This window comes from Vigna unguiculata, chromosome 3 (genome assembly GCF_004118075.2).
Source record: "Vigna unguiculata cultivar IT97K-499-35 chromosome 3, ASM411807v1, whole genome shotgun sequence".
In the NCBI taxonomy this organism is placed as follows: Eukaryota; Viridiplantae; Streptophyta; class Magnoliopsida; order Fabales; family Fabaceae; genus Vigna; species Vigna unguiculata.
In genome coordinates this window covers 35,727,175-35,779,303 of record NC_040281.1, presented here as the reverse complement: position 1 = coordinate 35,779,303, position 52,129 = coordinate 35,727,175, and the positions used below count along the sequence as shown (strand labels likewise).

Here is a 52,129-nt window from a genome sequence, read left to right as displayed (position 1 = left end):
TCTTAATTTTCATGATCATATCATTAATGAAGCATGCAATATATATATATATATATATATATATATATATATATATATATATATATATATTTTTTTTTTCTGAATGAGTCTGATGCTTAATACCTTGACTCTTAATGATTCACATCATCCCAAGTATCCCTCATCTGCACTCATAGAGGTAACATACCCATAAGGGGTCACACCCATGAAAGGCACATATCATACATATACCATTATACAAACACACAAACAAATATACATACATATAATAATGTGTATATCTACCTACTCACAAACACACACACAGATATACCAAATTGGTGATTCATCTCATCAATATACATATTTCATGCATATCACATTTATATAATTAATTACATATATCATATCACATTATCATAATTACAGTTTAGTGTTAGTTGAGTGAGCTATTATGCTTGAGTAACCTAGTTTCCTACTACTTAGGAAAAGTTCTTTGCTCAAAAAGGTCTCACACTACTTGAGCAAGATACATCTATTGCAAAATTGATTATGTCTATTCCTCGCTCAAATCCTACTTCCACATTTGAGTGCCTATCACTTGAGCCTTATTGTAATGCTTGAGCGTTATACTTGTTGGGTCTCTTCCAACAAGTTATGTAACATAAAACATATTGTTTCACTAGTTCCTAAGTAATTAGTTGTATCTGGAGATCTATAACCTAGTTGCATGGTCTCTATGTTTTAGAACCGTGTTCGATTCTCACTTGAGTGATAACTTAGTCGCTTAACTGATACCTCTTTTATATGGGAGAGAAAGAGAATTTCCTTAGACTCTTTTAGTTAAGCTACACACTTTCGCTTGAATTATCCTCCATATTGCTTGAGCGCCTACATTGTTAATTGAACGATGATGATAAATGAAGATAATCGTTATACATTGTTTGTGCATCACTTGAGTGAATTGCATCCAAGAGTACCACTTTCCAATTTACAAAGAAATCAACTACAAGTATATTGTTTGTAACTTGCTCCAATTCATCCAACATATCAAATATGTTGATAATCATCTCCAAAAAGAATCATTAAGATCATACAACCTTCATAATACTCCATAAGTCTTGTGCAAAAGTATACCTATCAACTTCCACATACCCACAAGTCTTGTGCAAAAGTATACCTATCAACTTCCACATACCCACATACCCTATAATCCAACTTCCAAATATTCACACATCAAAATAACCATTTATTGATTAAATGATAAAACTAACTCTCCTTACTTAGAGACAATGTGCCTACAAACAAAACCTTTCATCGACACTTCCAAGTAAATCACCTAAGTGTCAAACCTTACACAAACATCATCCTCCCTTTACAAATCATGCAAAGAGAAAAAGAAAAGGAACACAATTTTTACTAGGAATTGAATAACTTACTTGAATTACAACTTTCATTAACCTACTTTGATCTTTATTATGTTGCATCCTAGTTATTATTTAAACTTACACAGAGTTAAGAAAACAATTAGTTTTAAAGAAATAGAACTTTTAGTTAAATAAAGAACATACACCTATATTTTATTTATAGACTTTCTATTGTTTATGCATTTTAGATTTATCTTTAAATAAAATTTAGGTCTTAAGTTAGCATACCATAAGGACGTCAAATGTATCATGTGTTAGTGTCTGATGAGACATACTTTTGCAAACCTTTTGGAGAACGTTGTGTTGTATGATATATCAATTGTTTTGTGATAGATGTCAAGTGAATCAAGTCACAATTAAATAGATGTACTTTTAAATACAAAGAAAAAGTTTTATCTTGAGTATCAATTATAGATTTTGACCTAATTGTAAGGTCTCAATTTAACTATTAAAGTTAAAGTCAAAACCAGAAGTTCAATCCTAATAAAATAATTACTCAGAAGGAATTATTGCAAAAAAACTCAAAAAAAAATTAATATTACATTTGTTTATTTTAAATTACTAAACATATTCTATATCACAATAAATTATTTGGCTATTGCATTACTTTTTTTGTCTTTAGTATTTCCGTTAATTAAAGAGGTTATCATTCAATAATATTGATGTACAACCACTTTAATATATGTGTTTGAGTTAGCGTTATACTATTGTTATACAACCACGTGAAGTTATCAAAATTATATACAATGAAAATTGTAAAAACAAATTCATTGTAACCTTAGTTTAAATTGAGAAATAGCACAATTTAAATTTATAAAAGTTAAATTTGATAAATACTCAATTATATCAAAGTATATACAACTTCTAAAAATATAAAAAGAAGAACTAAAAAATTTAACAAGGAATTCATTATTTTTTTAAATCTAAAATTATAATTACATAATATATTTTATAAAATAAAATTTATATAATTATATCTTATCTTGTTGTACATTTCCCTCCTAGTTTACTAATTAGTTTGCACAACACTTATAATCATGCAAGCTAACTGGTTAGAAATTATAAATTAAAAATGTACCGATCAGTAATTAACTTATAAATTAAAAATTAGTTTATTAATTACTAACTGGCTTATCATTTAGTTTTGTCATACAGATCCTAATATCTTAAAATTTTAAAACAATAGATTATGAATTTTATTTTATTGTATCAAAATAAATTCTTTACTATATTATTAATATTAAATGCTTTTTTACTAGTGATTAGTATTACATTAAATTTATTTCGAATACGAATAATAGTGATTTTGAAGACTACTTTTAGAATTTTAATATTTAATAATAAATATTTTAGTAACATTTAAAAACTATCACTAATTGAAAAAACTATTTAGTAATGGTTTAAATTCGTGGGCGTGACTGAAAACACTTCGTTATTTGGAATTTTTAAACTAAAAATTCTGGTTTCTGAGGTTAATATTGTGTTTTCTAAAAAATTAATATTTTGAGAAAATTAATTATGATTTCTGAAATTGATTCTACCTAACCTTTCTACAAAATTGTGTCAATACATGTGAGAATCGAACTTTCTCAAATTGTTTTTTTGTTCCATAGAGATATCATGAAACTTTTATTAAATTATTTTGATGTGATAGATAATCAAATTTTATAATAAATTTTTATGTTTCTATTTAATTCTCATAGAAAAATTACATGAATATACTCAATATTTTTGTTATTAAACGTATTGTTGCTATTTTTAAAAATCAGGATTGTGATTTTTATATTGAAAAATATTTCTTCTGCCAATCGACATCGATTTTGATCGGACGTCATAGAATCGTATTACATCCATTTCATATTTCATATTCAAATCGGTAGACATTTAAAAGTAGAAGGAGTGAATTGAAATTTGTAAATAAATAGAGGGGCAAATTAATTTAACCTTGGGAAAAAAAAGTCCCATCACTAAAAAAAAAAGAAAAGAGAGGTGACAATACGAGTAACATAATAAGGAAATGTTGCGTAGGAAAGAGTGCGTGTTCATATTCAACCACAAATATAATTTTCTAATTAAATATAAGCTTTTCTAATAACGATATTATAACAATAATTTTGCAAATATTTTCTTATGTACTAAATTCACGAAAAAAATCCTTAATTAAAAGTTAATTTTAAAAATTAAAATATTTAGTTATTATAGTGACAAATTCAAATATTAATTTACAAAATTAAAAATTATTGGTTACTAAAATAGTTACTATTATAAATAAAAAATTATAATTAGTTACTAGATTGGTCACTTATTAATTAGAGACCAATTTAGAAATTAAGTCAGATTGGTAATCAAAACCTAGATAACTAATTTTTAGTGACCATCTTCCTTTAATAGTCAAAACCGTAGTAGATAATTTTAAGACCAATTTAATGACTAATTATAATTTTTTATTTACAATAATGATTATTTTAATAACTAATTGTTTTTAATTTTGTAAATTAATATTTAAATTAATAATTATTGGTTACTAAAATTAATTATTATTTAAAAGTTTTTTTTTTAGTGATTCGGTGTATTACCCACTTAAAGTGATATACTTGAAACATATTAAAGATTAAAAATCATCTTTAAATATTCAAAAAAAAAATCGATCTTTCTATATATGTATTTTTCAGCATTTTTATATAGAAAACCACGAGTGATATTGTTTTATATTTGAGTGTGATGAGAAAAGCATTGAAAAACTAGTTTAAAGTGAAAGGGTAATATTAATTTGAGTGAAAGAAGGGTTTTGGATGAGAAACAAAAATGGCCACATGTTAAGAAGGTGAAGATATGCTTTCAATGTACCCTAAAAGAAAGGGCAAGGGTTGGGAGATAAGTATGGTGATGAGAAACAAATTGTGTAATGAGAACAAAAATTAGAAATGTAAGCAGAGAATTATTGCAGTGCACAATTTTCACGTGGTATTAAATCGGTGAACAGAAAAGGGGTGAGGGGGAATAAGAAAGGCATTTGGCAAGTGGCAGTGAAAGAAAGAAAAAAAAAAGAAAAAAAAACAGGCATTTACCAAAAATAGAAAAAGGAAATGGCTTTATAAAAAGAAGGAGAAATACTTGGCTTATATATTTATACCAAGGATGAAAATTGAAAAGGACTAAGCTGAAGACTGAGCACTCAGCATCTGTTGTAGTACTCCTATGCGCACCCTATGGACACGTTTTTAATCTATTTTGATTTGGAAATCCTCTTTATTTTTGTGTGTGAGTGTTTGATATGGATGGAATTGGGTGTGCAGTTGTGGATGCTACCATTTGTTTTTCACTTTCGTGTTTATGTGTTAGTTTGCAGCATCGAGGGTCGCCCAATTTGGTCCCTATAGTTATTGCCAAAGTACCATTTTATCAAAGTGACATTGATTCATGCATAGGTCACGCCAAACACTTTGCCGCATTCATATCAAATTGGGTTAGACATGTACAAAAGTCAGAAAGTTACCTTCTTCCCCTCCCTCATATAACACTCCACAACTCCTACTCGTGCACTCAACAAATTTCACCACATGCTCCTCCTCATCATCTCCTCAATCCAACGGCTACCCTTTTTCACCACGTGCATAATTACCCCTTGCTTCTCTTCTCTCCAAACCCCCATCATGTGCTTAAGTGCGTGGCAGATTGCACACCGGGAATTATCACCATCTAACACCCCATGTGCCCAACTTCCTCATTTGGCAATTGCTTCACTCACCATTGCCTTTCTTTCTTCTAACTCTGTTATGTCATTTTACACCTTCACCTCCCAAACTTTTTGCGTTCTCTCTTCTCCTCTCTTCTGTGCTAGATGCCTTTAGCATTTATTCTTATCAAAGATTCTAACAAATCCCTTATATACTTCAAAGGCGTCACTCTCAAAAGTACCTCCAACAATTCATAGCTGCCTACACTCTATGTTCACCTCTTAGTGGAAGTTTCTCGCAAATGATCAAGCAAATGTATATATGCACTATGGAAAACCACACCTTATGCTACCCCGTTTTTCAGCTTCAGTAAATCATCCACCCGCACATCACTTACTCACATACCTAACCTAAACTTTCTTTGCCCCCATCCATAACCTATACCTAATTCAAATCACACGCTCTTAATCATTAATGTTAGATCATCTCATCTCATTAACAGGATCTTCATGTTTAAGATATCTCATTCCTAATGTTAGATAAGGTAAATCAAACATCAACAACTCATACTATATATCGAATCACCACATGTAAGTGGAAATATAAGTAGGTCACTTCATCAACTCATTATCATTATAACCCTGCCAAATAACAAGCACTGCTTCTATGCCGATTCTGATCATAAATTATGCAGATGTGATGTTTTTTACGTCAGACATCCTCGTAATCCACGTAATAATAATATTTCTCGTTCTTTTTTAAAATGATGTTTGTTTTCGGACCAAACCAAAACCTGTAATAAGAAAATCATTCTGACCAAACAATACTTATATATTTATAAGTAGTTTTAGCAAAATAAAATACTTATATAATAACTAAATTGTCATTTTCAAAATACAGTATATTATGTAACAGTCACAATGAATCATCTTACCTATTTAACTGAAACTAGAAACAAATCACATAATTATTTAAAAGTTTATATAAATAAAGGAATGAAGAGGGTATGCATAGAGAAAATGTGATGCAATAGTCATATTTTGGCCCTTTCGGTTAAAATATCAATATCAGTCTCATCTTCGATTAAATTTAAATGAAATGACGTAAGTCAATAATATAATTTAAAATATGACTAAGTGAATTTAAAACTTACCCTTATGATAAGATTTTCATTTCATTGCTGAATATATAATTTGATGAACAAAACAACTCAACAATGTAGGCTCGAAGTATAATGACTATTAATTACCTTTGTGAAACGACAACAACAATCAGTGGTATAAGTATGATAATTATAAAAGAAGAAATTATTCATTATTAGCCGCTCTATTTATTAAGCCAAATACATGTCCTTTTTAGTCGTTCATCTATGTTTGTAAGTATTATAGATCAAAAGCTTTGTGTTCCAATGAATGAGTTGGAACTCACTAATTCATATATATTCCATATTCAATAAATGAATGTTGGTTAAACGTAATAATTAACATTATTAAAAAAACACAATTAAATAAAAATATTACTCACAATGCTGCACGATTGAAATATTTAACATGAAAGTTCCCTTTGATTATCTCAGATACAAAAGTTTGTGTCTCAACCTTGGTAATATCTTCAATTTCTATTTGTCATTATCATCTTCCAAATGAACCACGAATTGAATTTAGAAAGAAAAAAGAAGATATAAAGTATGCACCTCAATGATGTATAGTTGAACACTTGTAAAGGGTGACACACACCAATATGATATCGAATAAATGTCTGCAATGCAAAGTGAAGCATAAAGAGAGAAGGAGATGATATGATTGAATTACTAGAGAGGACCACAAAGATAAGAACCATTATCGTCATAATAAAAAGAAAAAAAAAAAAAACACAAGAAACTTTGAGTCATAACAGAAATGTAAGGAAAAAGATAAACCAGGTCTATAATATAAGACATTGTTAACGTAGAAAAGTTAATTTTAATAAGAAAAATATTAGCAGCTTTAATGAGGAAGTTTAGAAAATATAATAATATCCGTTACCTTATTTCTGGTTGACATGTAGGGTGCATAGGATTAAAAGAAATGAGTTTTATATAAAAGTAGGAAGTGATAAAAGGTGAAGAAAATTAGGTATAAATGTGTTGATTGTTTTAATGAGGTGATCGGCATGAGACATAGAGAGAGAGAGAGAGAAAGAGATAGAAAAGTAAAATGGTTGATGATCGGAACTAATATAGCAAGCTACTAAGGTGGTTTGGAGAATCTAGGAAAAAAAAGTGATGATGAGAAGAAGACAATTGATTTAGTAGTAAAGCGTGGAGATTGAGATAGTGTGATTGAAGAACAGAGAAGTGACACATAATAAGGGTGAAAGTGTTGTGCAGTTTGTAAGTACTGTTAGGCAGAAGTGATATGTATAATTATGAATGACATTTAGGTACTTGAAAGGAAGCTGGTGAACTGCCATCTGCCACTTCTCGTCTTCAATGATAATGAACAAAGTTTTCTCAGCATTGGGTTAGCTGGCAATTGTCCTACAAACTAAACTTGTCGACCACACCCACCCTATAGTCAAAAAGGGTGTCTTCTTGTCTTAATTACAGGCCCCTCGTCGGTGATATATACCTTAAACTATACAACTTCCAATAACAATAAATAAATAAATAATAACCCTATATTCACAACTTATCAATCTTTCAATTCAATTCAGGTTTCCTCCTAAATATGTAGTTTGGGTGAATATGTGTTACATTTTAAAGCTTTTTATTTTTATTTTGCGACTTTGGTATTCGAAAAAATCAATTTATAATATATAAGTAAGTGTAAACATTATTTTATAAATTTATTTGTAATGATTTGAGTTAGGTTTAATGTTCTAAGGCTTCAAAGTCCACTTTACTGTAATGTTTGGAATGGTTTCAGTTGTGAACTGGTCGAATATTATGCAGAAACATTGTTCAAAAGAGTGTCTGTTAAATAAAATATATAACGAAGTAACGTTATTTACTTATAGTGAAATGGATATCGAACCCATAATAATAAAGAAAAATCTAATAAACGAAGTATATAAAAAGAGGTTTACTTGAATAGAGTAGGTAGAATAACATTTTCACTCTTGTATGAATTCAAGTGATGATGATTGCGTATACATTATTAGAGGAGTACAATTCAAAGTTTGATGTGACGAGAGTACCTTAAGTATTGATTTCCTTATATGTAAATATAATTATCTATTAAAGTTACAATATTGCATATAGGAACACACTCTTGGAGTTTAAACTAATTTGATATATTGTCAATGTATGATTTGATATCTTGTCAATATACGATTTTAAATGCAATAATCTAAAAACTTAAAAACGGGTGCAATATTATTTAAGGAATGGAGAAAATGGACTTTTAAATTTAGAATTATCTTTCACATGACAAATGAGAAAACGAACTTTTATATTTAGAATTATCTTTTTTAATATTAATTCACAATCGGTTAATAAAATTAATTATGATTTATCTTAGATAATATCGTATTATAAACATAATTACTGTAAGGTCCACTTATTTTTTCTCCAATGTTTGAGGATTTGTCCTAATATATTGGGCCTAAGGCTCACCCTTAGGGTGTCCAAAACTCCTAAACAGTCCTAACACTCTCATTCTGCAATCACTTGCAAAAACAGCCACCTAACTCTCTTCTTTTTCCCTCAACAGAAGTTCTGCTAGGGTTTGAACCTCTTTCATCTTCAAGCTAGCTCAACTCTGTTCCTATGTCACGTAAGTTGGTCTTCAACCCGTATCCTCTCCCCTCTAGTCATATTATCGTGATTTCAGTTAGGGTTCACCATGGTGAGCTTGTCTTAAATCTGTTCCGCTATTTTCCAACTCTCGAATCTACTCCTAGAGCTACTGTGCTCAACTGTTTGGGTGTGCGAGTCCTTGCTAGCATTTTCCAGGTAAGGGAAGTTAGGGTTTGCCTGCTCTTTCGATTTTTCTGCATGTTTTGGTTCTATTTCGTGATTGTATGGCTCGGTTGTTGTTTTATTCGTTTGGGAATGATGAAGGATTATCTTGTTTTCTTTTAGAGTTATGAATATGATGAAGTTATTTAAGAAAGCTTTTTGAAAATTCCCACTGGACATTAAGATAGCAAGCTATCTAGATGTGAAGGTTCATTTCTCAAGCTCATAAAAGGAAGAAGAGAGTTGGATTCAAGCTTAAACTCACACGGCATTAACAACACTTAAAGAACCAAAATGAAAGAAGAAACATTAAAAATGGAAAGCATAGAAGATGAAGCATGGAAGAAGCACGCCACTCATAGGGGGGATCTAAGCCAACCAAGCCCTAGAGATGAGTGATGGTGCCACCACTTGCAAGCAAGATAAGGCAAAGGTGAGTTCACTTCTAGGAAGGAGAGCTCACGAAAATTTAATGGTTGAAACACAATAGTTTAGAAACAAAATGATGAACCCTTTTACAAGACAATGAGCACCCTTTAAATAGGAGTTCATAGGGGTCCTTTAGCAAATACAAAAACATGAAAAAGGATTAACTAGCAAACCCTAAACCTAATGTGAGAGTGAGTCTTGGCCAAGTGAAGGGAGATGATTGGTAGAGGCATTCCCATGAGGATTCTAGGCCAAAAGAGGAAGGAGACCAAGTGACCTTCTAAGGCATAAACCACAAAGGCAAAAGGAGACAAGGTACATGTCTACTTTTGTTTTTGCTTTATGCTTTTTGCTTTCCTCTCTCTTCCACTTCATCCAAGTGCTCCAATCACCAAGTGCCACCTAGCCATGCTCTACTTTCTCTTAATTACCTACAAAACAAGACAAACAAGGATCAGCAAGTTGGTTTAAGTTAATCTAATCTTGGTCAAAGGTCAACTTTGGATCAAAGTCAACAAGTCAACCAAATTAAATCAACTAGAAACCAACTTAGGGAATTCAAACTAAAGTAATGCAAAACAAAGATAAAGGTGATGGAATAGAAGACTCCCCTCTAGACATGCTTCTAGTGATCCTTCTTGAGGGAGCTTCTAAGGAGGTGGTCAAGCCTTCATCAGGGAATCTATTAAAATATCATTTGGTTCGAATGGCTGGTTGTTGCACGCATGAACAGTGGAGGAACCTGGTGTTTTGACCCAGGCGAGCAAGGCTCGCCCAAGCAAGAGTGCCAGAAGTGCTCCTTGGACTTCTCGCGAGCTGTCGCTTAGGTGACGAGCTCCAGTTTTGAGCGAGAGTCCATCTCGCTCAAGCGAGGATGTTTCACCTAAGCGAGAGAATGCGAGAGCCATTGTTTCCACTTTTCAAGTTCTCGCCGAGGCGAAAGGAGCTCGCTTAAGTGAGAGAATCCTCTCGCCTTAGCGAGAGAATCCTCTCGCCTTAGCGAGGCCTTCTAGCTTGAGCGAGAACTGGGCGAGAATGTGCTCATGTGCTGTTTTCTTCTCTGTTCTTGGGTGATGGTCACATGTTTGGTTGGATTACTATATTAAAGCATGAATTGAGTGACTTTGCATGTATTAAATGGTTTATGGGCTGGAATTGATAAGTCTGGTATGATCTTTGTATGGAACCTGATTGGATGGTTGGTTATAAATGTTGGCATAGAATTGGTATGCATGATAACTTTATGCTTGGTTGGTGAGACATGATTTTGGTGTGGTTTAGGACGTAATTCCATGAATCTCTAGGTGAGATCTCATGCTGGCCCCTCATTAATCAGAACATAATTCCACGATGATTTCGTGGTGGTGAGGACGTAATTCCATGACCCTTGTTAGTGGGAGCTCATGGTGGTGCTTCGTAGTTAGGACGTAATTCCACAAAGGTTTCGTGGTGGTGCCTCATTACATAATTTAGTAAGGATTGCATCCTGACACTCTAAAGAGTTAGTTAGTCTCACGTAGAGCGTACTGACTCAAGTGGTGAGAGTAGCAAGAGGCCCTAGTCTTTGGTAGGATAATGACCTTAGATGTTTGAAAGCTAACCTTGTGCGTGGTAGGGTGAAACTCATTGGCAATTGTCTCTGTAGAGCAGTAGAGGCCACCACAAGTGCAAGCATCCAATGAATCTGATTGATTATATGTATCCGGATAATTGAGTCTTAGAGTCGTGTTTATTGGTCATTACAGGCTTGGTTGATTTATGTACTCATGACTTCTAAATTGTATGTTCAATTGCATGATAAAAACATTTTTACTCTAGCTTACCCTTTTTTGTTTGTTACGTGTTCTATGTGTGGTTTTCTCCTTTTGCGATGATCATCAATTTATTGATGTGAGCAGATGTGGAAACTGCTCATGGTCATCAGGATGATGGAAATTCCGCTGCATAGCTTATTTTGAGTCGAATTTCGCTTCTTCGAGTTTCTCTTTTAGGGTTGTGGCCCATATATTACCTTGCTCTTTAAGCTTTTATTTTGAATATTATTGAACTCTTATTCTGTTTTGTTAATAGCATCGTGGTGTGTCTTAGTTTTCTATTCCAAGTATTTTGGATAATTGTAAGGAGTGACATTCTCACTCCATGACAATGCCCTTTTATTATTATGTGTGATGTTTCATTTAATTATGTTATTATTTAAATGGGACGTTATAATTATAACCCATAAAAGAATATATAAATTATTAAAAAACATAAATAAAGCTTTATAATAAAATTAAAAGTGTTTTTAAGACTAAATGTTATAAAAATATACTACTTTATTATCTTATTATAAAATATTTTGTCAATATGTTTCTATAACATACTCAAATGCTTATAAGGATTGTGATTCTTTTGAAAAGTAAAAGTATATTTACATAAGTTCATAAAATTAATGCATGGGAGTCTTGGTTGATTATAATGGAGATCTTATATCAATCTTAACAAATTTCAGCTCACACAATTTTATTCATCTATTGCATTATACCGTAGTCATGTACATAGCTTCCAATTTATTTATTATACTACAAATCAAAATGAATATAATTAAATAAATTAATTGACACACAAAGATAACGAAACAATATGATTAAAATGCCTTCAATTGTATTTACGTTTTGTGATCTTACACTTGGTCTATCGATCAATATGTTATATTCAGAGTTCACACTAACATTATAAAAAAATTGGTTAGGGCATATCACATTGTGTAAAGGTAATGTAATATAATAAAAAAAAGAAATTTCTTACTTTTAATATTTTTTTAAAGTAAATGAGAAAATTTGTGGAAGGAACAAAACCATATAGTTGTGTGATATTATAATGATATAATGTAAATAACGTCTATATTAGAAAATAGTTATATATATATATATATTCCTTTAACCAAGTTATTACTAATGTATGTTTGTGTTTTTGCTTTATTATTGCTTATTAGGTGAATGAGTTGAGGGTTTGGAAAGTCACAGATGTCATGTTACTCAACATTCACACATTATCCAAAGATATACCTAAATTATGTAAAGCTTAATCAATTATTTAAAATAAACTTACACATGTAATGATGGATTGTTAAAGAACTTACATCACACATAATTGCACAAATGAATATATTTAGCTTTTGATTGTTTGATGCAATCTTCAACATATCAAACATGTGTATATATAATGGGACATCATTATTCCTACCTTGTGGTGTCCCATGACACCTTCATTAAGTTTTTTCCGATGGTCTTAATAACCTTCGACAATGTGATCATAAAATAATTGATCGATCATTGTTTCTACTTGAAACTTTATTCGATGTTTGTGCTATACATAAGCAACAATTCAAAATTAGTGAGAATACAAAGTATTTCAACTTTAGTATCATTACTATTCATTTATAACAAAGTATTTGATGTTAACCTAATGAGATTTCTAAGCCAATCAATGACCGTTTTGAGTGCTTGTATGACATAACAACCTTAGATGTTTTCACGTGAATCACAAAAACATCACGAAATACCTTTTACACCATGACTTTCATCATATGAAAGGGGAAGACACTATGTAACATGATGACCCCTCAAAAACCTTCCCAAGGGCTATTAATAAGGAGAAGAACTATTGTTAATTTACAACTCACATTGGCTTATTGAGCTAATGTCATCCCTTGATAGATCAATAATTATATAACTTTCCTTATATATAGTACTAAATCTAATTACAAGAGACCCTTCAAATTGTAAGGTAGCAAGTGTTTTTTGGTGGGAGTCTTAAGGTCTTAAATGCTTATTAAACACCTGCATGTGGTTTTGAGTCAACTTTTAAGTAACCTCTTCCTTAAATTACCAAATATCCTCTAGAAGGTGATAATCAATTTACATTTACTCATTACTATCTTGACAGTAGTGCAAATAAAGGAATCTACAACGAGATTTTAGGTCGATTTGACATTGTAGGACCATGATCATTGATTTTTACCTTATAATGTGAAAATTCACAATCAGAACATATTTTTAATTATTTTTTTCTATAGAGTACAATCATTGGAGCATGCATATATCTTTTATATTGCATACCCATCAACAAAAATATTTACTTTGTCTCATAAGTTGATTAGGTAGTGTATTTCCATATGAAAGCATGTCCTTTAAAAACTAAAACAAATTTTTAAAGCTTTTGTTAGTTCACCATTGATTATCTTCCTATTCATCAACCTTAGCATTGCTCACAATTGTGTAAAGTTAGTTGAAGTAGGATACAATATAGTCTTAACATTATTATACAAATCCAATATCTCAAATCATATCTTCTAATGGATAATTTATCATTGAATCAACAACCTCCTCAAATTGCTACTCGCTTGGCAAATCTAACAATTCACCATGTCATGTTCGTATTGTGTAATTCCTTAATTTTTGTAATGTGCAGTCTTCTTCCTTTCAAACAAACAATACCTCCTAATCCTTTCAAACAAATTATACAAATTATTTCACTCATCTCTTATGAATGTTAGTTAATCAAACTTTAATCTATATCTACATTTTGTACCACGAATTGTTCAACCTCTTCTCGATAGCCTTCTCCCATAATCCACTTTAAACTTTAGGCATTGTACTATGACCTAATTTGGAAAATTGTTAGGTATTAAGACTTCTCAGTCACGGAAGGCAAAATATACATTGTTTCAATGATTTCTTATGGGGTTTCGAATAATGTCACTACAAGCACAAAAGTAAAGACATCGAAAATTTCATAAGTGGGAAAAATAGCTTAATTAGGGTTTCAATTTTTTTTATCAAAGAAGGGAAAGGGAGAAAATGAAAACAATGAAAGAGTGAACTCAATCATTGGCATGAGCTCAAATATTTAGTTCATTTTTTACATAAGGTCAACTAGCATCACTTACACTCACACTTGTTATTATTTAAAAAGCTTAATAGATTTCTTGGTCTCGATTTATACAATGTGATCCCTCAATGTTTTTTCTTCTCAATTTAGTCCATATTTTATTTAAAATAAGTCAATGTGGTCCCATTAAATTGGTGCTGGTATTTGAAAGGTGCTCGCATGTTAATGACTCTAAACTTACCCAACACTTCACTCACTTTGTTTCTACTCATCGCACCTATTTCTACTTTCTCAAAAAGCATTCGTGGAAGTGTTAAATTGATATGCATTAAAATAAAAATTTATTCTTTTAGCATGAATTTAGTTTGTACATCTATTTAAAATATTTTATTTAACCGATAACTTTTGTATATATTATTATCATTTAATTTTTTAAATATTAAATTAATGTTTATTTTAAATTTCACTCACTTTAAGATGAGTTATATTTTATTATTTTTTATTTTACTAAATATTAATGTGGATAAAAAAGTCTTTTTACTATACAAATGGGTTTCAGCCAATCGTAAATATTGTGATTTAGTCTCCTCCTCCTCTTCCTCTTACTCTTCCTCCTCCACATGCATCATCATTATCGTTTTGCTTGTCATCACTTTCGTCGACTCTTCCTTGTCACCGTCCTCTTCATCCTCTCATTCTCCTTCTTATCCTTCTCCTCCATCACTATATTGGCTGCAATTACCTCCTTCGCTGCCCTATAGCCTCCACAGTTGTCATTGTCACTATTGTCGCCCACCTCTTATTCCTCTTCTCCTCATCCTCTTCCTTTTTCTCACCCACTTCCTTCTTCTTCTCTTATTATCTTCTTCTTCTCACCCACTTTCAATTAATCTTTAACAAATATTTTGTCAAATTTAACAAAAAAATTGGCGCTTACTTTACTAATGAATTTTTTAAAATTTTTGTTTTTAGAAAATTGAATTACATGTGGAATTTTGAGAAAGTCCATCACTAAATATTTTTTGAAAAAAATCCATTATCAACCAATTTACTGACAAATTTTGAATAAAATTGAATTACCGATGAATTTCACCTCGACATGGTCAAAGTCCAAAACATAAACATTGTTATCTATTTTACTGACATAAATATTTATGTATAATAAACATTATAAATTACCAATGGATTATATTGATAGATGTTACAGACAAATTCATTATCGACATATATTTTTGTTAATAATAAAAATGTTTTTTATCCACTAATATTATTAACATATTTCTTTTAAGAGGTCCATCACTTACTTATAATTAAAAGTCTAAAATTTGTCAACGATATTTAATTTACCGATAATATTTCTTCATTATCTAAAATATTGTTAATATATATTATATAACCTCGATAATTATCTTAAGTGCTAGATTAGGGTGAAATATACTTAGTCTAGTATCATTTCATTTTTGACGGAACTATCTTCTAACACCTCTTCCGGACCATTCTTTTGGTTTGTACTGGAAAATAAATAAATACAAAATAATGAATGAAATGAATCATTACATATATAATATTAGGGTTATTGTTGTTTTCTCCTTTTTTAATTTTTCTACCTTCAATCGTTACTTTAAATTTTGACATGAAATAGCTTTTGAAAATTCTGAGTCACATTCAATTTTTTTCTCCGAAATACCAGTTGATGTAAGAACTTTTGTTTTAATATGAAGTTGAATTAGCTGGTTCAAACAAATCATAAAATCTTTGAAAAACAAAAAATTATTTATATACAGGTATGAGTTAAGGAGGACTTTTTTTTCCCAAAATAATGTCTTCTTTCTTTTAAATTACTTATTTAGAAAAATTTTAAATCAAGATTTCAAAAAACAAGGTCGTATTAAAAAGATGAGAGTTATATTTTTATGCAAAATTTGTTATGTTTTTTTTATAAAGTTTATGTGAAAATATTATTTATTTTGAAAATTTCAGATAATTTTGTTTTTTAAATATTTACACATTTTATTTTGTTAACAAATAAATATATACATTTTTAGTTTTAATTTCTTAATAAAATTAAATAAAAAATATTATTATATAATTTTAATAATATAAAATTTAATTTAAGATTCTTTGGATAATTTGATGAATAATTTTATTTATTATTAAAATTTTATAATAATAATTTCTTAATAGTTTGATAACTAAATTAAAAATAAAAATATACATATTTATTTATTTAAATAAATGTTTTAATAATAAAATTATATAAGCAATTCAAAATGAAAAATATTTTATATAAAAAATCAAATACATTATTTTTGGTTGGTTAATTAAATTATTAATAAACATATAAAAATTAAGAATATATAAATAAAATATAATTGTATAAAGATTTATGGAAAGATAAAAAAAATTAAAAATCATTAGCTATATTATTAATAAACAATATATACTTAAAAAATATATTTTTATAAAATTTTAAAAATATAAATCTACAAAATTCAAAACATATATAAGTAATAAAGAATAAAATAAAAAACTGTATATTAGAATTACTATTTGTATAAATTAAAATAAAAATATAGGTATAAAATAAAAAATATGATAATTAAAATAAAAATATACAATTTTTATATAAATGTATAAGTCTTATTTTTTTTTAATACGACTTTGTTTGAAATTTTGTTTTTTTAACACAACGGTAATATTTTTAACATCTGCCTAAATAAATAATTTTAAAAAGTAATTACACTATTTTATTACAAAACCCGTTAAGGAGAGTAATAACAGTAACTTGGGCACAGTTAGCCGCACCCCACTGATTGCGAAAAGCAGCAGGGAAAGCTATGCAACCAGCATTTTTGGCATGCTTTGTAGCGCTCTATTATAAAATATTTCATTGTATTCTAAATAACTACATTACAAAAAGGAAATTTCTTGACATAATTCTCAACTAATAACTCAATAAAAGTGTTAGACATACGTAAGCCATAAGAGAAAGAAAAAAAGATGCGTAAAAAACGCACAAAAAAGGTTTGGGTGAAAAACCATTCAAAGAGAGCTTGCTTGTTTATTGATTTATTAGAATTTTTGTTCAATATATAGAGTACAATGTCCCATCATATAGAGGAAAAAATAAAAACCAAATAAAAAAAGAATATATGATAATAATAGGAGAGAATCAAATATATGATATCTCTATCAATATAAATAAAAACAGGAGATATATAATATCTTTATCACCCCTTTTCAAGGTGGGCATGAAGATTGTAAAGGCCCAACTTGGAAGTAGCAACCCTGAAAGTAGAAGGATGTAAGGACTTAGTAAACATATCAGCAAGTTGACTTCTAGAAGGAACATGGAAAAGGTGAATAAGACCATTAACAAGCTTTTGTCGAATAATGTGACAATCAAGTTCTATGTGTTTGGTTCTCTCATGAAAAGTGGGATTCTTGGCAATGTGAATAGCAGAATTGTTGTCACAAAAGGCAGTATAGGGAGTGGGAACAGAAAAATGCAAATCCTGAACAAGGTATTGAATCCATTGTAGTTCACATGTCAGGGATGCCAAGGCGCGATACTCAGCCTCAGAAGAAGACCGTGAAACAGTGGTTTGTTTCTTAGACTTCCAAGCAACCAAAGAGGTGCCTAAGAAAACACAATATCTAGAAACAGGGCGTCGGGTAGTGACACATGTTGCCCAATCAGAATTAGAAAAAGCCTGAATTTTAAAAGAGGTGTTGGATTTATACAAAAGGCCATATCCAGGAGCATTTTTCAAGTACCGAATGATCCGTAAAGCTTGTTGCATATGTGGTTCACGCGGAGAAGAAACAAATTGGCTGAGTTGTTGGACAACAAAACTAATATCAGGCCTGGTGTTAGTCAAGTAAAGTAATCATCCAATCAGACGCCGAAAGGAATAAGGATCTGGTAGAAGAGCTCCCTCGTCGGCATGAAGTTTGATAGAAGGATCAGATAGTGTTGGTGCAGGTTTACATCCAAGCATCCCTGTCTCTGAAATGAGGTCCAAACAGTATTTCCTTTGATTCAAAACTAATCCATCAAGAGAACGAGAAACTTCAAGGCCCAAAAAATACTTGATAGGGCCAAGATCTTTAATATGAAATCTAGAATGAAGATGAGCTTTTACAACATTAATTTCAGCAATGCTATTGCCAGTGAGAACCACATCATCGACATAAACCAATAAAGCAGTAATATCAGAGGCAGATTTCTTCACAAAGAGAGAGTGATCAGCGGAGCTTTGTGTGTAACCAAGAAGAAGTAGCTCTGAAGTTAATTTTTTATTCCAATTACGACTAGCTTATTTTAAACCATATAGAGACTTGTTAAGCTTACAAACAAGATTTGGCTCGGGAAGAGAAAGACCAGGTGCAGCCTTCATATAGATCTCTTCATGTAAGTCTCCATGGAGGAAAGCATTGTCAACATCCAACTGATGAATAAACCAATTACTAGTAGTGGCCAAGGCTAAAAGGATGCGGACAATAGTAAGTTTAACAACAGGAGAGAAAGTTTCGAAATAATCAATCCCCTCGGTTTGAGTAGAACCCTTAGCCACCAACCGTGCTTTAAACCTATCGACTGTGCCATCTGGTTTATGTTTGAGTTTGTAAACCCAGCAGCAACCAATTGGCTTGATGTCAGAAGGAGGAGGAACTAAAGTCCAAGTCTGGTTTCTGTCAAGAGCATGTAACTCAGTATCCATAGCTTGTTTCCAATAGTCATGTTGAACAGTTTCTTTAAAGGAGAAAGGTTCAGTTTGGGCAGAAATATTATGACAAAAAGCAGTATGGTCAGAAGAACAATTATCATAAGAAACAAAAGAATGCATTGGATAAGGTGTGGAAAAAGTAGAGCATGAAGTGGAAGCAACACCACAATAATATTGATCTAAGTATCGAGGCCTGTTTTTCACTCTATGAGATGTTCTAAGATCAAGATCAGTAACTTCAGCATTATCAGAAACAATACTAGTAACCGGATTCGTAGTAAGGTCAGTGGCATGTGAAACAGGTAAAGCTGAAAAATCATACATGCTAATATCACAATTAGGAGAATCATCAATTGAAGCAATAGAGTTATCAGAAGGCAAAGAGAATGAGTAAGGAGAAATATTTTCATGAAAGATAACATTCCTAGTCACAAAAATAGACTTGGAGTGAAGATCATACAAAACATATCCCTTTGTTCCAGATTTATAACCAAGAAAAACACATTTTAAGCTTCGAGAATCCAATTTAGTTCTCCCAGTATTGGTAGAACTAGCGTAAGCCAGACAACCAAAAACTTTTAGATTAGAAAAATCGGGTTTAGTAGAATAAACCAATTCATAAGGAGATTGATTACTGAGAAAAGGAGTCGGTAACCTATTAATTAGATGAACAAACAATTTAAGGGAATAGGACCAGAAAATGTTTGGTATTTTTTCTTGAAAAAGAAGAACACGACACACATTAAGAAGATGTTGATGCTTCCTCTCAACAATCCCATTTTGTTGAGGAGTTGCAACACAGGAAGTTTCATGAGAAATACCCTTGCTATTATAAAAACCATTAAGAAGAAACTCTTTGCCATTATCGGAACGTATTTTCTTAAGCTTACAAGAAAACTGATTTCTGTCAAATTAATAAAGTCTTGAAGAAGAGATTTGACTTCTGTTTTATTTTCAAGAAAAATAATCTAAGTAAATCTGCTATAATCATCAACTATAGTCAAAAAATACTTGTATCCATCAATGGAAGAGACGGAAATCGGGCCCCAAATATCAACATGGATAAGTTCAAAAAAATGAAGAGATTTACTCGTGCTAGAAGAATATTTGAGACGTTTTTGTTTGGCAAAAGCACAAGCAATAATAGAAGGAGACAAAAATATCAGAATGATCAGAAACAAGAAGCTGTAAAATTTTATTAGATGGATGACCAAGTTTGGGCTAGCATTATTAATGAGAGTAGAATGTGGTAAAGAAATATTTGTGTTAGATATACTAAAGTTACGTCTGTCTTGAGAACTATCTAAGAGATAAAACATGTCTTGATGTTTCCTAGCTGCTCCAATTGTTTGGAAGGTATCTGTCTACACAATAAGACAAGTATTTTGGGAGAAAACCATAAGACAATTAGTATAATTAAGCAATTCAGGAATAGAGATGAGTTGAACAGAAAATTCAGGGACAAAAAAAGTGTTGTGAAGGATAAGATTACCCAAGACAATGGTACCCGAGAATTTAGCAATGATAGAGTTTTGGTTGGGTAATTGTATAGAAATAGGAGAAATAGGTTTGAGATTTTGAAATAAATATTTAAAAGGACAAATATGATCAGTAGCACCACTATCTAAAATCCAAGAAGAAAAGGGGAAAACAACAGTAGCTGTGGAAGAAGAACCATTGTGAGACTACTGAGTCAAGGTGAGAAGAGCTTCATACTGCTCTCTAGAGAAACCAAATTGAGCTTCAGCTTTGTCATCCTTCCCGACACGAGGATCGACAGTAGAGGAGACGGTATCAACCATACTAGCATGAGCAGAGGGCTTGGAAGGAGGAGGTTGGACTTTAGTGTGTAGATTAGAGCCTTGAGGCACACCATGCTTAATCCAACAGTAGTTGTGGAAGAAGAACCATTGTGAGACTACTGAATCAAGGTGAGAAGAGCTTCATACTGCTCTCTAGAGAAACCAAATTGAGCTTCAGCTTTGTCATCCTTCCCGACACGAGGATCGTCAGTAGAGGAGACGGTATCAACCATACTAGCATGAGCAGAGGGCTTGGAAGGAGGAGGTTGGACTTTAGTGTGTAGATTAGAGCCTTGAGGCACACCATGCTTAATCCAACAAGTGTAACATCCCGTCAGGATATTACTAATTTATAAATAAATAAATGGAATAAATAAGACAGCACGTTTAATAATACCTCATTTTCCCAAAACGCGGGAAAATTTAAAGCTTTATTAATTGAGCGGATAAAATTTAGAACGTCCATTACATAATTAAAACCACAATGTTATTAAGTCACCCATCCGGGTTTACAAATGTTTCCAAAACAAGGTAATACAAGTAAAAGTTCCCCCAAATCAATCCCCTCTCCGCGACTAAGCTGCACCAGAGCCACCTGCATCACCAACATCTGCTCCCGTGTACCGCGTACACGATCATCGCCACACACACGCAGATAGGGTGAGCTTAGCAGATAAAACACATATATATACAAAGCTATAAACATATATATATAAAGTAGTATACATACACATAACATCACTTAAATTAACTTTCCACATTGCCCTATATTTTTATTCCTTCAATTCGATCTCCAATACGTTTATTCGTGTTCTACTTCGTCTGCTGATTACTTCAAGGTGACTTGCTGCCATACCTATCGGCCACAACCGATAGAGCACGTGCGGGAAAACATGCTACGGATCATACACCGCAACGCCAAGTAGAGTTCCCATATACAAACAAAGCCCGTATCGTCCCAAGACTACCAAACTCGTCAGCCAACAATTGAGGAGGGCAATCTATCTGGACCCATCCGTACTGGCCACAACCAGCACACTCATACCGGCAACACTCGCCAACCCGAGCCACAACTCAAGGGTTTCTCGTGTTCATCCGCCATCCCGAGCCACAACTCAAGAGATGCTATTCCGAGCCACAACTCAAGGAATACCACGTGCTTAACCCCTATCCCGAGCCACAACTCAAGGGATACGTTCCGAGCCACAACTCAAGGAACTCCAGCAACCTCACCTCTAAAGCACTACCAGAAGCCTTGTAGAACACCCTACGAAGTCCAACAACTAGGACTTACAGCAGCTGAATCGCCTAGCGGGGGACACGTACCGCTAGGCGCCACAGCTTCCAGACCGTCTGGCGGGGGACACGTACCGCCAGGCGCCAAGCGCCTCAACTCACAAAGTCTGCAACCACCGCCTGGCGGGACAGTCTACACCGCCAGGCGGACGCTGTTCCAGGAACCACTGTCCGTGTCGCCGCCGCTTGGCGGAGCCTATCCAACCGCCAGGCGCCATGCAGTCCAGAACCCCACTAAGTCCTTGTCGTCGCCTGGCGCTACCCACTCCCGCCGCCAGGCGCTGTATCAGTACAGCAGCACTCCGCTTGAGTTCCCTGTCACGAGTTTTCATGGTTCACTGCTTCCAGCTTCCAATGCTATTCTCACTAACTGACTCATAACAAGTCCCTTAGAGTTGACCATTCACAATGCCCTTGCATCAATGGAAGTACCTTACTTGAAACTGTTTTCCTAGTATGGGTTCACATACTCTTTTTATAATTTTAGTATAATTCACCCTTTTCTCCAAACAGTACTCCTGCTCCTACTGTACTTGTCCTCTTTTCCTTCCCCTTTTTATAACCTACTTAGATACACAAGTTCATCTCACTATATTTTATACTTATTTCTACCATACCCAGATTACAGTCCACTATCTAACAATACCCCTCAAGGTCCAATATTGCCCTCACCCAATTATATCACTCATACCAAACCTCAATTTCAATTATCCTTCGTTACTCTAATATACTCGTCCTCGCATATCTTATCCTCCATCTATATCATTCCATTCCATCAACTCCTATCTCTAAGACTCCGAACTTCAACCAAATGCACTCATTTTTACACCCAAGCTCCTACTGACACTCAACACTCGCTCCATCACAACGAGCACTCCCTCTGCGCTGTCACCTACGTCGCCTGGCAGCCAGCTTCGCGCCGCCAGGCGGTGCGTCAGTTCTGGAATTTTCCAGACTCCACCTGCAACCAATTTCTCAGCCATTTTTTCATCTTTAAGAGTACACACAAAACTAACCCCTGCACAATCATAACACTTTAATTTATTGATCACCAATTCCTATGTCCAATTCATAGTAACCCATTCCAATTCGTGATTTCTGATAACATACGCTCAACCCTAACTCATATTCACTGTTCCATTCAATTAACCTTCGATTAGGTGGTTATACCTACTGTCGATCATCATTACCCCTCTATAAGGATCACCACTGCCTTTTGCTCCGATCAGATTTCACCCAGAATTCCAGAAAACCCAAAAACGAGTCAGATTACCCCGCGCCGCCTAGCGGTTTAACCAGTCCCGCCAGGCGCTTCATCAACAAACCCAGTAATTGGTTAAGACGCCTTGCGTCGCCTGGCGGCCGGGAATGTGCCGCCAGGCGGTTCCTCTTCCAGGAACCCAGAACACACCAATTCGCATGAGTTGCCTGGCGGTGGTTCATCACCCGCCAGGCGGTTTCTGGAAAATTCCAGAAACCCAAAATTACGAAGACTTTAACAGTACTCAAACAATCAATATACCATACAGTTACACACTTATAATTATATGCATAAAATTACGGAGTCCAGCTCCCCTAACCTGGTTCCTTAGCTTAAATTTGAACAATTGATGAAGCTCTCCCTTGATCACCAATGGCCAACCTTGGTTTCCCTCAATTCTGCCTTCAACTCCCTCACGTCAGCCCCTCTCACTCACCCTTGCCTCTGTTTTTCTAAGTCTAAGTTCAGCCTTGCCAAAACCTTGCCTAAACTCCAACTTTTTCCTTTTAAACTAGTACTTTAGGTTACTTAAAATATTAAAACGAATTTAATTTCATTTACCTTTTAATAACCCTCCATCTCTCATCATGAATGGGAATGCAGCCCCCCCCCTTGGCCGTACCCATGGCCTCTGTTAACCTTTCCCATTTCCCTCTAAAGTCACCATTAGCAAAATAAAAACAAGCATAATTTCCATTTAGCATTTCCAATGTTTGAACCCATGACCCCTTTGTTACCACTCAAGTGCATAACCATTTCAACCAATCATGTTTCATGCTAACCATCACAATTCAAGCATCATATCATAACAGAACATGCTTTCATAGATTGAAATAATAATAATAACACAAAAAGTATCATGCATAGGACTCAAACCCAAGTCCTCTCACACAATCAAAGTGCTCTCAACCATATGAGCTAGCACTTTTCCACGTCATACCAACCATAATTTAATGTCATAATTATTACCCCTCCTGTATTTATTAATTAATTATTTATTTAATTAATTAAATTCTACGGGTCTTACAACAAGAATCAGAGGTATGATTGGTTCGGTGACAATGGTCACAATATCTAGGATTGAGGCCACCAGACCGAGGAAAGCGGCCTCGTCCACGATTGCTAGAGAAATCATCACGAAAATTTTTACCATGTCTCTCGTGAAAGGCAAGATTGGCCGTAGAATCTTGAGAATTAGAATGAAAAGTAGCCTTAAATTCACGTTCTTATTGAAGAATGGTCACAATATCTAGGATTGAGGCCACCAGACCGAGGAAAGCGGCCTCGTCCACGATTGCTAGAGAAATCATCACGAAAATTTTTACCATGTCCCTCGTGAAAGGCAAGATTGGCCGTAGAATCTTGAGAATTAGAATGAAAAGTAGCCTTAAATTCACGTTCTTATTGAAGAATCAAAGAGAAAGTTTTCACCAAAGTAGGCATAGGCTCCATAAGCATAATTTGGAACTGAACCTGAGAGAATTCATCATTCAGGCCACGAAGAAATTTGATGACACAATCATCATCACGCTCTTTCTGAATCTTGGAAATCAAGCCACATGTGCAAGGAGAAGCACAAGTACAGACAAGAATCGTGCAATACAAAAAGAGTTCTTTCCAAAGGATTTGAAGGCGTGTGTAATATTGAGAAATTGTGGAATCACCTTGTCGACAATTCTGAATTTCCTCCTGTAAATCGGCAATGCGAAATTTATCCCCATGAGAGAACCGTTGAAGAAGATCGGTCCATATATCAGACGCAAACTCCATCCACATAATAGTTTGTTTAATGGCGGGCGTCATGGAGCGAGTGAGCCACGAAATTACCATTTTGTTACAACGTTTCCAAGCTTCATGTAAGGGATCATTAAAGGGTGGACATGGAAGGGTGCCGATACAAAACAATCCTTGTTTTTGGTTTCCAACGCAATGAGCATATCATGTCGCCATTGCGGATAGTTGTTATCGGAAAGAAGAGGCGACACCAAGACAAGAGCAGGATTCTCACCGGGGTGAAGAAACGGGGGATGGGCGGGATTAGTGAGATGATCAAAGCATGGGTTGGGGTGCCCAGGATTTGGGGGAGAACCAGAGGATGATGTAGTATTGGCCATGGCAGGAAATCAACAAGAAAGGAAAAAAAATGCAGAAGGCGATTTAAATCTGATACCATGTTAGACATGTGTAAGCCATGAGAGAAAGAAAAAAAGGATACGTACAAAAAACGCACAAGAAAAGTTTGGGTGAAAAACCACTCAAAGAGAGTTTGCTTGCTTATTGATTTATTAGAACCTTTATTCAATATATAGCGTACAATGTCCCATCATATAGAGGAAAAAATAAAAACCAAATAAAAAAATAATATTTGATAATAATAGAAGAGAATCAAATATGTGATATCTCTATCAATATAAATAAAAATAGGAGATATATAATATCTTTATCAACTAATAACTCAATAAAAGTAAAATAATCATATAAAATGTGACATAATTTCACATAAAAAAAATTAAATTAATTGACAATCAAAATATCTATTAATTTTTTTTAAATTATAAAAAAAATATTTAAATTTAAAAATATTTTAAATATTTCTTTATTTATTTTATCTAAATTTTAATTTTTAATGAAATTTTGTTTTTTCATACATTAATAAAGTCAATTTGTGATTAAATATGTATCTTATAAAAATTGAAACACCACTGATAAAAAAATAAAAAAGTAAAGTTAACTTATAAAATGTATATTAAATTAGTCAAATTGTCGAGAAATAATCAAACTTATTTTGGTGAAATAGAAATTTTTTAAATAAAACAAAATTTAAGCATAAAAGAAATGATTGAATATTTAAAACTAAGAGTCAAACATTTTTATGTTAAAAAGATAAACAATAAATAAAAATAATCAAATATGAGAACTAAAAACTATTTAACTCATTTAAATTGATAATACATAATTTAAATATAATTGTACAAAGAAAATATTGTGTAATCAATTTTGTGATAATTTGGAATCTAATTCACAAACCATTTATAATATTTTATAATATTTAATAAAGACTAATTTAGACCGTAATTATTTTAATAGATAAAATCTTTGTAAGTTATGTTAAAGGGCAATTTAAAATCTAATTCATTAACAAATTATAATTTTTTATTTATAATAGAAACTCTTTTAGATATTGATAATTTTTAGTTTATAAATTAGTATTTAAATTAGTATTAATAATAATTAATATTTTTTATCTTTAAAATTAGTTATTTAAAACTTTTCTTTTAATATGATAGATAAGTGTACATTTTTATTTTGTGTTATATTTAGTCGACTTGTTTGCTGTACAAGCAAAATAAAAAGAAATAGTTTTTCTATTTTGCACTATTTTAAGAAGGTGCAACCATGATCTACAATGTTGCTGAGAAAGCACACAATTTTGGATTTATAGTGTTTTCGAAACAAGTAATTCAAAAATCACTTTTACAGAGTAAAATATCATATTAAGATTGCGGGAGTAAAGAGAGGAATCATGAGGGTACATGAAGAAAAACCCATGGTTGGTATTATGAAGTATAATTAGGCCCAAAAGGTCCTAAATTAGGCTGGGGAAAGATAAGACCCAATGTGGATGAAGGTTGGGTAGTTACTTTAGGGATAAAAAAAAAATGCTTCGTGTTATTATAATTATTTAAATAGAAATAGATAAAGTTGAGATGTAATTGTGTTTCCAAACAAAACAAATAAAATTTTACCAATTCAAGGGTTTATCACTTATATTTACTTTTCTTTTATCACATTAAAATCAGTGTCATAGAAAAAAAATATATAGAGAATGTGAAAGATGATGTGTTGTATGTGAAGGTGGATGTGATGGAAAGATGAAAACGTATTTTTATGAAGACTTCAATGCTTAATTCATGTTTGAAAGATGTTAAGGTAGATTGAATTCATTACCCATAAACTATTGCAATACATTATATTTTGGGTAAATATTAAATTATTCTTCACAAGTTCTTACAATTTTAGAACAAGTGATAAATTAATTACACAGTACTCAATTCCCATGGTTAGAATAAAAAACTGAGAAACTGGCAATTCCCTTAACATAATTAGGGTTACATAATAGTTTGTGTTGGAGTTACAAAGAATATAAATAGTGTCAATTAATGGTGGAAAGTTATATGATTATATTTAATATATTGTTTGTCACACTATTAACGTTCACTAAATTGTTTATTACACCATTAATGTTCACTAAATCGTTTGTTATGCCATTAATATTCGCTATAAAATAAACATTTTTTTTATAAAATTATTAATGAGTATCAAACCCAATTTTATGGTTGAATTTGTATTTTAATTGGTTTTTTTAATTAATATTATTCAATATATTGTACTAAAATATTTCTGAAAGTAAAACCATGCATTTATTTTTCAAAATATGTGCTGTAATAATAAATTATATAAGATAAGCAGTGCATGATTTTATTTTTCTAAACAATTGTTTTATATATTATAGTTTACTGGCCTGAGTATATACTTATACATTTGACAAACAATTATTTTGTTTTCTTTGACCCTGTTTTTGTAAAATTTGTTAGGTAACAATATATAAATAATTAGGAAGAGCCGCACACAACTTCTGTAAGGAAAACATATGTTGAAATTTTGGGGGAAAATTTATTACAGATTGCATAAAATTTTCACTTTATATTAAGAAATCAAGATTAAATTAAGGATAAATTACTCTTTTGGTAATTTTATTTGTTAAGAAATATCAAATTGGTTCAAGTTTTTTTGTTTCAATTTAGTCATAATTTTTTCTAAAAAATATTCAATTTGGTTATTGTCATCAATTTTGACCAAACGATGTTAAAGTCAACGTCACGTGTCAATTTGTGATTTTTTATTTTATTTTATTTTAATTTTTTCACATGTCACCTCATAATTGTGTCACGTGTCAAAATAATTCAATTTGATTCCTATAATTGTTTTTAGTTTCAATTTAGTCCAATTTTTTTGTAAAAATGAAACAATATTGTTCATCCTCAAATTGAAACTTGATTTACTTTTTATATAAATTTTATGCTTATTTTCTTACTAAAGTTGACATTTTTATTAAATATTTGTAGAAATATTTGTAAACAAACTTTTTTGTTTTTAGTTTTATTATTAAATAAAGTTAAACCCCAAATATAATTTCAATAATTAACTATTTTTGTTATTAATGATTACAAATTTATTGAAGATTAAAAATCAAATAATTTGTCACTCGTAACTTTAGAAACTGAATTTCAAATTCAAAACAAAACAAAAGAACATAAAGATATTCTACCCCACACGAGAACATTAGTACAATGTCATATTCGCAACCTAGCTCTCAAATACGGATTCACCTAGACAAAATGACAAATCACAAAAGGATTAAAGATAGTTAAGCAAATTAGAAAACTCTAAAGTAAGGTAACTCTACAAACCCTAGGCCCAATGAGTAGGGTTCATCCAAGTACTATAAATAGTTATTGTGTTGATCATGTATGTTAGTAAAATCATTTATTTCAGTCTTAATATTTTACTGCTAGTAACTAACTTGACTGCTGGAGTATCTTTATATACTCCCCGATCAAGATCATCTAGCTCCCATCAAAATCAACAAGAGAGTAATCACGTAAGTCCTTGTACACTTCGGACTTGTAAGAAAATTTGTATACTATAGAAAAAAATAAATAATTTTTGTTTTTTATATATGTTTATCTAATCTATTTATTTTAAAAGCATATTATTTTATATTTAAAAGAAATATTATTTTTTTCCTTTTAACTTTCTTGTGTTCAACACGTATCCTCATATACAATCATATTTTTTGAAGCCGTAAAATATTACTTATGACACCTATTTCAATGAAAACTAAACCTTAATTGGACATAGCACTCTTTGGACTTACCAGTCCATAAAAAAGGTCTTTTTTTTTTCTTCTCTAAATTAACTATTATTTATTGAGAGTACACCATATAGTATGGTTCAAACATTTAAGAGGAGTTATTACATGGAATATAAAGTCAAATTACGTGTAAATTTTTAAAAAGAAACTGTAGAAGATATCAATGCAGCTTACTTTACTATTTTAATTTTAAAAAATTCATTGGATAAACACCAATTGTCATATCTTCAAGGTCTTAACAAATCTTAAAATTTAAGAATTTAGTCTTATAAAAAACTTTAATTATAACATATTAATGGGACATAGTGAGATTATAAATTAAATATTAGAAATAGAATAAATATTTTTCAAAGTACATAACATATGTTTTGACCGAAGAAGGAAAATGATTCAAAGTGATATACATAAAACAAATTATAATTTGTATGCACATGAAAATATTATTTATTGTGTTCAAAAATATTAAATCAAAATTTAATGAATTTAATAGTATTACAGTATTTGATTTCATTTAATTATAACATTAATTTTTGTTCATATAGTTATAGTCACATTAAATTAATATTTAATTATACTAATTAGAATGTGAAACGACGTCAGATAAACGGCAAACGTACAACAGCCACAACCAGCCGCAAACCTGGTCCACAAATTTCCGCGGCCGTCTTTCACACCTTAAGCCAATAAAGTCCTTCCACGTGGTCAATGCCTAACCTACGTGGACCCTCCCCACTGAACCTGTGCCACCAATTTTATTCCTTCAAACTTGGCTACTTTCAACGAATGGTGTTTTTATGATTTTTCCTTTTCATCATTTTTATTTTGGATTCTTCTCCAGTTCAACAAAGCCATACCAAACTTTTGGTTTATGGTTACTGTTAATATTATGGTTAATTAAATAATTATATTCACATATAGTAGAGAAAAACAATAAGCTTTAATCTCATAACATTTTGTGTAAATTATCTTAATTCCTCTAGTTTATATGATCCTCGTAATCTGTTGGGTAATGGTATACTTAAGTATAAGACAATTTTAATTTTAATATAATAGCACGTAAATTTATTAAATAAAAATTTTAAAAATATTATTAATGTTTCAAACTAATTTTTTTTATTAAAAGATTTTAAAACTAAATTTCTCAATATTTATTAATACACAATATAAATAATCATAACTAACAAAACTACAAATGTTATTTTGTATCTGTGTTCGTATTTTTTAATTTTCATAAAAATTTAAGTTAAAATCAATAAAAAATATATAATTAATATTTAAAATAATTGTTAAATGTAAAATTAAAAAAATAAAATACGTACATAATTTTTTTTTAAATAACAGTTAAATGCTATTTAAGAAAGAGTTAACGGTAAACTATTTATAAAATTATTTATAAAATAATTAATAATTAAAATTTTAATTAAGAATAAAATTGAAATAACGAAATGTGAATATAAAAGATAATATCTTTTTATATATATTGTTATAGATATTTAATAATGACAAACAAGTAAAACAAAAATGAAATAGTATAGAAATTATCAAATACCTTATAACAATAAAAAACACTTAAAACCAGACTTATAGCAAAATTTAATTATGATAAATAGAAATAGAGAAAAAATAATACATATGTATACAAATGAAATAAGAAAAATAAAAAAAGAATTTGTGAACAAGTCACATAAAAAATTACTAAAATTTTTTATTCTATCGACTTATTAAAAAAATACCTTGATTATAAAATTCACTTAAAAGTTAATGTTAATATACTTTTAAAATAATTGTCATAAAAGTTAAAAATCTTTATTAAATATTATATTTTTAAACAGTGTAGTTTTTAAAATAATTATTATAGAAAGTCAATCAATTAAAATTCATCATCATTATATGATCTTTAAGATATTAATATAAAATAAATGAAGCATATATGTAATTTATATTGAATAAGCATATGATAGGAAAGCCCATAATAATTTTTACTCAGTCAATTCATAATTATACTGATTGGTTTTATTAAACTATTTTTTAGTTATATTAGCATATAATTGATTTATTGTCAAAAAACTAACAAAGTACATACGGTAAATTTATGATTGAATCAGCATACAATTAAGAAAGTCCGTTATAATTTTATTCTGTCAAATTACAATTATACTCTTGAATTTTACGAAAATGATTTTAGATAAAAAAAATTATTCTGTCATAAATTATAATAATGAATATATTTAATATTAATAGTTTATGTGATAAAGACGAAGATTGAATTAATTATAAGAAGGGAGAAAAGTGTATAACTTGTTTCTCCAATCTTAAAGAAATAAAATTAGAGGTTATTTGAAGGTATGTGCCTTCCAAATACTTTTCCTCCATTCAACGTTGTTGTATTGGTTTGTTCAACCTCCCTATGTTGTTGTCACTGTCACTTTTTCTTCGTGACATAGGTGTTGGAATGGTGGTGTGAGTGGTGTGATAGTGATCTGAGGCAGAGATATCTGTGCTATGGGGACTTGTATGTCAAAGACTGGTGCATGTGCAGGAGGGAGGTTGAATTTTTGCAAGAAGACTATGAAGAAACAAGATGAAGTCAGAAAAAGAGTGTCTTCTCAGATGTCCAATGGGTCACTGAACAAGGTTGATAATATGCCTGAGCCAGAGCCAGAGCCAGAGACTCAGCCTCGCCCCTTTGCCAACCCCATTTCCCAAGGTTAATAATACTTTTATTTTTATTATGCATTTCTCTGATTTGGTTTTGTTTTTATCCTCTTTTGGAGAGTGATTTGCTGTGTGTGTTATATGTTTTATAGCTGCATTTTGCAGTTTTACTATTTGCTTTTATGCCTTTGGTATAGGAAACGTTGTAATGTGAGTATGTATTAGAATGGTTATGCCATGTGAAAAGCTGAGATAGCTGTTGATTGTTTTAACAGGTATTACAGTTTAGTGAGTGTTTGGATTTATGTTTTGTCATATTCTGAAGCAATTGAACCTGACTGAGTGAAATAGTTAGAATGGCATTCAACATGGATCTAAATGGAGGTTATAACAAACCTTGAACCACTGAAGTAGACAGATTTTAATAACTGGTGAAAATTTTCCTCTTAAGCTTAGAAGTTTGCGGCAATTGTTATATGAATAAACTGTATGGGAGGTTGAGGTGGGAATAGATCATATAGTTAAAATTGAAGTTAAAACTGAAGCATACTGAATCAGTGCTCGTTCACAAGTCACAACCCAAGTAATGTAATCATCGGCGGTTGTGCTATGGTAGTAGGATTAAACTACTATTTTCTTCCCTGAAATTTAATAGTAAACTAAGCATTGGTCGTGGGATTTACGCTTTTCTTCACAGATCGTTTTATCCGCAGAAAAAGTTTGAACGTAAATTTGTAAACTGGAACTGAGCTAGTTAGTGGATATCTATTTCAATGAATTTTCTGTAGTTTTCTCACCCTTTACATCTATTAAATTAGCTTGTGCGAAAAGCTATTTCCTGAAACCCGTAGTTCTCCCGTGTTTAATTTGTATCGCAGATGGAATTGTTGAGGAGGCATGGTTTGATTCAGTTGGATTATTTGACTCAGAGTGTGATGATGATTACCAGAGTGTTCTTGACGGTATGATTTGGCGTATTCTGAATTTAATTTTTGATGTATTAGTTACAATCACTTTCATGCATGGTATATGATCACATTTTTCAATATATGATTGAATACAATTTATTTATGCAGATTTTATATCTCTAAATGGAACTGAATCAAACCGTGGAGTTTTAACAGATCAGACGCACGAACCAGGGGAGCTATCAAAAGGACATTCTGCACATGACTCTGAAGGTGTAAAAAATTCACAGACTGAGTCTTGTGATGTAGATATCACGGATTCTAAATTTAAACGAGAGGGAAGTGTAAATGAAGCACATGAACCTGTTTTTCTGGATGAATTTTCTATGATGGATGAGAACTCCAAAAGGGATGATGAAGATATGGACGATTGCGGCATTCTTCCAAACAATTGTTTGTCATGTCTTTCATCTATTGATCAGAGATCATTATGTTCTAGTCCTAATACAAGGAAGAGGGATCCTACAAAACATTCTTCTAAATGGAATGGGAATGCTACTCTAAGTGAGTTCAAGTTCTCGAAACAAAATTCTTATCATTAAAGATCCTTGTCACTGAAATGGACTAATCGAGTATTGGGATTCTATTGTTTGATATATACGTTTACAACAATGCCTTAATAGTTTTTAATTACACGGATAAAATTTAGACCTGTACATACATATCCACAGGCAGAATTATATTTGGCTTGGTCTTATTTTCTTGATAAAACATTTTTATGTCAGGGAGTAGAAGAAAGAATTTTCTTCAAACCGTGCTGTATATCACCCATTTTGAGTTGATCTATTAGTTATGATTTAGCTCTGCATTTTGTCATATGGAATGTTGAGTTAGGACTTGTATGTTTAACCTCTTTTATGGAGGAGTAGTTTTTAAATTAGAAAAGAAAATATCTTAAATCTCTGAATAACTGTATAGATTTTACAAAAGGAAGCAGAATCCATTAAAAGAACGATTTAGTACAGAACCATTCTTTATCAGAGTTCACTGTGTAGCATGCATGCTAATTTGAATTGATGAACATTACACGATTCTAAATTCAACTTTTATGTTATGTTATGATTTCAAATCCTTATTTTCTCAGCACAGTGCTTCTTATTATGAAACAATGAGTGTATATAACGTTTCTTTTCTTTTTATGCTTTTCAGCTTCATCCAAGACAATTTTACTAAGACCACTAGCTGGTTATCAAGTATCCTTTTGTCCAATTGAGAAGAGAATGCTTGATTCTTGGTCACAAATTGACCCCTGCACTTTTAAAGTTCGAGGACCAAATTATTTGAAGTAAGATTAAGATTCTGTTTGCAATTTGTTTCAAGAGCACATTATTGTTGTACACAGATGCCTTGATTTAAATCACAGTTAAAATGTATACTTTAACGTACGTATCCATAGACAAAATTTACGTTTGACTTGGGCTTATTTATTTGAGAAAATATATCATTTTTATGACAGGGATAAGAAGAAAGAATTTGCTTCAAACCATTCTGCATATTACCCATTTGGTGTTGATGTATTCTTATCCCCTCGGAAAATAGACCATATAGCCAGGTTTGTGGAACTTCCTCTGGCGAGTCCTTTTGGGAAACTTCCACCCCTACTTGTAGTAAATGTTCAGGTACTGATATTTTTCTTCCCCTTCTTGATGAGAATTGTTCTAGTAGTAACTGTGGATTGCTAGATATATTTTTATCTGTCTATTTTTAACTTGCCTGATCATAGTACATTGTTAACAGAAAAGTCAAAAAGCACTTTTAGGTTTATGTAAAATTTCCATTTGGAAAATAAAAAAATTTGTTTAACACAAAAACCGATAACAAATGACCATTTAACTGCTTCATTCTCTTTCAAGATGCTCTAATCTATTGTTTTTGGGTGCATACTCTTATACTCTTATTTTGTGGATTTCAGATTCCTGTTTACCCTCCCTCACTTTTTCAAGGTGAAACTGATGGGGAAGGAATGAGTTTTGTGATGTACTTCAAACTTTCTGAAAGTTACTCCAAAGACCTTCCGTTGAATTTTCAAGAAAACATCAGAGTACGATGGGTCCTTAATGCAGTTAATTTATCATTTAATATCGCACAGTAAATTCTGCCAAAGTGTGCATTGTGCAATGTTGATGATTTCGTATTCTGATGAAGTAACATCGTTTTCATGCCTACAGAGGTTGATGGACGATGAAGTTGAAACAGTAAAGACTTTTCTAGGAGATGCAATTGTTCCCTTCAGGGAAAGATTGAAAATTTTAGGTCGTATTGTCAACCCAGAAGATCTTCATTTAAGTGCAGCAGAACGGAAGCTTATACAGTCTTACAATGAGAAACCTTTTCTCTCACGACCGCAACATGAGTTTTACGCAGTAAGCTTCAGTGTTTCTCATAATGGTTTTTCAATATACCTATAACTAATGCTGAGAATGAGCAATACCTGAAATTTATGTATTATAGTTTCTTTCAGTACACCTATAACGCTTCTCATATTTCCTTTAACTCGTTCAATCTCCTAACGATAACATCTTTGATATCTCCAGTGAATGCTTTCTGTTGTTATGTTATTGATAAAAATTGTCTCATCAAGCAGTTAATTTTCAAACACGGTCATCAATCACTTATAAAAAACGATCATCAATCTGGAAAAATAGACTGTGAATGAATCACTAGTTAGACTTAAAAGGGAACATAATTTTCTCTGGGCTACTTCCACTAGTTTATTGTTAATGTACATTTTTGTCTTTGTAGGACCTATATATCTTTGGACCACAATTTATGGTGGTGTCATTTCCTTTGCAGGACACATAATATGCACATGCAGTACTTTGTTTTCGAATCTTTTGAAAAAACTGATCAGTATGATATTTGTGGCAGGGAGAAAATTACTTTGAGATTGATTTGGACATGCATAGGTTCAGTTATATCTCCAGGAAAGGTTTCGATACTTTCTTGGACAGATTAAAGAACTGCATTCTAGATGTTGGTCTAACTATTCAGGCAAGTAGTTTCTCTATTGTAACAATGAAATGTATTTTCTGCTTATTTTCCAGTTAATTACTAACATTTTTTCTTATATTTGCATCACAATTCAGGGGAACAAACCAGAGGAGTTGCCAGAGCAGGTTTTATGTTGTATTAGGCTAAACAGTGTAGATTATATGAATTACCCGCAACTGGGGCAAATTGAGGATTCCCTTTAACATTATGATCACCAATGGTCATTTCGAGATGGGTTTCAGTGTCATCTTTTTATTTTGTTGGTATAGAGTTTAATATCTTATCACAAATGAGAGGAAATAAGCCTGTGATGATGGCAATTTATAGCATACTTTTATAGTGGAAAGACCAGGCTCAAGGAAATGTCATTGACACAATAATTCAAAAAGGGAACTACCTACACCAACTTAAATAACGACCAGAGGGTCCACAGTCTCCATATGCAAACAAATTTATTCTATCTAGGTAACTAAATCAACTTAATGTGTGGGTTCTGATGAGGAACAGAGGTAATTCTGCTAGAAGCAACAACCATATAATTTTTAAGTCAATTATGCTTCATTATGGATGTACAGTAGTTGAAGGAAGCAGTTGGAAAAAAATGTTAATTTTTTCTCGGTTAAAGGGATTAGTTGAATCAATCAATAGCCATAATAAAGGGAATTTCAGGATTTTACATATTTTAATCATCCCTCATGAAGCTGTTCGCAAATTTTAGGATACTTTTCACAATTGGCTTCTAACACTAAGCATAACATTTCTTCTCGTGTTCTAGGAATGAGATATTGTAATAAATATACTGTGAATCCGGGATCTTAAACTGTCACGGAAAATCCGATCTTTGTCTTTAGGTTTCTATTTCTACATAATAATAAAAAAAAGGAATGAAAAAAGAGATGTATCTATCCTTTTCCTGGTGAAATATTTGAATGCTCAGTTTTCTGGTTGTGTATCAAGCTGAAAATCATGTTTCTGAACGATTGCGAGAATAGCTTTAAGTAGCATTACACTTGACAATTTTCAAAGTTTACAAGGACCGAGAGGCTTTCCACATAACCCTTTATTTCCAGAATATGAACTCTCGGGAAAGTCAACCAAAGGTTTACCCTCTGGAATTTCCCCTTCAAGATGATTGTTAGATACATTTAATTCCTTTAGCTTCAACAACTTGAGAAATCCGTTTGGAATTTTACCCGTGAAGAGATTTTCCTGTAGCTTTAATATCTTCAATGAGGTTAAATTTGCCAGCACTTCTGGGATGTTGGAGCCTAATTCGTTGAAGCTCAAATCCAAACAATTAAGTGAATTCAAACTCCCAATTGAATTTGGTAACCTACCTTCCAGATGGTTATGAGACAAATTCAGAAACTGAATACTAAGTTGCCCTCCACCAATTTCTTCAATTCCACTTGAGAAGCTGTTTTCAGAAAGATCGACAAATTTCAGTGAACCCCCGAAAATACCTTGTTCTATCTCAAATACTGGAGCTATGGAACCTGTTAGTCTATTTGAGTGAAGATCAAGGACACCAAGATCTTGCAAATTTCTAAAGGAATCAGGGATGTCTGAATACAGAGAGTTCCCAGAGAGATTTAACAAGTAGAGTTGACTGAGGCTTCCTATCCATGATGGTATGCTTCCACTGAGAATGTTTACTGACAAGTCCAGTTCCTGTATTGGACTATTGGTTGTTTGGAAAAAATCTGGAATTTGGCCCTGGATTCCACAACCAGCCAAGTAAACGTTGGAAAGTGATGACATGTTTGCCATCCATTTTGGAATGGCAGAGAGTTGCAGATGGTTGAAAGAAAGGTCAAGTGTTTGAAGATTTTGAAGGGAAGATATCTCTTGAGGTAATGGTCCTTCAATCAAATTTCTAGAGATGTTCAACATTATAAGCCGAGAAAGTTGGCCTAGTGATTTTGGTATTTGATCAGACAAGAAGTTACCACTGAGATATAACTCAGTTAGCGATACCAAATTGCCTAAACTAGATGGCAGTGCTCCTTCAAGTTTGTTGTTTGACAGTGAAAGCCTTTGAAGAGATACCAAATAGCCAATATTGGAAGGTATATTTCCACCAAGGAGATTGTTATGGAGTCTTAAGAAACCTAGAGAAGACATTTCACCAGATCTTGAAGGAAATGCTATGGTTCCCTCAAGAGAATTGGTGTTCAGATATAAAACTGAAATGGCAGTTAAATTGGTTAATGAAGAAGGCATCTTCCCGCTTAGAAAATTGTTTGAAAGATCAAGCTTTGTCAAAGCCTTCATCTCACCAACACTATTGGGTATATTACCCACAAGAGCATTGTCATGAGCATCCAATTCTGTCAAATTTATCAAATTCCCAAGTGAGTCTGGTATTATACCTGATAATTTATTTGAATAAAGCAGCAACCTTTTGAGACCTTGAAGGCTTCCAAGGCTCATAGGAATAGACCCCCATAGCTTATTTTCCTGCAGAGCTAGTTCTTGGAGGTTTGGAAACTTTCCAATGCTTTCTGGTATTGGACCAGTTAAATTGTTGCCATAAAGGTAGAGCTTTTGGAGCTTTGGCAGATGCAAACCAATGGTGTCCGGAATAGCTCCACTGAGACCAACTAAACCACCAAGATCAATGATTTCAAGGGAGGAGAGGAGTGTTATGGAAGGAGAAATCCGCCCAATCATTTGTGTTTGAGACAAATCTGTATCTGTGGAAATAAGTCCTGGGAGATTGATCTGAATCACTCTAAAGGTTGCATTTTCACAGACAATACCTTCCCACTTGCAGCAGCTTGCACCAATCCACTTAGCTAAGCGACCAGATGTGTCCTTTTGAATTCCATTCTTGAAGCTCATCAAAGCTTCTAGGTCAATGGGGCTGCAGGCTTCTATACTCCAACTTGTGCCTCCAAATGCTATCAGTGTCAACAGTGCAACTACCTGCAGCAGGTGATGATCCATGTTTTTTACTAGCAAATGAAGTTGGTTCTTTTGGAGTGATCTCTTGCAGCTGAAAATGCACTTAAGATTGTTGGTTTGGATTCCATCTTGAGAATAGATCATAAGGCACAGTTAAGAAAAGCTAGTTCTTCTCAGAGATCTAACTTTTTCTTTTTGGATCACCTTTTCCCTTTAAATATGTTTATATGATGAAAAGAATATTTGTCTGTGTCATTATGTGCTTAATAATAATGCTTGTGGCCATTTAATTCAAAGACTGGCCCATCTCATTTGATTATCTGGATAAGTGACTGGAATTTGTCCCTTACAACCACTCTTACACTTAAAATCAAATGTTAGGATCCAATTTTACCTGTCATATTGCAGTTCTGAAATCAAGTACAGATACTGCTGGAACATGACACTTGCGAAATATGTTGTGCTCCTATCAGACACTTTTCATCATTGTCACAAGTAATATTTTTTAGCACTTCTTCGACATAGTTTGAATATAAGTTAGGAGAGTCAACCGGTCCCTATATTTTTGCCATACTCTTCTTAGACACCTTTATTGATACGATCCTTTATTTTAAATTTTTTCTGTAAAAATTCTATATAACTAGAATAAATAATATAGAATAAAATTAATATAAAATACACCATAATTTAGTAAATTGATAAATAAAGAAAAATTGTGAAGATTTGTGTTTTACTCTGACCTGTTATAAAGAAACACCTATTATTAAAAAAAAGTAAAAGAGACAACTTATATTGTAAATACTCCAAAACTTTTACCGTTTTTTTTCTTTTTTGTAAAGCTAGTTATAGTAGGATTGAATTAATTGTTCTTACTTTAACAGATATACTTCATCTCCTTATTTGATGTCTTTTTCTTAGTAAATACCATTTTATTAAATAATTCGTTTTAGTATTATTTGTGTGTAAGTCACTGTCATACGAAAATTGTTATATTTAACAATTTTATTTCAGAAGATGGATATATAATGCTTAATCCGGATTTAAAACTATCATGTTGACTATATATTTCAACATCTTATATTTAAGACATTTGTTGTGTCTTGAGTTTGTATCATATAGACCACTTAGAGTCATAACTTAACTGTAGACTTTACAACATCGTAAATTGATTCAAGAAAATTGTAAATTGATTCAAGAAAATTGGATAGTGAATAATATGATATCATTGTACCTGATAGTAAGAAAATACTACTAAGTAGAATGATATTGTACCTGACATTTTGAGGCCTAGTTTGTGCAACTTGTTACTTTTACGATATGTGCAAGTATTACATACTATAGAGGTATTTTACATATTGCCTTGTGGAGTATGAGGATTGAGACAACATGAGACTACTGCCATGTCATTACGAATTTCATAGAACATGTATAGACAAGTGGCTGAAGCAGATTCACAGGTATGAGAAAATTTGAATATGAGTTTTCTGGATCACTTTACATTTATATTTTTAGCATTTTTTTTTAAATCATAATTTAAAATAAAGATATTTTAATGTAAACATCTAAAAAATGAAATTAATTTGAATATTTAGGTGAAAGTGATTTTATGTATAAATTTTAAAAAGTTATTTTAACATGTATATATAAGTTGTAATTAAGCTTAATTACTAATTCATTCTTAAATTATTTTAAAATATTTTTTAATATAAATGTTAAAATATGTTTTTAGAATTTATACATCAAACCACCCCACCTAATATATTCAAATTATTTTTTTACATGAAAAAAAAATCCTTTTTTTAAACATATATTTTTTTAAAAATATTATAAATGTAGATATAAAATGACACTTGTAAACTTTAAATTTTTAATGTGGCAATTGTAAATTTTTAAAAATTACAATTGTCAATTTATATTTATATTTTAAAAAAATTATTAGTTATACGTCAAACCACTCTACCTAATATATTCAAAGAAATTTTCTTATAAAAAAAACTCTATTTTAAACTTACAAATTTTTTAAAATATTTAAAATATAAAATTTTTAATGTGACAAATGTAAAATTTTAAAAATTACAATGGTCACTTTATATTTACATTTTTAGTATTTTCAAAAAAAATTATAATTCTAAATAAAGATATTATAGTGTAAGGACTAAAAAACAAAATTAATTATAATATTTAGATAAAGAGATTTGATGCATAAATTTAAAAAATTATTTTAACATGTATATATAAGTTATAAATAAGCTTACTCATTAATTCAGCTTTAAATTATATTTGGACTAACAATTAAGACTAAATTGAATCAAAAATTTAAATATAGTGACTAAATTGAAGTCCCACTTCTTTTAGAATTTATACATCTAATCACTCTACCTAGTATATTCAAATTAATTTTTTTATATAAAAAAATCCTTATTTTAAACTTATAATTTTCTTAAAATATTGAAACTGTAAATATAAAATGACACTTGTAATTTTTAAATTTTTAAGGTGACAAATGTAAATTTTTAAAAGTTACAAGTGTCACTCTTCATTTACATTTTTAGTATATTTAAAAAATTTATAAATTTAAAAAGGGATATTTTTAGGTAAAAATGAAAAAAGTAAATTTAATTTGGATATTTAGGTGGAATGATTTGATGTATAATTCTAGAAAATTATTTTAACGTGTATATATAAGTTGTAATTAAACTTAGTTACTACTTTGGTCTTAAGTTGTATAAGAACTAAAAATTGGCACTAAATAGATTCAAAATTTTAAATATAGAAACTAAATTAAAGTTCCACATCGGGTGAAAGTGATTAAGAGATGTATTATATAAGTGAAAGGACTCACCAAATCTAATGGGAAGGGATTGTTAGTATTCAATATGAGTTTGAAGTCTCACATCGAGTGAAAGTGACTAAGAAATGTAGTATTTAAGTAAAATGACTCACACAATCTAATGGGTAGAAATTGTTAGTATTCAATATGAGTTTGAAGTTCCACACATCGGGTGAAAGTGATTAAGATGACTAGTATATAAGTAAAAAATGAGTAGTAGGACTAGAGCTAGGGGGCTACGGTCAGGGTTAATAATTAATATTAAGGTTAAATTATTCCTTTGGTCCCTCAATTTTTTTTATCTTAATTTGGTCCCTATTTTGGGAAATTTGATGCAATTAAATTTTTTTATTTATTATTTATTTTTTTAAAAATTAAATATTTGTCACGTGTCAAGCTGACATCGTACCACGTGGCAGTGATAGTGTCACGTGTCACTATTATGCCAGGTGTCATTTTCCTAATCTTAATTTGGTCCTAGTATTTTAATTTTTGTCTCAATTTAGACATAATTTTTGTAAAAATTGTGCAATTTTGTCCCTCTCCAAATTTAAACCAAATTTAATTTCTGTATAAATGTGCACAAATATTTCTATCAAAATTGATATTTTAAGTAAATATTTTTAACAAGATTAAGTTTATTTTAATTTATATTTTACATTAAACTTTATTTAAAATTGTTTTAAAGGTTTTAATAGAAAATAATTCTAATAACAAAAAAAATCATAAATTATATTGATATTTTATTACATCATACTTTAATATTGTCTTTTATTTGAATTTATATTTTAAATAATTGTATATTTTTAAAATGTGTAAAATTCAATAATTTCTATACAAATGTTTTAGTTAGTGTAAAAAGAATAATTATATAAATTTAAGAAAAATTAACTAGTTTATGTAACAATAAAAAACAAATAAATTTAAAATTTGAAAACAATTTTAAGTAAAATTGAATGTGAAACAAATTTAAATAAACTTAGTTTTGTTGAAAATATATAATAAAAATATCAATTTGAATAAAAAAATCAAATTTAATAAAAATATTTGTATAACATTTATATAAAAGTTAATTTTTGTTTCAATTTGGAGGGGGGCGAAATTGCACAATTTTTACAAAAATTAGGACCAAATTGAGACAAAAATTAAAATACAAGGACCAAATTGAGAATGAGAAAATAACACCTGGCATAACTGTGACACGTGACATTGTCATGGTTATGTGGCACAATGTCAGCTTGACACGTGACAAATTTTTAATTTTTTTTAAAAAAAATTTAAAAAATAAGTAAAAAATTCAAAAAAAAAATTCAAAGAATAAATAAATAAATAATTCAAAAATCTAAAAACTGACATGTGGCACCCCATTTAACACCGTTACTACACAACTAACGGAAAGGACTTGATTACATCAAATTTCCAAAAATAGAGACCAAATTGATATTTTGCTACGAAAATGGGGACCAAAGGAATAATTTAACCTTAACCTTAAGCTTAATTACAACTTATTTATACATGCTAAAATATTTATTATAATTTATACATCAAATCACTTCGCCTTATATATTCAAATTAATTTTTTTAATTTTTTTTTTAAATATTAAAATTGTAAATTTAAAGTGACACTTGTACCTTTTAATGTGAAAAATGTAAATTTTTAAATATTACAATTGTAACTTTACATTTACATTTTTAGTATTTTTTTAAAAAAATTATAAGATTAAATAGGGATATTTTAATGTAAAAATGTAACTTGAGTATTTAGGCAGTGAGATTTGATGCGTAAATTCTATAAAATTATTTTAATATGTTTATGTAAATTTTAATTAAGCTTAACTATTAATTCTGTATTAAATTGTAAAAAAACTAAAAAATTGAACTAATTCGAACCAAAATTTTAAATATATAGGCTAAATTGAAGTTTCACATTTTTTAATATTCATACCTCAAACCACTCCACCTAATATATTCGTATTAAATTTTTTATATACATAAATTTATACTTCAAAAGTATACATTTTTTAAAATATTAAAAAGCTAAATGTAAAGTGACACTTGTAATTTTTAAATTTTTAAGATGAGAAATGTAAATATTTAAAAATAAAAAATGTTATTTTACATTTACATTTTTAGTATTTTTAAAAAAATATATAATTTTTAATAAAGAAATTTAAATGTAAAGATGTAAAAAATAAAATTGATTTGAAAATTTAAAAAGCATAGGGACTAAATTGAAGTCCCACATTTTTTAGATTTTATACATCACATCATTCCACCTAATATATTCAAATTATTATTTTTTATATAAAAAAATCTTTATAATTTTATATAACTTTTTTAAAATCTAAATGTAAAGTGACACTTGTAATTTTTAAATTTTTAAAGTAACAAATGTAAATATTCAAAAATTACAAGTGTCATTTTACATTTACATTTTTAGTATATCTAAAAAAGTTATAAATTTAAAAAGAGACATTTTTATGTAAAAAAGTAAAAAGTAAATTCAATTTGAATATTTAGGAGGAGTGATTTAATGTATAAATTCTAGAAAATTATTTTAACAAGTATATATAATTTTATATAAGTTGTAAGTAAACTTAGTTACTAATGCGGTCTTAAGTTGTATAGGAACTAAAAACTGGCACTAAATTAATTCAAAATTTTAAATATATGAACTAAATTGAAGTCCCATCTCCGATGAAAGTGATTAAGAGATGTAGTGTATAAGTAAAAGGACTCACTAAATTCCATGCGGAGGAGATTATTAGTATTTAATATGAGTTTGGAGTCCCACATGGGTGAAAATGATTAAGAAATGTAGTTTATTCACTAAATCTAATGATATTGAATATGAGTTTGAAGTCCCACATCAAGTCAAATTGATAAAGATGATTAATATGTAAGTGAAAAAACTCATTAAATCTACTGGAAGGAAGTGAAAGACTCATTAAATTTATTGGACGGGTAAAAATGAGTAATAGGACTAGGTCTAGACCATGGTTAGGCCTAGTTATTATGTTTTATTACAACATATCTATACATGATAAAAAATCATTTTTCAAAACATATACTTTTTTTTTAAATCTTAAAAATATAAATGTAAAGTGATATTGGTAATTTTTAAATTTTTTGTGACAAATTTAAATTTTTAAAAATTACAATTATTATTTTACATTTATAATTTTAATATTTTTTAAAAAAATTATAAGTTTAAATAGGGATACTTTTTATTTAAAAATGTAAAAAATCACTACAAAAATATATAAATTTAGTTTGGGTTTATTACTTGGGTTATAATAACCTCCAATAAAAAAATATACGTACCACAAGTCTTAAAATTCCTCTCTAAGTATCAGGTTTAACAAACCCAGCAAACTTATTCTCACCTTTTTTTATTTTCTCTTTTTATAATTTTTAAAAATTCTCGATTTCTTGTATGTTACCTCTCTCGTTGGCTAGAGAATTTAGGATGAGGAAGGAGAAACAAGATTTTGGGGGTTTCTCGTGTGTTACCTCTCATCTCCCTCAGTTCATTATCTGAGTCTTTTAATTTCAATTTTCGTTTCTCTGATTTCATCTCCGTGAAGTAGTTGTGGATCCTTTGTGTCCTACGAGGAAGCTTTCAGGGCTCGTGCCTCTCCATGGTAAATGTGTACCTCTCATCTCCCTCATTTCATTGTCTCAGTGAATTTCAATTTCATTTTAGTCTCTCTTTTATCTCCCTGAAGCAATTGTGTGGCTCGTGCCCTTGGAGGCTCTTTCGATTTCATCAATCGTTTCCACTTGAAATCAGGTAATAAACACCGTCTTTCAATGTCATCATTGTTCTATCTTCTTTCTAATTCGTTCTCTCCTTCAATTTGTCATTCTTTTGATTTCATCTCTTTGTTTATATTTATCACTTTGTTAGGTATGGAGAAATATATATATATATATATATATATATATATATATATATATATATATATATATATATATATATATATATATATATATATATATATATATATATATAAGCTTTAATTGGAGACACTATGTTATGCTTAATTACAAATTAAAAATATTTGGAGAGGATTTGCTTAAATGACTCTTAGAGTGTTCATTTGGAGGAACTTGGGATCCATTATATTTTTATTTTATTTTATTGATTTGATAAACAAATGCAAAGTGTATTCAATGTGTTACTAGTGGGAGTGTTTTTCTAACAGTAGTGTGTTCTAGAAACGGTACTTGTAATACTAAATTACATATATGATTAAGCATTACTTCTTGGGTGTTGAAATTCTAGTGTAAAGTTAGTTGAGTGAGAATTTGAGTAATTGTAATCATAGACATCAACTAACGATTTTAACATTTGGTAGAGAAGTTTTCTAGCAACAACAGATAAATCGGTTAACATATAAATTGTGAAGTGTTTTTTTATTGATTTGAGGAATCTCAACAATGTTACCATTTGTTTTTTATTTGATGCAAAAAGATATTATTTACAGGATGAATGACAAAGGAAAAGAAAACTTTAAGGCGAATGACCCTTGCCTAGTGGCTGAAAAAGATAATTCTGAGATTAGGTCCTATGTTTATCAAAGTTGACCAACACAATATGTTGACCAATTATCTAAATTTCAGGTGGAATTGGAGTTTTGGTTTGAACTTATGTTATAAGATTATTTCCTTGCATTATGTTTATGTTGTATTTTTTTATCCAGTTTATTTATGGTATTTGTAGTTTAAGGAGAACACAAGAATTTCCCTAGCTTCTAGATTTGTTCTTCAATTAGATCTTTATTTGTTGTTGTTTTGTGATGCACTCCTTTTGTTTCTTGTCGAGTAAATAATTATTAATAAAACCATTTTACTCTTTTAATCTTTTCATGATCTTATGAATTCAGATAATTTAATTGTTGAAAAAAAATACTTGTAAAATAGGTTAAGGGAGAATATCTCAGTCTGTGTGCATTTTACTACTAAAAAAGTTCACTGAAAATTTGTTCATTACACATTGTCATTAGGAACCCCTGTGAAGATGCTTCTTCTTGAAGCTTCTGAGATTTATTTATTTGTTATATTTGTTAGCCTATATTTTCTAAGCAATCATATGTTGTTATCCTTGTATCCTTGTATTTTTTATATTTGTTAGCCTATATTTAGTTTGACAACAAGTGATGTTGTTTGTTCACAACCTTCACAGAAGTGCAATTTCAATAACAGGGGTTGACAATTATTAACACCTGGGTTAACATATATTGTGGTCAACGCATAACTTAAGTAAGTAATGTCACATTTTAGTTGGGACGCGGCAGGTGGGAAATAGGACTCACGTGGAACACCTTCAAAATGACTCCAAAAATAACGACAAAAAACCCAATTCAAACACAGACCCAAAATATTTAATTTAGATTTAGGGATTTCAAAACTTACGGGAAAATCGAACTTCCACAAGGTTTTACAACTTTTCCACAATAGGGGTTCCAACAAAAACTGGCTCATTTCCACGCTAATGGTTACGGACGACGAACCAACGACACTTTCGTCCAATGGGTATACACACACCGTTAAGACCAACGACAACAACACATAAAAAATAAGAAGGAAAACGAAGAATGAAACGGGTTTTCAAAGAAAAAAGGGTTCAACACTTTCTCAGTTGAAGAAGACGATAGCTTGAAAAAAAAGAGGAGATCGGTTGAAACTACAAAACTTTCTGCAAAATCGCTTTTGTTTGAATACTTTTTGGTTTCGAACCATTCATTTACCCAATATGTACTTTAATTAAAAATTAAATAAAATAAAAAAATACTGTCATGTCATGTTATAAGATACATGTAAAATTTTGTATGTCACTATATATTTTCCTTTCAAATATATATATATATATATATATATATATATATATATATATATATATATATTATAAGCACATCCTATATACTTTTCAAATTAACTATTTCTTTTAAATCTTATTTTAAATTAAACAAACTAACTTAAATTTCATTAGCGACAAACAAAATAGTCCTTTATAAAATAGTAAACTATAATTTGTGTCACTATATTTTTGGATATACACGTGTCAGTGTTTTGTTATGGGAACCGTGATAAGAAATTTGTAATCTTTAATACGTCATATACCAAGTTTTAGAAAACAAAAGAAAATAAATTTTAGCTGCAAAAGAAAGAAAACAAATTTTGACATTATCAAAAAGAAATTAATTTTTAACAAAGTTTACAACTTTACACAGAGGACTAGCATTTATATTTCCTCCGGTTTTCTCTTTCTGCATTCATGTGATTAAAAAATAATTCTAACCAAATAATCATTAATAATCACTAATAATGTGATTATTTTATTTGAAAAGTAAAAATGTCTATAAATGTTATACATTTATGTTTATTATTAATTTGACTCACTAATAAAAATTTAACAAATAATAAAATAATCATTGTTAAAAATTAAAATATGATTAAACGTGAAAGAATTTAAATTAATAGAAAAATCAACAAAAAATAATATTTAATATCTAAAATATTTACAAAAGAATAATTAAAATATACATTAAATAAAAAAATAAGTATATTTTAATGTTGCTAGAAATTTCAAAGAATTTTTTTTTGCAAAAATTAAAGACATACTTTTCAAATCTTTTTCAAGTTTTTACGGAAAGATTCTTCAAGTGTCAAATAGATCCCTTTTCTTGTTTTTTAACAAAGACAATAGAAATTTCAAAGTGTTTATCTTTTTGTATCACAAATATATTGCTTAAAAATTCAAAGGTATTTTTGTCTTTATAAAATCTATTATAGGAATTTATAATATAGTTAATTAATGGAGTTAATTATTCTAATTTTTAATGTAAAAATCATGAAATCGATTATTATTAATTATTTCCTAACCAATGTCCCGGGTTAGCATCCTCCACACAATAAATATTAATACATAATTTAGTATGAATATATCTATAAAAGAAATCACACATGTATAAAATTATCTCTCATTCTTTCATATTTTTTAAAGGGAAAAATATTTTAAATAATAAATATGAAAGGAAAAAAAATATTGATAACTTGTTTTTTTTTCTTAAAAAAATAAAAAGAAAACATGTGAGAGTGGGAGAAGAGTAGAATTAATGAGAAACTCAAAAGACAGTGTAAAAAAATAATAAAAATATCTCAATAATATTTTTATTATTTACTATATTTGATTTTATGTTTTATTATTTATTAAAATTAAACGTTGGGCTTTATAAGAGAAATAAAAAGATACCTACTTTAATTTCCATCCATTCTCAATATATACTACATACATATAATTTGAAAATTTCAAAAAACATTAAAAATTTTCTATATACACATTTAAAAAATTTTAAAAAATTTGGGAGGACCATGACCCCCGTTGCCCCCATAAAGATCCGTCATTGTCCATACCTATATCCAGTCAATGCGGATATTCTCCTTTAAAACGGAATCCAGTTGGGCAATACCTACTAAGGGAGGCAGGTTTATTTGTCATCCTACCTATACTGAATCAATTTGTTCTTTACTCGATTTATTTGACCTTTAAACTTATGTTCAAGTCCTTTTATAAAATAATTATATCTTAAAAAAATAAAAATAATTTTTTTAAATACATATATTTATTATAATTTACTAGTTATATATATATATATATATATATATATATATATATATATATATATATATATATATAAATTTTTATGGTTAAATATATTTTTTGTCCTTTAACTATTGACTAATTTAGTCTCCATCTTTATAAATATGTCAATTTATTTATTTTAATCCAAAAATTTAAAAGTTGAGAGACTAAACTATGTAAAGTCTCAGAGAGACTAATTCCAATTTGCACAAAACAAAAAATATATTTAACGATTTTATTATTTTTATGAATAATTAATTAAAAAATATATAATTTGATAAAAATAATATTAAAATATTATGTGTCAGTTATTTAAAAAAATTATCTTTGAAATAAAAATACATTATTTAATTATTTATTTTATTAAATAAATAAATAAATAATTTTTTCTTTATAGAAGACTAAAATTATTCCATGATGTATTCTTAGTATGTAATCATTGGTCAATTTTTTTTATGATAATAAAAAATAATAAAACTATTATTATTATATATTGTTATAATTATAAAATTAAATATTAATTACTTTTATAATTTTATTATAAATTATTTTTATTTATTTTGTAAGTAGTTTCATAATTTAAAAAATATTAAGTTTAAGAAACGATTAAATTGAACAAATTAGTTAAATTAACAAAAACAGATACTTAAAGAGTAAAATTACTAAAATCCTTATTTTAATTTTAAAAAAATTATTTAAAAGATAAATAAAAAAATAATTACAAATCCCCTTTATATAAAATTAGCAAAAACACATAGGTAATAAGTATGTGTATTCGCATTTTTTACGTATATATAATATTATGAGTAATAAAGTACAATTTATCATTGGTCTACACACCTGCTTGAAGAAGGAAGCAGTAAATTACAAAACTCATAAGATTGTACATTAATTAATGTCTAATATATTTGCCTGAGATTTAGGGTTAATATATTATATGTAAATCGATGATACTTTTATTTAGTATTTTTCTTTCTATGTCATCTATGTAGTAAATTTACATTTTTTAATAAAATAAAAAATATTTTTATTACATTGACATAAAGAGAAAAGTACGAAATGAAAGTATTATTAATTTACAAATAAAAATTATGTCTAGAATGTGTTTTAAATTTCTTGTTTATTAAAAGTAATTATTTTTGTTAATATATATATATATATATATATATAAAATAGAATATTATGAATAAATAAATATCATTATTTATCTTTCAAAAATTTTTCTTAATTATTTGTAAAAGACATAATTTATAATTTGTTTAGATTTAGAAAATTAAAAAATTTACGAGACAATAAATATATATATATATATATATATATATATATATATATATATATAATGATATGAAAATATTGAATAAATAGCAATGAATATATTTTAATGATAAATAATATATATTGTTATATTTAAAATATAAATTTAATAATTTAAGTTAAATTTTAAAATGCATTTTTATTTTGTATTTAAATTTATCTGATTTTTATTTTCTTATAAAAATATAAAATGGATCAAAATATTTGTTGATTCTAGTGTAAATAAACTAAACTAAAATATTGCAACCTCTTTTAAATAAAAATAATGATGATTTTTTAGGCCCATTAAGTAGGTTAAATTTAGGGGTGTAAAAATAGGCTGTTCATTTATGGCAAGATGAGTTAAAAATTTTAGTTCAATTTTAGGTGGATCAATGTATTTTTAACGTATTTTTAACGGACCAAGAAGATGGTGGGTCAAAATGAGCGAGGTGAACCTGTTTTGCCATTTCCAATAAAAAAAGTATTTTAAAAACCGTATATTAATTGATTAATTAAAAAGAATAAAAAGGAAAACAAATAAATAAATATAAGTATATGAAAAATAATAAAGTGAACTGCTACTCCTTTTCTTGATATACATTTCCATACTCTTCTTCCACTAAAGGATAAAATTAACTCTCTTCTTTCCAACATTAAAGATAGAGGAAAGTGTACCTAAGTCCATAAATAAAAATTTGTATCGTAACACTTAAATTTCAATAATTATTCCGTATTTCAATGAGTCATTTTTATTTCTTATAATATATTTTTGTCTCTCATTGATCAAATAAACCATGTTACTTGGAAGTTGGATTTGAAATCTTTGTATGTGTGTCACTTAAGTCATTATAAATTGATTCAAGAAAATTGGATAGTGAATAATATGATATCATTGATTAAATATTTTGTGACAACTCTAGCCAACTCATTAAGAGGGAAAAATGAAAGAAAACTAAATGTCGAAAAACAACATATGTGAATCTGACATGTCCATCTAAGGGTCCCTCCACTTCAAATAATCTCCTTCCTTACAACGGTCTTCCACTTCAAATCAAAATTTCAAATTCTTTTTTTCCCTTTCTTTTTTCTTTTTTCTTTTCATTTCTCCAAATTTCTTAATTTATACAAATAAAAGAACCACTATTTTAAGCATGCAATATGAAGCAAGTAAAATTGTGTTTATTTTATTCAACAACCTAACTATGTTGCTTCGTACATACAGAACAAACAAGTTGACAACCTAAGCTGCCCTAGCTGGAGCTGGAGGCTGAAGAATGTGAGTTGTACAATTCATGACCACAACATGTTTTTCCAACTCTTTCATGATGTCCCCATAAAAGAGAATTCTTAAACAAGGTTTAATAGATTGTGATTTTTGTTTTTCTATGCATTGGTCTAATGCTTTAAAAGAAAAAATTATATTTTTATAACCACACCTATATACTTTTTCAAATTAACTATTTCTTTTAAATCTTATTTTAAATTT

General features: G+C 29.8%; 2 protein-coding genes across 2 annotated transcripts; one reads left to right on the top strand and one right to left on the bottom strand.

The window, feature by feature from the left end:
- The first annotated feature begins 31,689 nt into the window (after positions 1 to 31,689).
- On the top strand, positions 31,690 to 36,412 carry LOC114176416. The gene is made up of 9 exons (XM_028061457.1): positions 31,690 to 32,055; positions 32,882 to 32,965; positions 33,080 to 33,475; positions 34,121 to 34,256; positions 34,428 to 34,590; positions 34,884 to 35,012; positions 35,140 to 35,334; positions 35,840 to 35,962; positions 36,058 to 36,412. The coding sequence occupies exons 1-9, from the start codon at positions 31,851 to 31,853 to the stop codon at positions 36,163 to 36,165; spliced, it is 1,539 nt and encodes a 512-aa protein (XP_027917258.1). The 5' UTR covers positions 31,690 to 31,850; the 3' UTR covers positions 36,166 to 36,412.
- Positions 36,413 to 36,809: 397 nt separating this feature from the next.
- On the bottom strand, positions 36,810 to 39,106 carry LOC114176413 (probable leucine-rich repeat receptor-like protein kinase At1g35710). Its single transcript, XM_028061456.1, has one exon. It carries the CDS (start codon positions 39,011 to 39,013, stop codon positions 36,983 to 36,985), a length of 2,031 nt encoding a protein of 676 aa, XP_027917257.1. The 5' UTR covers positions 39,014 to 39,106; the 3' UTR covers positions 36,810 to 36,982.
- Between the last annotated feature and the right edge of the window lie 13,023 nt (positions 39,107 to 52,129).

Coding starts and splice junctions, on each gene's coding strand:
- LOC114176416 (XM_028061457.1), top strand. CDS start 31,851: ATGGGGACTTGTATGTCAAAGACTGGTGCATGTGCAGGAGGGAGGTTG. Junction 34,257..34,427: donor CGAGGACCAAATTATTTGAA/GTAAGATTAAGA, acceptor TTTTTATGACAG/GGATAAGAAGAAAGAATTTG. Junction 35,013..35,139: donor ATTTTCAAGAAAACATCAGA/GTACGATGGGTC, acceptor TCATGCCTACAG/AGGTTGATGGACGATGAAGT.
- LOC114176413 (XM_028061456.1), bottom strand. CDS start 39,013: ATGATCTATTCTCAAGATGGAATCCAAACCAACAATCTTAAGTGCATT.